The following is a 72,089-nucleotide window of genomic DNA, read 5'->3' as shown; positions in this document are numbered from 1 at the left end:
AAAATAGGCAAGACATGTACTTGGAAAATAATTCTTGAATCTTCTGCCCACAGGAAACTAAGAATTTTTCTGTCCTCATGAACAACACCTGCCATAGCAGAACCCGAAGGGAACAATGTACTTTCAGCTAATCTTATACAACCAAATCACAAGCAGCTCAGCTTCTCAGCAGATCAGGTAGAGCCATGAGATCAATGAAGGCTTAAAGTACTTGAGGCAGTGACCACTTTTTGCTTGTTTAAACCTAAGATCAGCAAATTCTGTCTAGCAGAGAAATACATGGTGGTAATCCAAACACCTAGTTGGTTGTGTGCCTTCATAAGCCCTGAAAATCTTTAGCTTGGGGCTCTCCTCCTAGGCTCTTCTGTGTCGGTGTGTAGGTCGAGGCCTGAGCTGCAGCCTGACTAAATAAAACCTTAGTACAGCCGTAAAGTCTGACTCTCCGTGGTCATCTTGGTGGGGGTCCCGTGACCTGGGTACAACAATCAATGCACATCCTCAGGGCAGGCTGCATGGTTCAGAGGCCATCCATTGTACAGACACCAATGCCTCTGCTGTTTGTTCCAGCAAGACGTGGACAGAGCCTTTGCAGGGGTTCAAGCTGAACATCCAGGTGTTAAAGGTAGATATCTAAGCAACAAACAACGCAACTTCCTAATGGCCAAGCCATTCTTACCAAGACCAAGACACCATAGTGTGAGGAAAAGAAATTCAAGAGTATGTCTCTGCCCCTTGTATTCATATACTGTTTTGTAGAATGGAAACTTCTTTCTATAACTACTTAAAGATAATAATAATAATAATAATAATAATAATATTGTAAACAAAGAGTATGTGTCTGAAAAATTCTCAATTATCATCTGAGACAGCTAGGCTCACAAAGAAACTAGTGCATCTTTGATGTCTGCTTCACTCCAAAATGCCATTGCCCACATGGGCAGGAATTGGGGACATAAAAAGACAAGGGCAGTCTTGTTTGCTCTGCTTCTACTAAGCACCACTGGCTGGGGTACCAGTCTTGAATGGGAAACAAAGAAATGTGACCTAACTAGTTTCAGTTAGTGGTCTGAAACATGCATTCCCCACATACCAGGTTTCCAGTTTATGTGTAGGTTCTGTCCATACCAGCAATATTAATGCACACTTGTGCATTAGTGAATGCACACTTGTGGCTGCCTGAGAGTCCCACGGAGTCACTAGAAAGGGAACATGTGCTCAGTTTTAACCCCGTCACTACTGGAAAAGAAGTTCCTTTAACACATGTTTCAAGAACTTGAAAGTTAAAGGCACAAGACAGCATGGAAAAAATAACCTTCAAGAAACCTCCCACTGGTGACTTGTTTATCTGCTGCCATGGCGCACAGGTGAGCAGCAGATGGCATGGTCTCTGGGACTGAGATTTCAAGGGCCTCAAGAGGGAGCACTGCTTTGTGAGCTGCAATGTAGGAGAGGATAAATAGAGAACTCTCAAACTGCACTCACCCATTCTGTCCCATGGACTAATTAAAATAGCTACACCTTAACTGCTCCTCTGAAATAGGAACCAAGACCAAGTTCCTCAATAGGCGCTCGTCAGCATCCATGCTTTAGAGAATAAGTTTCATTTCATTTCCATCCTTGGAAAATTCCCTCCAGGGGCTGTTCAGGGGATGGATCCCAGTTTAAAATTAGAAATAGGGCAAGTATATGTATTCATCTCTCAGTCCTTGGTACTCAGTATTAACAGTCACATACTGGCTAGATCAATGATGGAGAGAGGGGATTGTCTCCCAGGTCATGCATAACCTATTAATGTGATTCGCAATTCCTCTCTAAAGTCAAATCAACGCTCTGGAGATTTCAAGATTACACATTTACATTTGATAAATATTTAAGATTTGAGTAATTGACTTAGAAGACAAACTCCAAGGAGGATAAGCATTGTGTGTTTGACATCATTCTTGCTAATATAACCTATTGTTATCAACACCAGCAATTTGAAAGAACCAACCTCAGTGGCTGAGAGGTTACTCTCACCTCACAGAATACAATCATTCCCTTCTATGGTTCAGAGATCAGCCACCTTCCTTCCACAATGGGGCTTTGACTTCTTGGTCCTCCAGTTTTGTTATAGACCCAAAAGTAGACAGGTTAGCATTTCAGGTCCTGGTCTACTGCTTAGAACACGGCATACGAACACAGTCTAGCCTGTGGCCAAAGCGAGAAGACTTGCAGTCTTGGGAGAACCAGCATCTTCTTGAGGATGAGAAGAACCACTTCTCTGCATCCCTTTCCCTAGGATCATCATCTTACTGGCATTGCAGAAGTTATATTTTTGACTTTTTAAAATGTCTGACAGCATTCTTTGGGAACTGGCTTCAGTGTTGCAAGTACTCTTACTAATGGCTCCTAATGACACTCCCAGATGATCCAGACAAGGTAAGACTAACTCACTCTGCAGGTTCTTGTATTAGCACTCAAGTATCCCTTGAAGTCACATAAGCATTCACAGGAATGATCATTGTTATAGAATTGCTGTCTCTAAGACATCTGCTGTATGCAGATAGGTGACCAAGGTGAATACAGTGTTTCATAGGCTGTATCATTATGTAAAACCTAGTCACTGAAACTATACCATGTGTGGAAAAAATATAAGCCTAAATATTTTTCCCAGTTACCATGGCTTATAAATACATTAAGTGAGATATATTGCATGATTTTCCATTTGTAGAATGTAGTCTTTAAAATACATATACATATATATGTACATGTATACACACATTACCCATAAAGCCAGATACTTATGCATGAAATATTTCTAAAAATTAGAACTAATCCTCTCTCATTGAACACTAGAACATTATAGCCACTGAAACATCCTCTCAATACCACTGAGACCTCCTCTCATATCTTTTTCTGAGGTCCCTTATGAAAGATCAAAGAAGAATCCAGAAGATTATATCCTCCCCTGATCAACAGAAGGCAGAGACAACCCTCAGGTCAAGGTCAAGCCAATACTAGTTGGGCTTAAATCAGGCTTAGCTCAAGGGAGAACTCTGTCAAGTCTATCTCCAATAATAAGATCCAGGGTTTTCTCTCTGGTAACCAAACAAGAACTGTTCAGGAACAGGAAATGCTCAGGAAGAGCAAGGCAACACATGGGCCACAGCTTCAAGAAGATGGAACACAGGGCTTCATGGATCCAGCAGCATTAGAATTGGGTCCATGTTCATTTTCTCCCATCCTTAGCACCCACTTGGTATTTATAGCCAACAGACAGCAGGGGAAGGCAAGCAGGGGAGAACTTCTCATGTCTGCATATGCTCGTTTTCAGAGATCCCCAATTTTTCTAAGGCAGCTTTAGAACTGCCATTACTATGCCTATACACAAAACAATGTTGAGGAAACAGAAAAGCCAATTATCCACCTGTCATGGATCCCTTACTAAAAGGTGGTGCATTCCTTCAATATCAGGAGCTCATGAGCCTGAGAAAGAAGGGTCACAAGTTCAAAACATGGCCAGGAATGTAGTTCAGCTGGCAGTTTCCATCTCCAACTCCAAGGTGGGGAAAAAGATCCTAAGACCATATCCTACCTTTATGATAACTGTGCTGGCTCATCTATCACCTGTGTCCTGTCAGTTCAAGTGCTCCTGCCTTGACAAACACATCCTTCCATTCTCTTCACAGTGTTAACAAGCCATCTATTCTCCATTCCCATGTCTTCTTCACATCAGAGTATCTTCATACTTCAAACATAAATTTCTATTTGTTTTCAAAAATACTCAAGAGTACATGAAAAGTAGAGCATTCTTGATTGGCTTCAATTGAGAAGAGCTTCTGAAGGTATGGAGATCTCATGTAGACAGTATCCTGATGATTCCCACTAGCTACACAAGGTTGGGAATCAGAGAAGCCTGACCTAGATACCAGAGGGAAGGATCAGCTCTCCTGGTCACAGTCAAATAACTCAAACTTTTTCTTTCTCAAAATGGATTATCTTCCTATCTTAATTCTTCTTAGACATATGCTATGCCAACAAGCTGACAAATGCCTCCCCCAGACTCATCAAGGCCTTTTCTTTCTCCCAGTTTTTTTTTTTCTGGGGATCAAGTCTTTCTCAAAGCCCACAATACATCTGATTTACATCTTAGCTGGACAGGGTCTCACCAGGTCCTGCTGACCACTCCCACCCCAGTTTAGCTCAGTGGACAGCGACAGTGCTTTCATCTGTCAAGAGTGAAAAAGGCTTATGCTCGGGTTCCTCCTAGACTGACACTGACTACAAGGTATACCTGCTTCTCTCAGGCCTACTAAGGTAAAGCTGTCTGCATCCCTGAAGTTGAGATTAACACTGAGCTGACTGCCCACTTCTGTAATCCTTTCCATTTCTTTTGTCATCTCCAAGTCGTTTTTTCTCACTTCTTCCCTGAATGGATGGTTGCTCTTCCGTGTGACCTTTGTGTGCCCCCTAATAACTTCTCTAATGGCTTTATTCTTAATGTTCAGCCCCTGCCTCCCAAGACCACTTTCCTTAGATGTATAAGCTAGTCACAACCAAGGAAGTATTACTACTGATCTTGGCCTTGAAAAATTAGCACAATTAGCCAGCATGGATGTGCTTCAGAACTGTAACAAGGTAGGAATGATAGATCTAACCAGAAGAACAGCCCCCACCATCCCCTTAGCTTATCTTCCTCAGAAGGACCCTAACACAGCCTGATCCAAAATCACCTCTGTGTCCTAACCATGCCCTCATCTGATGGGCCAGCCTTCAAGCCTTGCTACCTAGCTCTGATCCTCCCAGCCACACCCTCATTCGCCCAGCCACGCCCTCAACCCTCCTTGTCTTGTCTTCAGCTGCCCAGCCAGGCCCTCATGTGCTCAGTCCTGCCTCCTTCCACAGTGAGAGGCTCCCTAGGCTCTGTGGTCATTTCTGCATTGCTGTGGCCCATACCTCCATATACTTTGTTCCTCAGGGAACAAGCGGACAGTTCTGCTATGTTCTAGTTGCCAGAACAAACAGGAAAACACTGCCACAATTTCTTTTACACCAGCTATCTAGTGCCAGATACTACAATTTTTCTGTAAGAAAACACCATCCCCACAACTATTCAACAGATAATAGCCTCAAGGGTATTTGGATGTGAAGAACTCAATTATAACTACCATAAGAAAAACAGGAATTTTCTTATATATCTTGCAAATATTTAAACATATCTAACATGATTCTGCAGATTTCGTGCCATTGCACTCTTCCAAAAAGACAGCAAAATACAGCATCATCTGAGACAGCTAGGCTCACAAAGAAGCTAATGCAGCTTTGATATCTGCTTCACTTCCAATGGCATTAACCTCAGAAGCAAGAATAGGGCAGCCTTGTTTGCTCTGCCTCTTAAGTATCATAGGCTGTGGTACCAGCCTTGAAGGGGAAATAAAGAAATATGGCTACCATCTTCAGTTAATGATCTGAAACAAGCAGTTCTTAGACACTGGCTTGCCCATTTAAGTGTGGGTGCTGTCCACACTGGCAATAGTAATGTTAATGCACACTTTGGCTGCCTGGACAGTCCCAGGGAATCCCAGGAAAGGGAACATGTGCTTAGTTCCAATCCCTTCCTTGGGGGACAAAACGTTCCCTTAATACCTTCAGGTTACAAGAACTGAAAGTTGAAGACACAAGGCACCATGAAAAAAGGAAAAAAGACAAGTTGCCCAAAACTGAAGAACAAACCCTCAAGAAACCTCCCAGTAGCTCTTTGTTTCCCTGCTGACATGGGCACACTGGTGGGCAGCCGATGCATGAGGTCTGGGCTCAAGACTTTCAGGGCCTCAATAGGGAGCGCTGCTTTGTGAGCTGGAATATAGGAGGGGTTAAAATAGACAACTCTAACTGCACTTATTCAGTCCCATGGACTAGTTATCATAACTACTTCTTAACAGATCCTCTGAAAGGTGAACCAAGACCAGGTTCAAGAGGGGACCTATAGCTAGTCATCATCCATCCTTTTCATTTCCATCCTTGAAAAATTCCCTTCCAGGAACTGCTCAGGAGCAGTCTCTCACTTAAAATTAGAAATAGGGCAAGCATGTTTTCATAAATCAGTCCTCATTACTCAAACCAGTATTAACATAGTCACATAGCTAGCTCTACTACAGACAGAAGAGCATCTCCCAGGGATGCCTATCCTACTAATGTGCTTTACAACTCGACTTCAAAGGCAAATCAATTAGCTGGAAGTTTCAAGATGGCTCATTGATGTCTGATAATATTTAAGACTGGAATAGTTGGCAAACTATTTAAGATACTGGCAAAACATTTAAGATGTGAGTAGAAGACAAACTCCAAGGAGAGTAAGCATTGTGTGTGTGTTTGGCATTATTCTTGCTAATCTATTGTCATCAATACTTCCAGTTTTATTGTAAATGCAAAAGAAGACATGTAAGTACTTCATGTCCTGGTCTACTGCTTAGCATGTGGCATATCACCATGGGAGAAGAGCTAGAATTCAGTCTAGCTTGTGACCAAAGTGAGAATACTTGAGGGTCCAGGACCAGCATCTTCCTGGGGCTCCAAAGAACCATTTATGTACATCTCTTCCCCTAGGATCGTCATCTTACTGGCATTGCAGTAGCTATGGTTTTACTTTTTCTAATTTAATGTCTGACATCATTCTTTATGAACAGGCCTCAGAGTTGCAACCACACTTATTAAAGATTACTAAATACACTCCGATGACCATGAGCAAGACAAGCTAAGACGGACTCAGTGTATAAGTTCCTCTGTTAGCATTCAAGTGTCCCTTGACTGTCAAGTCAGTTAAGCAGCTGCAGGTATGGTCATTGTTGCAGAATTGCTGCCTCCAAGACATCTGCTGTGTGCTTAGCCGACCAAGGTGAACACAGTGTTCCATAGGCTGCATCATTACATAAAAACTACTCACTTTGAACCTGAGTCATGGGTCGAGAACGTATGAGCCTCAAATTTGTTTTGCCATTTATATTGGCTTTTAAATTCATTGTATTCAGTTGAGATATGTTGCATGCTTTCCAATTTGCAGAATCTAGACCTAAAAATACCTACATGTGTATATATGTAAATACACACATACATAGGACATTTCTGAAAATTAGACAAGCTTCTGTCTGCTCATTTAATACTAGGACATGATAGCGAATGAAATATGCTCACAAGTCTTTTCCTGGGCTCCCTTGTGAATCTCTAAGAAGAATCCAAATCATATCCTCTGCTGATCATTAAGGGCCAAAACCACTCTCAGGTTTTCTCAAAACCTTTAATGCATCTGTTTTTTTTCTTGTTGCTATTACCTGGAGTTCATGTTAATAAATAATTATTTTGTATGACCAGACTACGTAGGCATTGCACCTTTGCGTTCATCTCCTAAAAATATCCTCCTTTGGTCTCACTCTGTGTGAATGCCTATAGTCTTATATCATTCTGTACTGGGTTTCAAACTCAGACCCTCATGGCTGTGTTTGGTTTTGTTTTTAGTTTTTTGGTCAGTCATGGGTTATTGGTCTTGTGGCTTGAACTCAGGGCCTTGGGACTGTCCCTGAACTTTATTGCTAATGCATCTGGTATAAATCCTAAACAGACAGGCCCTTGTCAGGTCCTGCTGACCATTCTCACTGCAGTTAAGCTCAATGGACAGCCATAATGGTTTCATCTGTCAAGAGTAAAAAAAAGCTTTATGCTCCTGCTCCTTCTATACCAACCCTAACTCCAAGGTACACCTGCTCCTCTCACAGACTGACTAAGGTCCACATTAGTTAGGCTTAAGTCAGGATTAGCTCAATGGAGTATTCTTACTTTCAAGTCTATCTCCAATAATAAGATTCAGGGTTTTATCTCCTGTGAGCCAAACAAGAACTGCTCAGGAACAGGAACTACTCAGGGACATCAAGTCAACTCACAGGCCCAGGCTTTCAGGAAGATGCCACAGAGGGCCTCCTGAATCAAGGAGCATTTGAATCTAGTACATCTTCATTTTCTCCCATCCTTAGCACCCACTGGGTATTATAGCCACAGACAACATGGGAAGGCAAGGAGGTGAGAACACCTCATGTCTACATGCCCTTGAGGCTGAGGAAGAAGGGCCACAAGTTCAAGGTACCCCATTGCCAAAACCAAGGGCTAGAAATGTAGTTCATCTAGCATTTTCCAGCCCCAGCATGAAAGGTGAAAAAAATACTAAAGGAAGATCTTTTCATACCTCTGATCATTTTACTGCCTCATCTACTATCCTGTGACCTGTCAGTTCAAGTGCTCCTGCCTTGACAAAATACACCCTTCCATTCTATTGACAGTGTTAACAAGGCATCTGAATTCCATTTCCATGGCTTCTCCACTTCAAAGTGTCTTCCTACTCAATAAACGTATATGTTAGTTTGAAAAAGTACTCAAGAATGCCTGGGTATGTGGCTTAGTGGTTGAGTGCTTGCCTAACCTGCATGAAGCCCTGGGTTCAATTCCTCAGTACCACAAACACAGGAAAAGATAGAAGTGGTGCTGTGGCTCAAGTGGTACAGCACTAGCCTTGAGCAAAAGCAGCAAAAGAAGTTCAAGCCCCAGGACTGGAAAAAAATACTCCAGAATATACCAGTAGTAGAGTACTATTGACTGGCTTCAATTGAGAGGAGCTTCTGAAGTTACGGGTTTCTCAGGTATACAGTTTCCTGATGGTTTATACTAGCTACACATGGTGTGGGCTCAGAGAGGCCTAACATGGAGTCCAGAAGAAAGACCAGCTCTCCTGGTCATAGTCAGATAATCCATTTTGAGAAAGGAAATGTTTGAGTTCTCTTGATGTCTTAACTTGTCTTAGACATATATGATGCCAACATGCTGACAAAATACACCCCTGTCCTCATCAAGGCCCTTTTCCTTCTCCTCAAAGTTTGTCTGGGGATCAAGTCTTTCTCAAAACCCTTAATGCATCGGGTTTACATCTTAGCTGGACAGGCCCTCACCACGTCCTGCTGACCAGTGCCACGGCAGTTGAGCTCATCGGACAGCCACAATGGGTTCATCTGTGAAGAGTAAAAAATGCTTATTCTCCTGCCCCTTCTATACCAACACTGACTCCAAGGTAGGCCAGCTCCTCTCTCAGAACGACTAACATCAAGCTACCATCCATCTCTGAAGATGAGAGTAACACTAGGCTGACTGCTCTCCTCTCTGTCCCTGTCTACCTCCTTCCTTTTCTTATCTCCAAATCATCCAATGTTTTGCCTTCCTGCCAGAGACATTCCCATTGTTCCTGATGGGGTTAAAAAAGGCTTCAAAAACCCAGAGCATTTTGAACAGAATCTGACCTTCCTCCTACTAAGTTTGAAAGTTAGCTTTACTTCCTGAACAGTGGACCTCCACAAACCAGAAACTTCAAAACCAAAATATTCTGCTTTGCTTATGTTTGAAGTTTCTAGAATAGTCTTCACAGTGAAGGAATTACGGTATTAATTAATTAAATTAATTAAAAATCAAGTCGGAAGACTAGAGACAAGGAGGAGCATCAATTTATTCTTATTGTCTATAGGTCAGATCCGAATTAGACCAATGATAGATTTTTCAGCAATATGAAAGAAGCTTCCTAGACAAGGAGAATCTCCAAAGTAGGGAAATAACAGAAATATTGGAAGGGGATTGATGAGTTCAGAACAGTGAGGAAGGATATGCCAATGAATTGTACAATGACAGGCACACTATATATCAGTCTGCCCACTGGTTCATGGTGGTTATTTCTCACCTACAAGATACAAGTCTGCATAATAGTGGAGATAGAGGTACAGTGGGAATGGCTAGGCACCAACTTCCACTTGGAGCTGTACTTAGTGAGCTTGAACTTGGATGCAATACTTATTGAACTTTATCTGTGGCATATCAGGCTTAGAAGTGGCAAATCCTTAGACCTGGGAAGTACATAGGAGACAGGAGCCTAGGGTCAGATGTACACAACAAGGACATGCTATGACCTTAGAAAGAGTTGCCCCGAAGATCTCTAAAGGATCTCATGACTGCACCCTATTTCTGAAGCCTTCACTCCACTATAGCAGGGCAGAGACCAAAAGTGTAGTAGGCAGCCACCAATAGGCTTCCAGATCCCTCTGCAGGAATGGTGCTACCCCTGGCCTCCAGAAATTTCAGAGCCCAGCCCTACAGGGCAATGCCTCTGAATAAAAGCCACCCACTTCCAGACTGACCGATCTTTTTGTCCCAACTTGAAAACCTTTAGAGCTGGTTAGTTTCCAAACCCTTCCATTAAGCTGACAAGCTTTAATGGAAACTGAAACCCAGCTCATCTCTCTGCCTAGTCCCACACCCCTTTCCCAGAGTACTTCTTAAAATGCCTCAAAATAAACCCTGTGAGATTAGCACCTAGTCATGCTGTGCTTAGCCCCACAGAGCAGAGCAAGCTGAGCCACAATCACCATTATCCTCAAGACAAAAATGATGCCCCTTGGACAGGAGTGTTCTTACTACCTACTCCTATAGCTGCTGGGGAAGCAGGCCGGCATTTTGGTCTTTCTCTCAACTAAAACTGTTTCCAGGGACTTGGTTTTGTGCGGAAGCTTCCTAATGTTGGCAAGCTCTTGGGCAGTTTTCTGGGGGTCAAGTTTGTGGGAGGATTTTTGGGGTCCCTTCCTGCATACATAGCAGCCTTTACCACTGTCAGGAAACAATGGATTCCTAAAGTGGCCAAGGTAACAAATGAAAGCTCCAGCCCAGTACAGATAACTACCAGGGTATAAAATTAACCCTAAAAAATCAATTGCTTTTCTATATGCAAACAATGAGAAAAGTGTGGCTGAAATCAGGAAAGCAACTCCATTCGTAATAGCACCATAAAAAATTAAATGCCTAGGAATAAACTTAACCCATTAAGTAAAGGAGCTCTATGATGAAAATGCTAAAAACCTGAAAAAGGAAATCAAAACAGAGCTTAGATAGTGGCAAAAAAACTCCCATGCTCCTGGATTGCAAAGATCAACATCGTGAAAATGACAATACTTCCCACGGCTATCTACAAATTCAATGCAATACCTATCAATATTCCAAGCTCATTCTTCAAGGAAATAGAAGAGTTATCCAAAAATTCATATGTAATAATAAAAGACCCCGAACAGCAAAAAGGATCCTTAACAGAAAGAACAGTCCTGGAGGAATATCAATACCCAATTTGAAACTCTACTACAAAGCCATAGTAATCAAAACACCTTGGTACTGGCACAAGAACAGACCCAGGCTGAGCAACTCTTTAAGAGAAGCTAAGACCGAGAGATGGAGCTTCTTCTACTTCCACCACAACAGATCACAGATGAAGAAATTAAGTCAAGGCAAAGGATGGCTATTGAAGACAACATAAGGAACAACAGGATCATTTCTCTTCCTAGTCCCATACCCTTTCACAGGCATTAGTCAAGAACACTTCCTAAAAAGCCAAAAAAATAAGACTAATAACAATAACACCTCTGATTTCTCCACTTCCAAAGAAGGAAAATAAGTCATTTTATGAGTCAGGATTGGAATCAATGTCCAGTGTGCCATCTGAGGGCAGATCTGAGGTTGAAAGCCCTGAGCATTCAAAGGAAGAAAGTGGTTCCTGGCATAAAGGTGATATTGTAGGCTTTTTCTTCAGAGCGGAATGTGGACTTTGAACATGTAAAAACTTGGTTTATCATGTTTTAACTTGAGGGACAGACAGTGATGAATCCCCAGTTAGGTAACCCTAACTGGAAGTAAGGGTCTCAAGGGAACACAGCCCACTGAAGGAGCTGATGCTGTCCTTAGGTGATTCATCCCCACTCTCAGATGCCAGCCACCATGGCTCCATTGGAGTCTAGTTTTCTCCCTTGCTGCCCTGGAGCTGGGGAAGGAATCAGGGATACTGGAAATGGTTAGTTCGCTGTGTTATGGGTTTGAGTTGCATTTATTTGGCTTCTAAAATTATCTTTAAAACTCATTGTGGGAATCGGGCATGGGAAGAAATCTCTGTCCACAATTGTCAGGATACCATGGTATTTTGTACCATCTTAGCATTGATTAGCTGACAGTTGAAGATTGTACAAATAAAAGTCATTAACCACCCCACCCCTCCAAAAAAAGATTAGAACCTAGCCATGGTGTCCTCAGCCCCACAGAGCAGATCAAGCCGAGCCACAGACACCAGGGGGGCAGCAGTGTTCTTACTGCCCAATCCCTCCCTCCCCTGAGCACCAGAAAGCAAAGAATCCCTGGTGTTCCCCAATGTCAATGATACCACGGTCCTGAAACCTGCTGCTGGGGTAACCTATAGCTGCTAGGGTAGCTCATAGCCAATAAAGGCTCTTCTAAGAACCCCTTCATTGACTTCAAGTTTATTTTCCTCCAGGCTCAGCCTAATTCCACAGAGCTAAGACCCAGCTTCCTAGGACACATGCTGTCCAAATAGGCCATTTGGTATTTGAGGTTTCCTAGTGGTTGCACATGCCTGAAGCTCTGTAAGAGTTTAAAATATAGTAGTAGAGGGGCTGGGAAGCTGGCTCCATGGTAGAGTGCCTGCCTCCTAGGCATGAGGCCCTGGGTTTGATTCCTCAGCACTACCTAAGCAGAAAAAAGTGGAACTTGGCTCAAGTGGTAGAGCATTAGTCTTGAACTAAAAAAGCTGAGGGACAGTGACCAGGCCCAGAGTTCAGGCCCCACCACTGAGAACACACACACACATAAATATATATATATATATATATTATAAATATGTATATATGTATATATGTGTATATGTGTGTGAGTGTGTATATATATATTAGAGCCTTTCTGATGAAATAGCCAAATTCACCTAGTAATAACAATTAGAGATCCTTGAATCAAGAAGTCCAAACTAAATCCATGCAACAACTTGCATGGCCTTAGACCTAGTGATTAACGCACCTGCTTTTTAGATCCATGTTGTCTAGTGACTGGAGCTTAACTCCCTTCACTTGGTGCCTCACCTAGTGCTCAGAGAGGCTGATGTAAGGGAAACCTCAGTCTCTGAAGAAAGGAAGCCAGGGAATCCAATTCAGAACAGGTTCTTCCCCTCCTTTACCTGAGAAGTCTACAATCTACATCATAAATAAAAATTGAAAACCCATTCAAAGTTCCCTTTGAATGAAGAGGGCCAAGGCACTAAGAGCTAGCATGGTCCCAGATTTCTCAGCATCCCAGGATCAAGATAGAAGCTCTATTGTGAGGAGCTGGGTTCAGTTCCTCTTATTGGATTCTGCCTCAATAAGAGATGCTTAAATGAATCCACATTCCTGAGAGGTCCTAGGTCAGTTTGGAGAGTTTAGGGTCTTCTTGCTATTGGAGGTATTTAGAGGATATTAACCCTTGTGCATGGAGTTTGAAGCTACCAATTCCTTCCCTGCCTACTGGTTAAAGGTGAACTACTATCTCTTAGACTTCTACTTAAGTGCTAGATAAAATGGTCACCTCAACATTGAGGAAAGTACAGAATCAGCCAAGAGAAGCTCAATTGCAGAACCTGCTAGAGCCACTAGCTTGAGAAAGAGTAAGCTGGCACTAATCATTAATTCTGAAAAGTAGCTAGAAAGCCAATGGCTGTACATTCTAGCATTTACTCCTGTGAACACTGAGTATTGGAGGGACCTTATCTCAGGCAATGTGGAGGAGAATGTCATCTTGAACTATGCTTAGCAGCCTCCCTAACAAGGGTCTGTCTTTGAAGATCTCATTGCTAGATCCCTTGTCCTGCATAAGAACAACTAGCTGGCTTCAACCTACCCTGGCCCTCCTGTCTTCAGTGATGGGACCAGAAAGGCTAAGATATGCCTCCCTAACAAGGGTCTGTCTTTGAAGATCTCATTGCTAGATCCCTTGTCCTGCATAAGAACAACTAGCTGGCTTCAACCTAACCTGGCCCTCCTGTCTTCAGTGATGGGACCAGAAAGGCTAAGATATGCTTCAGGCACTAAAAGCCTGAGATCCAATCATAAGGCTTCACAAGCTTTCTCAGAGAAAGTCGGAATAATAGATCGCTAAATAGAAGCTCCAGGACAATGGTACTGAGAGTTCTTAGGGAAACCCAGAGAAAGGCCACCAGAGCCCCTGTCCCTTGCAGCTACCACTGTATGTGACACATTCCTAGCCAAAGGAGCATACATCTTTTCACAAAACTCCATCTCCACAATTCAAACAACATCCATTCTTACTCTAACTGGTGATGTCTAGCTTTCTCCAAAAATTGCTAGTGAATGCCAGAAGCAGGATCATTCCAAAGAGAATTACTAAGCATCATAATCAGATGTCAGATCCTCAGAGTCAGACATATGTGTAAATCTCTAGGACTTAGATACCATGAGAATGAATGGTTGATATAAGGGAAAAGGTGGAGTTTTGAAAACAACTCCATATCTTAATAATAGTGGACCAAAATAATTGAGCTTGAAACTATATTAATAGACTAGTCCCACAGGAGGACTGCACAGCTGTTCAGGACATCTGACTACAGGATTCAGCATCATAACACTCAGATATAATCATTCCCAGAGTGAAGAAGAGGTGCCTGGACCACCTTGAGGTAGGTTTTCCCTCCCAGAGGCATCCCCAAATTCTGAATGTGGCCAAAAGGCAGAGCTCTAGAGCATTTTCTACACACCCCTACTTTTTGTGCTACACTTGTGTTTTCCTGCTGAAATGTTGCCATTCAACTTGGGTCAGAGTTGTCTTTTCGGCTGGCCTTTGTTTGATGTCTGGTAGGAAAATTAAGAGTTTGGATACCTGGCCAATGCACTGCGCAGAACAATATTTCTTGGCAGTACTGGTGTTTGAACTCAGGGCCTCTTGCTTGCTAGGTGCGTAGTCAGTCAGTTCAGCTATGTTTCTAGCCCCTTCAATAGTAATTTTGGTAGATAAGAAAGTAGTCTCCCAGAATCCTCGAGATACTTTCAGATTTCTAGCATGTCCTGGTACTCCCAAGTTCCTGACATCCTGGAGTATTAGCTCTTAGGCAGACATTAGCTATTAGGACATCAGAGCAATTAATATATATGTACATGTAGTATATATAATATATTAGCATATTCCAAGAGAATGGCCCCTATACCATTCCCTAGGGAGGCTTCCTCTATGCAAGGGGAAATAGAAAAGGCTCAGCTGGCTTCTGCAAGGAGAAGCCGGTTCTCAAGTAAACTGGGTATTCTGGGTGGTGGCTTCAGCCCAAGACACCACCTTCATAGTTTGTCAAAGCTCAGTAGGCCTAGGTGGTCAAGAGCCACCAAGAATTCAAGACCCCAGTATTTGTTCATCCTCCATATGTTGATACACTTCAGTGGCATTAACTACCTCAAAGAAGTAAGCAGCCAGAAAACAGTAGAACATCATCGTCCCTGTGCAAGCAAAGCAAATGAAGCCAGAGTTCTTCTGGATCATGATCTTTACATGTTAAGGTTGTAAAGCTGTGAGACACCAACAGACTCACAGCTACTGAGCTAGAAATGGCAGGTGGGGAGGAAGGGGGGAGGGGAGAGAGGGAAGAGATCAGGAAGGAAGGAATGGAATGATCAAAGCCAGGACACAATGGAGATGCAGAAAATTTGCTCAGGTCCAAAAGCAAGCCTAAGAGAAAACCGAGGTCAGACCAACCAAGGACTGCAGAAGGCTGAACAACTCCATCTTCCATGGCCAGTTACCTCAGTGTTACCCCAGTAACCCTGCTATCCTTCTGCCAGAATGATCTCTAGCCTCACCTGCCCATGCTGGCCCTAGACACACATTATACTACTTTTCACTTCCCGTAGTCCACAGCTGGTCTAGTCAGTCAAGGACCCCAAAAACCCATTGCCAAGAATCTTATCTGGTGGACTGCAAACCTGGCTTCTATAACCAAGGAACCGTCATCTGTCCTAGTGAGGAGAGCAGAATCTTAGATTCATCTGACATCTGACTTTGTAAGATTTCGAGATTCTAGGTGGAAGACTCAAACAATTAAAAAAAACCTCTAGCTTTTCTTGTTTTGTAAGTGCTGAACTAAAATTTTTCCCGAAGACTACTCACTACTTTTTCTTCTCCACAAGAATGGAAACCAAAGGAAAGTGTGTGCATGCTGTCTGAGCAGGGCTTCCCCCAGTATAACTGGAGTCCCAAAGGAAACTGGAGGAAAGTCATCTGTTATGCTTGGAATGGATTCCAAGACAGGGGCTCTCAGCACTTCCTTTTTCTTAATAATGGTAAGCTGTGGGCTGATCTAAGATGTCCTTTTCCAATCTTTGGATGTCTCCTTCCCACAAACCCTTAGGAAATATGCAATCCTGAAGATCTGGTTCCATCTGGACTGGATCCTTTTCTCCTCATTAACATGCTATGTCACCAGACACACATTTCTATTCTGTTCTCCTGATTTTTCAAAAAGCATGAAGACAGGCAAAACACAGAACCCATGCTGTGTGGTCACCAAAGCAATGAGAGCCTGGATTTAAACCTTGTGTCCTTTACCTTCAGGACCTCCAAGTAGAATACTCGAACTGTCTGTGGCCCCAGTCAGGTAACTGACAGCTCCCTTAGCTCAAGGATGAGCTTCCCTGCTGCCCCTACATCCAGCCATCAACCTCACCAAGAGGCAAATCGCCTCATCCTCAGAGTGACAGGGGGAAGAGTCAAGGTCAGGAGCAGGCTCCAAAGGACTTTGTCCAGAATTGAGCAAGGACTTTCAGGATTACCAACATCATAGCTCAGATGAGAGTCCCAGGAAGGAAACAAAACCAAAGTTTGGAAACTTTGACCCTGCAATGAAGGCAAAGGAAACTTTCTTGGGAACACAGCTAGAAGTCAGTACAGAGTAGCTGCAGAGGTTTGTGCACTTCTCAACAGGACTTTTCGTCCACATTACTAAGTATTTGATTTGCTTCTATTTACTGGGACTCAAAGCAGGGCAAAGTCATTGCTCAGTAAGTCAGTACTTTCCTCACTAAATTCTTCAGTCCAAGATTAGACCTGGTTCCAGCCCTGAAGATTTTTGGCACAGTTGCCAAGCTCCCCCTCCCAGAGATACAACTAAACAAACTGAAGGGAAAAGAAAAGGCCTCCAGGTAAGGCACTACTTTGACCTGGTACAAGAGGGTGGCTGTCTCTAGCCCAAGCTGGAGGTAGCTTGGTACAGCAGAGGAGAAAGGACCAAGACCAATTCAACTCCTGCTCCTCCACAAATAGATTAGGCCCTAGCTTGCTTCATACTGGCAGAAACCACTACCTCCGGTGACTTTTTTCCTTTAAGATATTGAAGTCAGAAATCTCTGAGCCAAGGAAAAACAGGTGAGAAATCCCCACATCAATCCTTGACAAGGAAGCTCCTTTACCCACTTCACCATCCCTGTTACCACCACATCCAAAACCAGTGAGTTCTTATAAACGTCATGCTGGTCTCCTGTGACCCTCTGCCTGCTAACAATGCAGATTCTGCACAAGAAGACATTTGACCTGTTTTCAGGATGCTCTGTCCCAAGACTCATCCTTCTCTATTTCTGTTCCCTGGGGATGGAGATTGAATGCTTCAAGGGCTGAGGTCTGGCCCTCCTCATAGATGTGGTTGGACCAGACAAAAGCTTTCCATGAGAAATGAACTCAATCCAAAGTGAAACAGACTCCTTCACAATAGCTACTAGATCACCCGTCAGAGGTTAAGCATTTAAGATAGGCCAAGGGGCTCAAGGCTATAAGCCAATAGTAAATGAGGCCTGAAAAACCATTCAAATATGGTATGTAAAGGCTCTGCAAGCAGAATTGTTTCAACTGAAAAGCAAGTGAGCTTCACTGAAATCTAGATTGACCAAAAATAAAATCATCTATAGATACTTGAAATGAGAGGAAGGGAGAGACAGAGGTATGTCGGAAGGGAATATTCTAAGTTTGAGAGTGTAGAGAGCACAAGGGTGCACAGCTCAGGCCCAGCTAGTTGGCTCTGGCATGTACTTTACTGAAAAGGAAGATCAGAGCTGGAAAGCAGGTGACTGATATCAGCAGGCGCTCTTTGGAGATGGCACCTTTCCAGAGAACCACCAGTTCCTTGCTGTCAAAAACATACAGGAAGTTGCCCAAGTCTGGGAATGTTACTTCCTGAGACCATAGAGAAAAGAGTGGACTGGGAGAAGTCCCCTAGCTCCCTGCAGCAGCGCAGCCTAGCCCACAAGCCCCAGGGCAGCCCACCTGGACTCTCCACCCCCACCGAGAGCAGGCACTTTGCAAACACCCGATTTCATTTACCCAGCTGCCTACACTTAGCTTGCTGCTAGCCTTACTCAGCCCTCTTGGGAACGGGGCCTCGCCCATTCTCCCTGCCCTTGGTTTCTTGTTTGTGAGAAGCCTCAACTTTGTCACCATTTTCAGTGATCTCCACACCACGGCCTGACTGAAGAGGGAGGCATCAATATCTTCCACCTGAGCCAGGGTTAGGCCCTTCTGGTTCTTCCCGCTCCTTGGTCCAACATCTGAAGCCATTTGTGCCTTCCTTCCCTGAGATCACAGCCAGTATAAGGTCTCCCCTAAGAGCTAGAAACCTGTCATGCTACAGTAGAGGCCTCAAGCCAAAGTGGGTCCCTGCCAATGCTTGTATCAAGAGACCTGTCATGAGCTCCAGTTAGCCCACTTCTGAGGTCCAGCTTGGGTGCATTCTCCCCCCTCTTGTTCCCTATCCAGGGAACCCTTCAAGTTCTGGGTTCTGGCCTTCTTCCCGTCATTGCTGGGCAGTGGCTCACACATGGCAGGTAAGATAGGAGTCACAGAAAGCTCCGGTTGTCCACACTCAAGCCTTGTGCTCAGAGTACCTCCCTGAGCTACCAAGCAAGTCAGACTCCAGCACCAGAGCTGGATGGCCACAAGGCTTTAGAAGCAAACAAGGTTATTCCTGGCATCTAACAGCCAGCTTCTTGATGAGTCAAGCCTCTGGTTTTGAGCCAGGCCTTTTAGAAAACAAACAAAAAACCCTCTTGGTTAGAGGCCCAAAGTACCCCAGCATGGGCTAGAAGAGCCCTTTCCCGGGGTCCTGCCTATGACATTCCTCTGTAACTGGGGTTGCATTCAGCCCTTCTGGGAGCTAGACAGGGTTAAAGGACCTCTCTTCAGTAACTGAAGCCAACACTGTTTCTCCCATCCAAACTCACAACCCCTAAAGTTCAGCAGGCAGAGCAGACAGCCTCAGAAAGCTCCTTGTCCCATTGCCCGGTGTCAGATCTGAACAGAACCAGTGGTAGCAGCACCTCCCTGGCTCCCTTTCCAGCCAACCCAGTAGCCAACATTACTTTTCTTCAGACCAGAAGCTGCTAGAATTCCAACTTCCTTCTCCCTCCTCTTCTTTCACCTTTTACCAGTGGGAGCCTACACTCCACCTCACACTCTGGAAATTTCTAGACCCCCACCCACAGTTCTTTCTTCTCTAGCTGCTGCTTAACTGAGGACTGGCAAGATCAACCGTCCCCCGCCGCTCCCTCCTGCTTCAGGCCTGTGCCCAGAACTCCATGCTGAAGCCAGGCTGAACATTCCCAGTGCAAAAGTGCTCATCTAGCCACTTGTCTTCTCCCTGCCTAGACAAAGTCCATCTTCTGGAGAAGCAGGCCCAGACCCTATGGAAGAGAAAGTCCCTATTTATCCTCAGCAGGCATTTGTTCCTGGCTTCCCTAAAAGCCACGAATCCCCTCCAGACTCAGCCAGGTCGGTCTACTTCCCAGTCCAATAACTCCTTCTAGTCCATGGACAGAAGCCCAAGAGACCCTCTGCTCTGTCAGACAAAGAGAACTTTAGCTTCCTCTAGAGACCTGTTTTAGCCTACAGCATGGCTGGCTAGAGTGACCGGTACAAAGCGGACCTGAGGGCTTGATGGGAAGCAGGTTTTTATAGACCCGCTTGGGCTCATTCTTCTAGATCAGCTGTTCTCAACTCTGCAGCCTGCATTAGAATCACTTGGAGAGCTTACTAAAACACACCCTCTGGGCCCCATCCCTAGAGTCCTGGATTCAGTAGGCCTGGGCTAGAATTGGAGAATTTGCTTCCCAACATGCTTGGTTCCCAGGTGGCACTAATATTACTATTCTACTGCCTCCATATTGAGACCTACTGTTCCCAAGCCTCCAGAGTCTATGGCCAGTGGAGGGCCATCAGCCAGGATTGTCTGTACACAATAGCTTCAGGATTTGGGAAATGGCTAAGAATGGTCCACTTGATTTTCTGGATGTCTTAATGTTTCCTTAATTGTGGTGGTGGTGGTAGCTGTTGCTGGTGGTATTGGAGGTGAGTGTGTGTGTGTGTGTGTGTGTGTGTGTGTGTGTGTTTGTGTGTGTGTGTGTGTGTGTGTGTGTGTGTGTGAAGGTGTGGTCTTGTGCTTGAATTCAGGGCTTGGAAATGTCCCTGAGCTTTTTTGTTGAAGGCTGAAACTCTGCTTCCTGCTTTCTGGTGGTCAATGAAAGAGAGGAGTCTCACAGGTTTCCCTGCTTGGGCTGGCTTCAAATTGTGATCCTCAGATCTGAGCCTCCTGAGTAACTGGATTACAGGTGTAAGCCACAAGTGCCCAGCTTGATTTTGGGTTTGATTGACAACAATGATACCTATTTCTTGGATGCAGAAAGCTGTTTTATACATTACACAGTTATACACATAGATTTTACAATATATACATTTCATATTCTGATGGTATCTATGTACAGTAACAAAGAAATTTGAATAGTTAGCTTCCCTGTTAGTTAAGAGAAACCAAGGCCTGCAGTCAGTTTCTGCTGCTTTTCCTTTTTCAAGCTTGCTTTGCAAACCAGTGTCTCCCACTCAAATATAATCGCATCAATGCCACCAGGCAGTCCCTTCATTTTAACAATTGCTAAACAAGCCCTAGGGAGATGGAGTGTTGATGGGGAAGTCAGTGGTGTTTTCCTCTTTTTCACGCATGTGCTCTTTGAGTGTACAGGTGACAGGCCTGCTACACAAGCCATGAGCAAAGCAGGAGCACCACACCTGGGAGTGACTTCCCTAGGGCCACAATGCTGCAGAGCCAGGGACCCCACATCATCAAGGCCCAGCTATGCTTAGGCCCCCAAATCTCCTGAACAGTGGGTGGGCTTTTGCTCTGTTCTACCATCATGGCTTGGTGGTAAGCTCAGGAGGGAAATCTGAGAATCTCAGCAGATTTCTTCCGATTCCATCCCAGCTCTACAGATGAGACAGATGTCCCCCATAACATGGGCACAAGTCCCATAGCCTGTAGAGCGCCACATGCCAGGGCTTTCTCCAACCCACGTTGGGGGCAGAGCAGTTCACTGAAGCATTTGGGATTTGAAGTGCCACATGCTTAGGTTTGAATTATGATTCCCACATGATCAGCTGCATGACTTTAGGCAAGTTGCTTAAACTTTCTGAATCTTTGTGGGTTTTTGCCTTCTGTTTTTTTTTATTTTTGTTTTTGTTGTTGTTGTTTTGGGTCCAGTCGTGGGGCCTGAACTCTGGGCCTCGGCGCTGTCCCTCAGCTCTTCAGCTCAAGGCTAGCACTCTACCACTTGAGCCACAGCGCCACTTCTGGCTTTTTTTTTCTGCTTATGTGATGCTGAGGAATCGAACCCAGGGCCTCATGCATGCAAGGCAAGCGCCCTACGACTTCACCTTCTCAGCTCCGCATTCTAGTTTGTTTTTTTTTTTTTGGTTGCTGTTGTTGTTGTTGGTCATGGGGCTTGAACTCTGAGGGTTTTTGTTTTTGTTTTTTTTTTTTTGGTGGTGGTTGTTGTTGGTCATGGGGCTTGAACTCTGAGTTCTGTTTTTTTTTGGTTTTTTTTTTGGTGGTGGTTGTTGTTGTTGTTGGTCATAGGGCTTGAATTCTGAGTGTTGTCCCTCAGCTCTTCACTCAAAGCTAGTACACTACCACTTGACCCACAGAGCCAAATCCGGTTTTGTGGTGGTTTATTGGAGATAAGAGTTTCCTGAATTTCTTGCCCAGGCTGGCTTTGAACCACAATCCTCAGGTCTCAGCCTCCTCAGTAGCTAGGATTGCAATCGTGAGCCACTGGCACCTGGCTTCCTTCTGTTTTTTTCAACTGAAACTACTAACCAGGAGTTGTTGAGAGGCTTCAATTTGATGCTAAAAACACTACTCCCCAGGTTGGAATCCTGTTGCCACTGCCCTTGCTGTGCATGGAATTCAGCTGTGGAAGTCTGGCTTAGGCCTACCCAGAGGGCCTGCTTAAGGCCAGGGTGACTCTTGGCTCCAAAGTCTCACTGCGAGAAGATTTCATAGAATGACCACAGGGTTGTGGTCTTAGATCTGGTGAGGCCCCATCTTTTAGTTCTTGGGGTGGCCTGACTTAGGCTGCCTATTTCTCTTATGTCTCAAGCTGCTGGCCTGTGACCTAGGCTGAGAGCCAATCCCCAGATTTGGGAGTGTTCCCCCACCCTCAACAGGAGCTGACAGGAGGTTCACTGTCCACCTCATCCAGCATTGCAGCTGCCAGGAGGCAGCCTCACTCCACAGCTGGAGTACATGGGCCAGGACCACACCCTCCAGGGGTGACTCCAGGCCTGTCTCCAGGCCAAACTACCTGCTGGCTGAAATGTCATTTCTTAGAAAACCACTGAAAAAGCCAACTGATTGTCAGTCAAACATGGCTGTGGTCAGGTGACCCCAAGGAGACATACATGAACTATTTCAATTTCTTTTCTGTTTCTTCTTTCTTTCTCCCCCTCTCTCTGCCCCTCTCTCTTCCCTTCTCTCTCCCCCTCTCTCTCCCTCCCCTCCTCTCATCTTCTCTCTCCCCCTATCTCATTCCCCCCTCTCTCTTTAAAACCAGTCCTGGGGCTTGAACCCAGAGGCCTGGCACTGCCCCTGAGCTTCTTTCGGTCAAGGCTAGGATTCCACCAATGGAGCCACAACACCACTTCTGGCCTTTTCTGTGTATGTGGTATTGAGGAAAGAAACCCAGGTCTTCATGCATGCTAGGCTAGCACTCTACCACTAAGACACATTCCCAGCCCCTATTTCATTTTTAACCCATGTTTAAATATCAGCATCTTACTGGGCTCTGTTGACTCATACTGTAATCCTAGCTACTCAGGAGGCTGAGATCCAAGGATCCCAGTTTGAAGCTAGCCTGCGCAGAAAAGGCCCTGAGACTCTTATCTCCAGTTCACTACCATAAAAAGCACACCTGTAATCCTAGCTACTCAGGAGGCTGAGATCTGAGGATTGTGGTTCAAATCCAGCCATTTTTGTTTATTTGTTTGTTTGTTGGCCATGTGATCTCTGGGCCTGGCACTGTCCCTGAGCTCTTCAGTTCAAGGAGAGCCCTCCACCTCTTGATCCACAGTGCCACTTCCAGTCTTTGGGTATTTAATTGGAGATACAGGGCGAGGGCTCCTTGACCACCGGGAAGTAGCAGGGACAGAGAGGCCCATACCAGGGACTTGCATGGCTTCCAGAGCACCCCTGAACTCCCTGGGTTTTGGTAGCTCAACTTCAGATCCTGGGCTAGAGAGTCCAGGGAATGCTTTTGCCAGGAGGCCACAGCACACTGGGGAGCGCCAAGAGGGGGTGCATTGGAGCCTGCTTCCTGAGAGATGCAGGGCAGCCCTCAACCAGCTTGGCTGCAGCTGCTTTCACCAGCTGGCACAGCCAGAGGTAGAGGCTGGGGCCAGGGAGAGAGCACAGGGGAGAGGCTCCTGAGCCCAACCACAGGAACACATGGACCAGGACCAGGGCACTGGGCATGCTGCTACTGGAGCTGCTGCTCTGCTGGGGCCCAGGCTGAACAAGCAGGTGGGAAACAGCCAGGGACCAGATTAGGCAGGAGTGGTGGGTGGAGGGGACCCTGTTTACCCCCCCCCCCCCCTTGAACTTCCCTGAGCCCAGCCCGAAGTAGAGGTGGTTCTTCCCTGAGTTTGCACCCACTAGCAAAGTAGGCAGGGGCGCCCCACGACACCAGGCAGATTCCCTGTACCACCAAAGTGGGCGATGGAGTGGGCCTGGGGTGATGACCCACCCAGTGGTGGGCACCCAGGAGGGAGAAGCAGGCTTACACCTGCAGGGAGACCTAGTTGTGTAAGATAAATCTACAGGAAGAAACCTATGAGGGTGGAAAGCTGCGTCCTAGAAGAGAAGGTCAGATATTCTAGCTCTCATGGCCCTTCCAGAGATGACCACAAAACTGGACACTGAATACTATAGGCAAGCATATTTTGTCTCACACCTAGAAAGCAAAGGAGATAGATAATAGAGAGTTGAAGGGTAACAAGAGATTTAGGACACACCTGTAGGACTAAAGATCTTAGAAAGATTCAAACCTGATCTCAAGCAAGCCAAATATGCCATTCCTACCACATAGGAGCTATATGTGCTGCCAGAGATGGAGGTAGTAGGCACGAGAGAGATATCAGCTTTTACTCCAGCCAAGAACCTTGAAGATCAACTTTCCAGAAGCCCAAGCAATGAGGTATACATACCATAGCAGGTAAAACAGCAACTTGAAAAGCAAGATTATAGTTGAGTCATCCAGGGAAAGAAAAAAATGTTTCATTCCATACTCAATGCACCTTCCCCATGGCCTCTGCCCTGGCTAGCAAGGTCTCAGAATGACACATCCCTGCATAGTGGGCTGCTGTGACCACAGAGACCCTGGAATGGGCCCTAGTCTCAAGCCCTCAGCTTTAGGCTCATCTCCAGGCTCTGCCACACCAAACCACAAAACAAGATGCCTGCCTCAAACTTCACCAAGTTTCAGGAGCTGTCTAGCACATGGGAGACATGCGGACAGCTTCCAGACACTCCATCTAGTCAAAGACAGTATGGAGAACACTAAAGAATGGGCTTTACTTAGAACTGGATTAGAAAAGAGGTGATGACAGGTGATGAAAAGAGGTGTTTCTCTTGTCTGTCAAACAGACCGTGAGCACTCTTGTGGAGATCAACCACCCTGGCTAGTCAACAGACAGGATCAGATCCAAGTAGGGATCTGATCTGATAAGCAAGGCATGCGTATCTCTGCTTTGAGCCTTGTTTGAAAGGATTCTCAATGTGAAATGGATGCTCTGGAGGAAGGAAGAGGCCATCCTTTATCTCCTATGGTCTTGTCCAAAACAAGGACAGTTACTGCAATCCTGGAGGTCTAAAGTTCAGAAACAGAATCAAGTATATTTCCATATTTGGCATAGGAAGGTAACCATCACAGAATAATGCTAATTCTTTAGACTTTATTGTCAACTTCTCAACACTGAGGAAACTGGGAAAACAGGCTAATGTTAAATCACAGTTGACACTACCAACACAGGAAGTCTAGCTTTGGGAAATGGCAAGCTACTTTAATGGGTATTTGGTGTCTTGTTTCCCAGTTGGGCTAGGTCACAGGAAAGGACTCATGGAAGATTTTTTTACCTTTCCAATATGTGGTTTTGTGTTAGACTTGGGCATGTACCTCAGAGAGGAAAAAGAATAACATCAAACACAGGGAAGAAATTAGATCCAGGAAGATCTCTGGCTTTAGGCAAAGCCAGATGGTGGCTGCCATCTGTAGGGGACAGGGATCAGACATCCAGGAAACTAGACTGTCTCCCAGCCAGAAGTCTTTAGTCCCAAGTCTTACTTAGATGGTAGACACCCATAGGTAGTATGACATCTTTGTTGTAGGTTTTTCTTTGTTTCTGCCTTTCTGAAGAGGTTAAAAGGCTGGAAGTTATTTGTCCCAGAGACATTAGGATCTCAAGCCTAGAGAGTTGGAAGGACCTGCCAGAATCAGTATCTTGCATACCAATGTCTTATACTTCACCTCCTGGCCAACTGCTAAGAGTCTGGACAGATTCCTGGAGTCCCCTTCTTTCTAACACATATACTTAGGGCCTCAAAAACCAAGGTAGCCACTGTCTCTGTAGCATATATTAAGGTAGTTCAGACCTATTGGATTGACAGGTCTGAGCTCTACAATTGTGCTTGTTCCCATAGACCTCAGAAAGACCTGGTGGTCAGGGGACTGTCTGTAGCTGAACTGGGCAAAATTAAGTAAAGAAGCTCAGGCCAAGACATAGAGAAGACACCAATGACTTACTCATAGCCTTATCCAGGGCTACTTCAACCTAGCTCCAAGAAAGAAGCTATTTTTAATATGGAAAATGAACAGAAGTGTATACTGCTGACATGTGGCACAGACTGAGAACTCAGTGAGATGAGCCCAGGATGAGAAGAGGGACGATCGTAACCCACGTGATAGGTTCCCGAGTTGTAACATTAGACTCAATGAGACTCATACAGGATGCGTCATCTTTCTCCAGAAGGCTTGGGTCAGAAATGTTTTGGATGTCACATAATGGGGTGTATTGGAAATGACCCAGATCTGAAGAGGGAAAAGTGCAATTCCTAAGTGGTGTGTGTTCCTTACACACACCTGAAGCTCATCATGTACAGTTTGGTATGCCTGCATCTTCTGTAGAACCTGTCATGTATGATCAAGAGGAATTTTCCATTTCTGGCATGGTGTGAACACTCGAAAATTGGAGGTTTGGAAGCATGTTGGGTTTTTTGGATTAGACTTCAGGGAATATTCCATATCATTGGCCTGAGCAAGGATTTTTTTTTTTTTTTTTTTTTTGGGTCCGGTCGTGGGGCCTGAACTCTGGGCCTGGGTGCTGTCCCTCAGCTCTTCAGCTCAAGGCTAGCGCTCTACCACTTGAGCCACAGCGCCACTTCCGGCTTTTTTCTTTTTGCTTATGTGGTGCTGAGGAATCGAACCCAGGGCCTCAGGCCTGCAAGGCAAGCGCTCTACCACTGAGCCCTCTTCCCAGCCCTGAGCAAGGATTTTTAAAGATAAGATCTCCAAAGCAAAAACAGATGAATGGGGTTATCTGGAATTGAAACAGTTCTGCATGACAAAGGAAACAGAATGAAAAATGTACAGAATGGAAGAAAACATTTACAAACTCGCTGATGAGAGATTAACATCTGTAATGTGTAAACTCTATATCAAGAGAATATACAATTAAAAGTGGACAAAAAACTTGAATAGACATTTCAAGAGACATGCAAATTACTTAACAGGCATTCCCAGCCAAGGAAGTGTTACTGCTGCCTTGTCCCAGACCCTGATGACATCTCAGGCTTATGCCCCTAAAAATAACACCCTGTGTCTCCACGGAGAATCAGAAACCCTTCACCACTAGAAACAGTAGAATGTAAGGTCTACCTGGGAGAATAGCCCACTCCCCTCATCCTCTCCTCCTCCCCTAGAAGGACAGCACAGTAGCCTTAGCACAAATGGCCTACTGGACACCAGTAATCATCTCGGAGGGTCCATCCTCTGACTGCCAGTCACTGCCTAATGCTCTGAGGTCCAGGCCTCCTCCACCTAGTCACACCCCCATCCACCAGGTCACATGCAGATCCAATCTGCCTGGCCCTGTTGTGCCTGGCCATGCCTGCATTCCCCAGTCAGAGGCTCCCTAGGCTCTGAGGTCCTTTCTGAATGCCCTCTGGCCACACCTCCTCATGGCCCTCCCCTATTTAATCCCTCTCCCCTGCCCTAAACTTTCACTCTCTGCACTGTGGTTTCCAGCTCAGGCGGGCTGGCAGTATGCTCTACTTCTTGCTTTTGCTTTTGTGTAAATCAACTCTTGCCAAAGAAAATGGCGCTCACCAGCTTTTTACCCGCACCTACTCAGCTATCCCTGGACCAACTTGAAGCTGAAGAGAAGGCAAGATCTCACAGTTCCTGGCAGACCTGCCTGGCCTCCTCACGCAGAGAAGCTCCCCCGTATGGGTGCCGAAAAGGTTGGAATCCTCGCTCGCTAGAAGATTTTGGAGATGGAGGTGCTTTTCCAGAGATCCATGTGGCCCAGTATCCACTGGCTATGGGAGGACAACAAACCAGGTCAAATGCGCTGGCCATTCAGGTCGATCCTGAAGGAAGAATTCGGTACGATGCAGTTGCTCCTCAAGGTCAGTCAAAAGACAAGGTCATTTACAGCAAATATACTGACCTGCTGCCACAGGAGGGGATGCATGCCGGTGATCCAGACCCACAGAGACCTGGCAAAGAAGCTATTCAAGAGATCACAGCAAAGACAAGTGTAGCCTTAGAGAAGTGTGTGCAGCAGAAGGTTGCCTCAGCCATGCCAGTTGGGGCAGCTGATCAACTGGCTCCTGCTCAGTATCTGCGATACACACCATCTCAGCAAGGAGTGGCATTGAACTCTGGAGCTACACAGAGGCTCATTCGCATGGTAGAGATGCAGACAGATCCAATGGAGCCTCCGAGGTTCCGGATCAACCAGAAGATTCCCCGGGGACCACCTTCTCCTCCTGCACCTGTCATGCACTCTCCAAGCCAAAAGATGACTGCCAAGGAGCAACAAGAGTGGAAGATTCCTCCTTGCATCTCCTACTGGAAAAATGCAAAGGGTTATACAATTCCCTTAGACAAGTGACTGGCCGCCGATGCAAGAGGACTTCAGATGGTACACATCAATGAGAACTTTGCCAAACTCGCGGAAGCTCTCTACATTGCCGATCGGAAGGCTCGGGAAGCTGTGGAAACACGGGCCCAAGTGGAGAGAAAAAGGGCTCAGAAAGCAAAAGAGAAGCATGAAGAGAAACTTAGAGTGATGGCCCAAAAAGCCAGGAAGAGGAGAGCTGGCATCAAAACCCGTGTGGACAGAGAAGATGGGGAGGCCTGTGGGAGGGAGGAGATCCGGCACGAGAGGCAAAAAGAGATACAACACAACCGGCATATTTCCAGGGCAGCTGCTGAGAAGAGATGGAAACCGCAGAAGAAGAAACATCGAGATATCACTGAAGTCATTGCTCTGGGTGTCCCCAATCCTGGAACCTCCAAGGAAGTTTGGTATGACCAGAGGCTCTTCAACCAGTCCAAAGGTATGGACAGCGGATTTGCAGGTGGAGAAGATGACATTTACAGCATTCATGATCTCACCTGGAGAGGTGATAAAGACATGGCCCAGACCATCTATAGGCCCAGGATAAATCTGGACTAGGACATGGATGGTGATGACCTAAAAACCAAAATCCAGACCAACAGCTTTCTTCCAGTTCAAGAGTTTTCCCGTTCAGAACATAGGCAGACCGCATGAGAAGGGCTAGTGCAGTTTGAGGAGGATCCTTTTGGTTTGGACAAGTTTCTGCAAGAAGCTAAACAGCACAGTGGCTCCAAAAGACTTGCAGATACCAGCCGACCTGAGGAGCATGAGCATGAAGGCAAGAAGAGGAGGAAGCCGTAGATACTTCTCTCTTCCCACTCAATGAACTTCATCCAGAACCCTAGTGATGCAAGTCATGGGGATTCGCTTTGCAAAGGTTCAGAGTAAAATCCAAATGTGGATCCATTCCAGATGGATCAAAGACCTCGGAGTCAAAGCAGACCCTCAGAAAATATTACAGGATGGAATAGGAGAAAGCCTAGGTCTACTTGGCACAGGCCAAAATTTTCTTCAAAGAGACCCAGAAACACAACAAATCAAAGAAAGCTTGGACAAATGGGACTGCATGAAATTGCAGAGCTTCTGCATGACAAAGGACTTATGTAGCAAGATCAATAGAAAGCCCACGGTTTGGGAGAAGAGCTTCACTATCCATACACCGGACAAGGGTCTCATATCTAAAATAGACCTGGAACTCAAAAAATTAAATCCCCCAGAAACAAATCTCCAAAGAAACAACTGCCCGATAAATGAGTGGGCTAAAGACTTAAAGAGAAACTTCTCTGAAGGGGAAAGAAGGATGGCCAATAGACACAGGCAGAAATGCTCAACCTCTCTAGCCATAAAAGAAATGCAAATCTAAACAATCTTCTGATACTACCTCACCCCAGTTAGAGTGGCTATAATGAAGAACTCTAATAACAACAGATGCTGGAGGATGTGGACAGAAGGGACCCTTACTGCATTGTTGGTGGGAGTGTAGACTTGTTCAACCACTTTGGAAAGCAGAATGGAGGTTCCTCAAAAGACTCCACATAGAGCTCCCCTAGGACTCAGCAATCCCCCTTTGGGGCACTTACGCAAGTGTTTCCCCATCAAGACCATACTAAAGCTCCCAGCACAACTATGTTTATTGCAGCATTATATACCATAGCGAAGATATGGAACCAACCCAGATGCCCCTCAGTAGATGAATGGATCAAGAAAATGTGGTATATATACACAAGGAAAAGGTCAGATAATGTGATGTTAGGAAAATGAACCCTTAGATATGTATTTTAATGTTTTTTTTTCTTTCATGCATTTGTTTCTAACGCATTTATAAGATTATTTCTTTGTTGCTTTGTATGTCCCTCCCCCAGAGTATAACTCCCGCTTTAACTATATTTGATGTCAGTATAACTCGTGGAGGAGATGGGGAAAAACAAGTCGTTTAAGTATACAGGTGGACCTGCTGCGACAATGAGAAGTACAAGTTGTCATGTCGAAAACGAGCTTTACAACGTCGGTGCGGGGAGTGGGGGGGAGGGGGGGAAGGGATGGGTGGGGGTGGGAGGGGGGATCCTGGGAAGGGATGTGAAGGGTAAACAAAGGAGGAGGCTGCAATGCTTGGTAAGAAATGTATGCATTATCCCGCCCATGTAATTGTAACCCCTCTGTACAGTATGTTCACAAATAAAATAAAATAAAATAAAAAGAAATGTACTCATTATCTTGCCCATGTAATTGTAACCCCTCTCTATGGTATTTTTACAATACAAGAAGAAAGAAAAATAAGAAAATATGGTATATATACACAATGGAATTCTATGCCTCCATCAGAATGAAGGACATTGCCCCCATTGTTAGGAAAAGGAAAGACTTGGAAAAAATTATATTAAGTGAAGTAAGACAGGCCCAAAGAAACATAGGTCCCATGGTTTCTCTTATTTGCAATAACTAGTATATGTCTGAGACAAGTAGAAAAGGTTACATAAATTGATGTCCGGTGAAATGAACGCCAAGATGAGTATTCAAATGTTTTTTTTTTTTCTTGCTATTGTTTCTTAAATAGTTATAAGATGGTTTCTTTGTTGCTTTGTGTGTCCCTCCCCCACGGTATAACCCCTGCTTTCACTGTATTTGATGTTGGTATACTTTGTGGAGGGGAAGGGAAGATACACATTGTTTAAATAGGGATACAGGTGGAACCATTGCAACAATGAGATATACAAGTTGTTATGTCGAAAAATGAACTTTACAACTTTGGCTGGGGTGGGGAGGTGGGAGATGGGAAGGGATGGGAAGGGGAAACAAAGGAGGAGGCAACAATGCTTGATAAGAAATGGACTCGTGGAGCTGGGAAGGTGGCTCAGTGGTAGAGTGCTTGCCTTGCATGCCTGAGGCCCTGGGTTTGATTCCTCAGCACCACAAAAGCAAAAAGAAAAAAGTGGAAGTGGTGTTGTGGCTCACCTGAGTGTTAGCTTTGAGCTGAAGGGCTGAGGGACAGGGCCCAGGCCCAGAGTTCAGGCCCCATGTCCGGAACCCCCCCCCAAAAAGAAGAAAAAAAAAGAAAGAAATGTACTCATTACTTTGCCCACATGATGGTAACGCCTTTGTATGGTATTTTCACAATAAAAAAAATAGGAAAAGTTATTTTTAACGTTTCCACGTTTTCCTTTTTTCTATTTTCATTTGTCAACTTGCAGGATAAAATTCCTTCATTGTAGAAGGAACAAAATACAATATAATACAGTTTTTCCTATCTGAACCATGTGGTGGTCTCCTTTTGGCAAACCCTACACAAGGGAGCCCAACCACCTGGCTGAGAGGGTTTGGCTTCTCTCTATGTACTGAGGACATTTTAAGTGGGAGGTCAGCAGAGTAATGATTATCAATTTTCCCACAGGAAAGTAAGATTAGTTTGTCAGATCTAATGAGATCCTGCTCCCACCCCTCCTTAGCCCATATATTGGTCAGACGCCCATTGCCACCATGTGAACCACTCTGGATATCAAGCTACCCATGTTAAATTGAAACAGAGCTCTCCTTCTAAACTAAACGTTCAACTTTCTTGTTCAGACTGTTTCCTAAGTCTTCTTTCCCTAGAAGAATATCCAGGTTCACAATCAAGGAACCATCTCTGCTGCCTTGTCCTGATCGGGATGACATCTGTGCATTCTATTCCAAAGAATGATACCCCTGTGTCAGCAGGAAGTAGCCAGAGAGAAAAGGCTCTCCATCAAAAGTGCCAAAATGCTGGAATGTTAGGAGTGCCCTGGGAAACAACACTGCCCCCAACACCCCTCCTGCTCTCCTCCTCCTTTCCAGGAGAGGGCAGCATGGTAGCCTTTCCAGAATTCTCCTGCTGGAAAGCAGTAATCTCCTCAGTCAATGTCCTGAATGAGAGTCAGCAAAGGGCTCCAGGCTCTGAGGTCACCACCTCACCCTCTGAGGTCACCCCCTCACCCACCCAGCCCTGTCTCCCTAAGCCCAGCCACGCCCTTATCCACCCTGTCACACCCTGATAAACCCAGTCACTCCTTCATCCGCCCAGCCCTGCCTGCTTCCACCAGTGAGAGGCTCCCTAAGCTCTGAGGTCATTTCCGCCTCCGCTGTGGCCACGCCTCCTCCCCGCCTGGCACTATATAAGCCCTCTGGCTGGTGTTAAGCTTTGTCTGTGGACCAGCCTCCCTCCAGTGCAGGTCGGCGCGCAGGTTGGTCTTGCTCCCTCCTGTCACTCAGCTCTTCCCGCGGACTCGCTTCGTTGTTGGGAAGCTTGGTAGTGTCAAGAGCTCTCTGTCGGGCAGCTCTCTGCGATCCCAGTGTGTGCGGACATCTCCCAGGATCTCCTGCAGACATGGCGGTCTCCACCGCAGTCGGGAAACTGCGGATCCCTCAGGTGGCCAAGGTCAGAAACAAAGCTCCAGCTCTCGTCCAGATCACCGCCGAACAACTGCTGAGGGAGGCCAAAGAACGAGAGCTTGAGCTTCTTCCACCTCCACCTCAACAGAGGATCGCAGATGAAGAAGAATTCAATGACTACAAGCTGAGGAAAAGGAAGGCCTTTGAAGATAACTTAAGGAAGAACCGGACTGTGATTGGGAACTGGATAAAATACGCTCAATGGGAAGAAAGGCTCCAGGAAATTCAGAGGGCTCGATCCATCTACGAGCGTGCTTTAGACGTGGACTATAGAAATATCACCCTCTGGCTGAAATATGCAGAAATGGAAATGAAGAATCGCCAGGCCAACCATGCCAGAAATGTGTGGGACCGTGCCATCACAACACTGCCACGAGTCAGCCAGTTCTGGTACAAGTACACATACATGGAAGAGCTGTTGGGGAACATGGCCGGTGCCCGGCAGGTGTTTGAGCGCTGGATGGAATGGCAGCCCGAGGAGCAAGCCTGGCACTCCTACATTAACTTTGAGCTGAGATACAAAGAGGTGGAGCGGGCACGGACCATTTACGAACGCTTTGTTCTTGTGCACCCGCGGGTGAACAACTGGATCAAATATGCCCACTCTGAAGAAAAACATGCTTATTTTGCCCACGCACGGAAAGTGTATGAGAGAGCTGTTGAGTTCTTCGGAGAGGAGCATATGGATGAACACCTCTATGTTGCCTTTGCCAAATTTGAGGAAAACCAGAAAGAATTTGAGAGGGCCCAGGTCATCTACAAGTATGCCTTGGACAGAATCCCAACACATGAGGCTCAAGAGCTCGTCAAAAACTATACCATCTTTGAGAAGAAGTTTGGTGACAGGCGGGGTATTGAAGCTATCATTGTGAGCAAATGCAGATTCCAGTATGAAGAGGAAGTGAGGGCCAGTCCCCACAATTATGATGCGTGGTTTGATTACTTGCGCTTACTGGAAAGCACTGCAGAAGCTGACACAGTGCGAGAGGTTTATGAGAGAGCCATTGCCAATGTCCCACCCATTCAGGAGAAGAGACACTGGAAGCGTTACATCTACCTCTGGATCAACTATGCACTCTATGAAGAATTGCAGGCAAAGGATCCTCAGAGGACAAGGCAGGTGTATCAAGCCTCTTTGGAATTAATTCCTCATCAAGAGTTCACATTTGCCAAAATGTGGCTCTATTATGCACAATTTGAAATAAGACAGAGAAATTTATCATCTGCCAGAAGAGCTCTGGGGACTTCCATAGGCAAGTGTCCAAAGAGCAAGTTATTTAAAGGCTACATAGAACTGGAAGTGAAGCTTCGAGAATTTGACAGATGCCGGAAGCTTTATGCAAAGCTGTTGGAATTTGCACCTGAAAATTGTACCTCCTGGATTAAGTTTGCAGAATTAGAGACAATCCTTGGTGATGTGGAGAGAGCCAGGGCAATCTATGAGTTAGCCATCAGCCAGCCTCGCTTAGACATGCCAGAGGTGCTTTGGAAATCCTACATCGACTTTGAGATGGAACAGGGAGAAATTGAGAGAACACGAAATCTTTACCGACAGTTGCTCCAACGGACACAGCATGTCAAGGCATGGATCAGTTTGGCTCACTTTGAGTTGTCTGCAGGAGAAGGGAGTGTGTCTAAATGCAGACAGATTTATGAAGAGGCTAACAAAATCATGCGGAACTGTGAAGAAAAGGAAGCGAGGCTTATGCTGCTGCAATCGTGGAGAAGCTTTGAGTATGAATTTGGAACAGTATCAGATAAGGAGAGAGTAGACAGACTCATGCCAGAAAAAGTGAAGAAGAGAAGGAAGGTTCAGATGGATGACTGGCCTGATGCAGGCTGGGAAGAATACTGTGACTACATCTTTCCAGAAGATGAAGCTGGCAGCCAAGCTAACCTCAAACTTCTGGCTATGGCTAAACTTTGGAAGAAACAACAGCATCCTGACTCAGGATGCTTCCTCTAAATGTTGCCACATTTTGGTGTTTTATATTTTTATTTGTAATGTTGTAAAATTTTGTAATATTGTAAAGTTTGTAAAATTTTTCCTTGTTGGTAGGAATAAAATAAAATAAACTCTTACCTATCTACAGCATGTTGTGGTCTCCATTTATTGAAACTTACATTAGAGAACCCAACAACCTGGCCCAGAGGTTCAGCTTCTCTAAACTTACTGAGGATACTTTAAAAAGGAGGTCAGGAGACTAGCGATTATCAACCTTCCCTCGGAAGAGCAGGACAACGTTGTCTTATATATGTATAAATGGTAGTTCTTTGTTTTCATATGGAAGATATTGAAGTACAGTTGTTTATTTGATAGTATTACTTAGTACATGTATAGTTTTTATCAATTCACTGGGGATGGACATTTGGCTCAGACACTTGAAGCTGTTAGGAACACCCACATTGCAGACTTGGGATGGACATCCACTTTTAGTATACTTGTTTTGATTCCAAGAAAGAGATTGCCAAGTCCTATGGTAGGTATGTATTCATTTAGAAGCTACTATAAAAATGTCACAGTGCAGATCAGAAGGAACAATTCTGCCCAACTAGAGGTAAGGTATGTGAAGTACTGTTGCCAATGTTGACCATGTTAATTCCATCACAGGTCTTCATGGTAAGCACTTCTCAGGCTTGTTTCTTGAAATGTCACATCTGACCTTTCCCTGTGCCTGGTTGACTGGATTAAGGAGGTCTGACCAACAAAGCTTCTGCTCACCACTGGCAAGCCATGTGGATGTCCAGACCTAGTAACCCTCTAGCCCCTGCAGGCGCCTGACTTCCACCCTACTACAGATCCCAAGGGAGATCAGTCAACTCATGGAAACATGAGGAAGAATGATTTTTGATTTAAGCTCTAATAGTGTTTGCTTGTAATCCCAGCACTTGTGAGACTGAGGTAGGAGGATTGGGAGTTTGAAGCAGGCTGGACAACATGGATAGAGCATATTTAAAAGAATATTTTTGGTTATTGCTGTCGAAAAATTATGGATATTTGATAGACAACAGGAACAAAGGTCATCACCCCAAAGTAGGATGTGACCATAAAACCAACTAAGCTGTCAAGTCATTTCCTGTTGATTTGGTGAGGTGTGTTAGTTTCTGAATGGATGGTAGGGGAAGGCAGAAGAAAGGATTTAAAACTTTTTGCTATTATCTGTGTCAGTATTATTTTCTTTTTAGCTTGTGACATATTGTAAATTTCATCTTCTCTGCCTGCAAATCCACTGGTTGAAGAGCTGTTGGTCATACTGAACTTCATTTGAGGTGCAAGGATTGGGGACACCCCAATGACTTCAGTGATTTCAGTGATTATCTGCTGTTCCTTTTTCTGCAGTTCTGATCCCTTCCCAGCAACTGTCCAGGAAAGATAATGGTCATGCCGTCTCTCTTTTTGCCTCTCCTGCTGGATCTCATCCCTCCTATGTGCATGCCTCCCTATCATCTGTCCACATGGGTTTTGATCCCAGCTCTCCTCTCCCTGGCTTTTGTGCCATCACTCTAAGTTTCCCTTTCATTCTGAATCCTTTTTCTCTCCACTTGGGCCCATCTTTCCACAGTGTCCAGAGCCTTCCAGTCAGCAATATAGAGAACTGCAGCCAGTTTGGCAAATTTCTCATTGATGTGTACCATATGAAGTCCTCTTCCACTAGCGGCCAGTTGCTTGTCTAATGGAATTTTGTAACCCGTTGCATTTTTCCAGTTGGAAATGCAAGGAAGAATCTTCCACTCTTGTTGCTTCTTGGCAGTCATTTTTTTACTTTGAGAGTGCATGACAGGTTCAGGAGGAGTAGGTGGTCCCTGGGGAATCTTCTTGTTGATCTTGAACCTCAGAGGTTCCATTGGATCTTTCTGCATTACTGCCATCTGAATTAGCTTCTGTGAAGCTCCAGAGTTAAATGCCACTCCTTGCTGAGATGGTGTGTATCGCAGATACTGAGCAGGAGCCAGTTGATCAGCTGCCCAAACTGGCATGGCTGAGGCAACTTTCTGCTGGACACACTTCTCTAAGGCTACCCTTGTCTTTGCTGTGATCTCTTGAATAGCTTCTTCACTGGATCTCTGCGGGTCTGGATCATTAGTATTCATCCCCTCCTTTGGCACCAGGTCAGTATATTTGCTGTAAATGACCTTGTCTTTTTGTTTTTTTGCTTATGTGGTGCTGAGGAATTGAACCCAGGGCCTCATGCATGCAAGGCAAGCGCTCTACCACTGAGCCACCTTCCCAGCCCCATGACCTTGTCTTTTGACTGTCTTTGTCAAGCAATTGCATCGTACTGAATTCTTCCTTCAGGATCGACCTGAATGGCCAGTGCATTTGACCTGTTTTTGTTGTCATCTCTATCCAGTGGATAATGGGCCACATGGATCTCTGGAAAAGCATCATCAAAGTCCTCTACCAAGCGAGATATACAGCCTGTTGGGTATCTGTATGAGGAAAGTTTCTCTATGTGAAGAGGCCAGGGAAATCTGCCATGGACTGTGTGATTCTGCCTTCTCTACTGCTTCAGGTTGGTCCTGAGATAGCTGAGTAGGTACAGGTAAAAAGCTGGTGAGTGCCATCTTCTTCAGTAAAAGTTGATTTAGTGAAGAGCAGGAGCAAACGGATGTCCTGCCTGAGTTGGATGCATGCACAGTGAGAGCATAGGGCAGGAGAGAGGAATTATATAGGAAGGGCAAGGAGGAGATGTGTCCACAGCAGATGTGGAAATGATGTCAGAGCTGATGGATCTTCTCTCTGGCAGGAAGAGGCCTGACTGGGGCAGATAAGCACAAGACCTCAGAGGATGAGGAAGTGACCTCAGAGCCCGGGGCCTTGCAGACTCAATGAGGGGATTGACACTTTGATGTGATTGATTACTTGTTTCCCACAGGTGATTTCTGGAATGGTTACTGAGCTTTCCTTTCTAGCAGAGAAGAGGAGGAGAGCAGGAGGAGAGTGGGCCAATGTCATGGGCATACCTAACATTCTAGCCTTTTGACAATTGAGAAGAGCCACTGATTCTCTCTGGCTACTTCCTGTTGACACGGTCATTTTTAGGGGTAGAAGGCTGAGATGACATCCCGACTGGTATAAAGCAGCAGTAACAGTTCCTTGGTTGTGAATGTTTATATTTGTCTATGGAAAGAAGTCTTAGGAGGCAGGGGCTGAACAAGAAGTTGAAAGTATAGCATAGAATGAAAAGTTCTGTTCCACTTTAAAATGGGTGACTTGATGCCCTTAGTGGTTCCCATGGTACCAACAGGGGTTTGACCAAAGATTTGGTCTGGGGAGGGTTAAGGGGGAGGGGTGAGGACCTGAGTGGACCACTTCACATCTCCAGGTCTGAGGAGCAAAACTCTAGTATTTCCACATCGAAGTGAGAGGGGCAAAGGTGGTCCAGTGATGTAACAGGATAAGGGACAGAGGACAGCAGCACTAACTCCTGGTGGCCCATCTGTAGGTCAAAAGTGCAAGAGAGCCTGGGAGCTGATCCCAGTGACAACTCCTGAGCATAGTCAGGTTTGACAGACCAAGTAAGGGAAGGTATGGCCATGAACACACAAGCATGTAAGTGCATACACATGCCCATGTGTAGGTATGAAGTTTGACTAGGTAAGCCAGGTTTTACAGAGAGAGTCCGGGGACACACAGGTTTAAGGAGACAGGTGTTGTCCAGCACATCTAGAGAATGAGAGGGTGGGTTAATCAAGGCCAGAGAACCTGCTTTCAGCGTGTATTAAATGTTTCACCCCTGGCCCTATTAGAAACAGGCTGCATGTTGTTAAAGAGAAAGAAGTTTCATAGCCTACAGCCCTTCAGAAGGCTTCAGAGCTAGAGAACAAAGCTCACTCAGAAAAGTCAAGTTCGGCCTGGGAAGGTGGCTCAGTGGTAGAGTGCTTGCCTTGCATGCCTGAGGGCTGGGTTCGATTCCTTAGCACCACATAAGCTAAAAAGTAAAAAGCCAGAAGTGGTGCTGTGGCTCAAGTGGTAGAGCGCTAGCCTTGAACTGAAGAGCTAAGGGACAGTGCCCAGAGTTCAGGCCCATGACTACATCCCTCCCCCCCGCCCCCGCAAAAAAAAAGAAAAGTCAAGGTTTATGGAAGTGGCACTGTGGCTCTAGAAATAAAGCGCTTGTCTTGAGCTGAAGAGCTGAGGGATAGCACCCAGGCCCAAAGTTCAAGCCCCATGACTGACAAAAAAAAAAAAATAGTAAAGTCAAGGTCCAGATCCTACTCCTGTCCTCTTCTAGTCCTAGCCTGAGCATGACATTAGTTATGAAAATCAGATTTAAAGATATTGACTCCTTGTAGACAAGGCTCACATTGACAGGGAAAGGCTGAACACCTACACACATGCTTAAGGTCTACAACAGAAAGGAAAACACTGGATGCCTACTCACATTCCACTGTCTTTACTACCAAGCACCACTTGAGAAGGCATGACATTGCAGTTGCTTAGATCCAACCATTCCCTGATTCCTGACAGGTTGATCCAGTCTCATGTGCCTTCTGATCCTTTTGTTAAAAAAAATCTATCCCAATTCTGTCATGATGCACACTAATGGAATGCATAGTGCATCCTTCAGAAGTTTAGGTAAACACTATTCACAAGGAGGAGAAATGCAGATTATTTAAGACTTTTATTGCAACAAAAAGAAGGCCATGGGTGTATGTTTTCTTCTCTACAATTCCAGCTCATTGGGCATGTAGAGGGCAGAACATTCTCAACTCAGGGTGGCCAGTATTGGGAGGTCTATTTGCAGGGCCGAGGGAGGGGGAGTCACAGGGAAGTTTACCCCCCCGCCCCCAGGCTGTATTTCCACATTTCCTCAGTGTGATCTTGCTTTGTTGAGAGATCTCATAGACTTTGACATCACCCAGCCATTACTGTAAGCTCCCTCTGTCTATTCAAAGTTGCAGCTACAGAAGACCACAGACTGCCTCTACATCAAGAAGAGAGCAGCATTCTTCCTGGTTTAGCTCTGAACCAGCAAAGCTGCGATCACTAAGATGGGAGTCGTTTGTTTGGTGGGGCCTCTGGTGTTGCCGTGGGAGATGCCACGTTCATTGTCCTCCTGCAGTGTCTGAGCTTGAACAGCCTGGTAGAGGGAAATGCAATTGCCTGATATGAATGCTCAGGACACAGGCTTCACCCAGAGACAGTACCACAGTCTCCCACAGCAGAATGTCCCTTGGTGCCATGATGGAGACTTTGGAAGCCTTTCCAGGGTTCTACAAGGCCAGCTGCTTCTGGGATGATCTGCATGCCAGAAGTTTCCATGGGCACCAGCCTGTGGATTCACCAGTGCAAAGAAGGCACTTTCTACATCACAAGCAGAACTGATGTGGAGTCAGTGACACCAAGTGTTACATTGAAAGTCCTGAGTGTTATAAAAAAAAGACTATCTTTCAGACAAAGAAGTGTAAAAATCCAAGCAAGAATCTTGTAAAGGCAAGTGGCTCCATCCTATCACAGCAGTCCAATGCCACCAATTGGCCTTTGGATGGCTGGCTGCCTCCCAGGTTCAAGAAGTTTATCAGGGTCACTGTTGCAGCAGTATCAGTTCAGCCTTTTAAAGACATTGAAGTCATGGGTCCTACCTTAGATCCATTCAAGTCATGGATCCCACCTATGGATCATTTCCTCTAGAGCACTTCATCTGTGAGTCCTTTCAGGAAGCAGTAGAGTGGCTAGGGAAAGAGGCAGGTCCATCTGAAGGCAGCCATCTTGTTCAACTACCTGAGTCTCTCATGGCCAGGACTTTGAGTATTCAAGGGTACCGTGTTTTCACTCCAAGTGCTCCACCTATATATTCCCCAGCTCAGTCTCTTCATAAATCATAATGTTGCTACTTCTAAGCCCATCAGTTAGAATGACTTCATTTTAGACCATTTGTCTGTCCTACTAGGCAAAAACAAAGTGACAACCCAGAGTCCTGCCCTTTAGGAAGACACCTTCTTACTATGGTCCTTCAAGGCTAGCTTGCACCAAAATCTCAGAAGCTCCCAGGAGGATAAAAGATGTGATAAGTGTATTCCACCACCTCCACCAGTAAAGAAGAAGGACTCCAAGCCCTCTAGTCTTTGCCCAGAACAACATTAACAGCAATTCCAACTTATCAAGGCGAAGCAGAGGGTGCTGAAGTAGCTGGTGTTCTGTGCGCATATCAAGCACCCAAGACGATCATTGCTATGTATTTACAAGTCTTAAAATGTGAATGAGATCAAAGCCTCATTCAGACTGCCTGGGTAGTCCCTGATGGAATTACATGAATGATAGTCTGTGACCAATGTTTTTGTTCACTTCCAACCAAAGACTATATCGTGTGTGTGCATCTACCTGGCGACTAGGGCGCTCCTGATTTAACTGCCCACTCCTCCTTCTTTTTGTTGGCACTACAGAATAGGAAATTGAAGAAATATGCATAGAGATGCTTTGGCTGTATACCAGGAAAAAGCCTAACTGAATTTCTAGAAAGGGACGTAGAGAAGAGTAGCCTTATAGGAAGCCAAGTTGAAAGCAAAGGGACTGAATATGGATGAGACCCCAGCCCTGTCTACCTTGGGTGGCTTCTCCTGGGCCTTCAAGCTGTCATCACTTAGATAGAGAAGCAATAGCCAAAAGAAGTCACTGGCATCCCTCAGTGTGAAGATGATCAAAGAGGAACCTGAAAATGTCACTGTACATTGGACCTGAGTCAGAATTTGCCAGTTCTTCCAACATATGGCTTCAATTGTCTGTTAATACCATGAGGGCTTCTGATGCTTAGCTGTGAATTTGAAAGGGTTCAAGAGCTTGGAATGCCAGCTCAAAGTGCCCTCGAAATGCTCAGAGCTGAGCCCGATTAAGGCCTAACGGTCGAGGCTGACAAAGGTAAAAGTTATTACCCCCAGTTGAGTGGGGAGCTGCTTGAATGCGATGAGTTTAAGGCCTTGGGAATAATGTGGATGTCTGCTTTATGGAAGGAATGTTTTATTATTCCCTTTTACTCCCTAATGATAAAGGAGTCAATTATTTCTATGTATACAAATTATACCTCATTAATGTCTATAACCGCAAGATAGATTGATACCTCGTATGTGCAATGATCTGTATTTGTCCCTCCCCCTGAACTGAACTCAATAAAACTCTTCTTAGGGGTCCCTTAGGACTTGGTAGCAGGAATCCCATTCAGTCACCTGGCTCCCCAAGACCTCAGTTCTGTGGCCTGGTTTCCCATTATTGTCTTGTCCCCAGTCACAGCAGTCAGCAACACTTTCTTATGTATCAAGGAAGACCCTTCTGTCCAAAATACCCCATCACACAATTTAGTTGGACTTGCTGTCAGTAGGGAAGGGTACAAACACCTAACCCAGTATGAACATGAAATCTTCTAGTATGAATAAACCCTGGAGCTTGAACTTAATAAAAGGAACCTGAAGATAGACAGCAGGCTTCCTAAAGCTCTTACCATGATATAAGAAAAGACTGCAAGAGAAGCAACAAGACAGCAAGAGCAGAAGTGTTGCTCCACAACAGGCGGAGCTGGCCTGGGACACACAGCTCGAGGTCCCCCAGCAGGTCCCCCAGCCACAGGGAGGGCCATTGGGCCACCACAACCATGCCTCTCCTCACCTGGAGGCCAGTGCACCAGAGACGACCCTCAAACAGATGTGGCCATAGGAGGAAAAAGTCCTGTTCTTGATTTAGAACAAGCCCTGCGATCATTCCCACGCTGTTAAGCAGCACAGACTCGAGCCAGCACAGGGACTTGGGCAACGGTCTGCTCCTTCGAGGGGTCCACAAGGGCAAGCACCACGGAAGCAGCCGCTTGGGCTGTTTCCTACTAGTCGCAGCATTTTGTACAATGTTGCTTTTTAATATATTAAAAAAAGGAAAAACAATGCTCAGGAGGAGGAAGAGAAGGAGTACTTGAGTAGCCAAGAAACTGATGACAATGATGGTAGTGATCCAAGCTCTCCCAGAAAACATCACCAGACAACACACTGAATTGTGGCTGGATAAGAAGTGGTCTCAGTATCTCAGTAGTGTCAGGCCATTTCTGTCCTAAGATGGCTAAAGCCAGTTCAGCCAGTTCAGTGAATTGGTTACTGACGTGTCCTGAAGCAGAAGATCACGTCAGATGTTGGGAAAGAAGTCACAGAAAGATAGCTTATAAAAACACATTAAAAACTCAGGTGAATGAGTACAATAGCCAGGAAATTAGGAATATCAAAAAATTCCATGGAATAAAAGCACAAAGCAGATCAGGGGACCAAGATTAAGTCCCCATGTACAGATACACAGCATGGCAGGGCACCTAGGTAAATGGAAGACTAGACACTGCATGCTGCCTCCTGTTTCTGTCTCCACTTGAGGTGTAAGACAGATTGTAAGGAAGAGTTCTGGCAGGCCATGGGCACACACTGCTGGAGCTGGACTTGGGTTCTTGTCTCATTCCTGACACTGTCCCAACACTGGCATCCTAATCTCAAAGCTGCTTTTGTCTAGGATCAACCAGGCCCTTTAGTGATGCTGACACATGTACCCCAGCTTCCTGCTCTCCTGGAAGCTGCTGTCCCTTGGGCCACAGGATGAACAGCAACCACCGATTTTCGTACCCCTGCATCTAGCCTCACTCTCCAACAATAGAATCCCAGACATTGTCCATGGAGCAGGTAGGATCCTGACCCACCTGTGTAGGCCATGGGAACAAAGGCTAGCCAAGCAGGAGTCTAATGACAAGTCAGAAGAGTGATCAACACCTTTGTCTCTGATAAGGCAATCACAGGCACTCATTCAAGTATGCATCAACTCTGGTTGACTTTTCTCATCTTATAGACAGTTCTTGAATAAATATAAAAGCCTTATAACCAATGGCTATCTGGCTAAACCAAGGCTAGAAGCAGCTCTACCAGATCACTGATTCTTAATGATGCATGCTTTCTAATGAAGACAATTCTCAATAGCTGAGTAGTCAAGGGTTTCCTTTTAGAATTCTAGACCAAAGAGAGAAGGCACAGACAGCGTCACTGAGTGGTAGGACTCCTGTTCACAATCACTGCATGTTACCCATGAAAAGCATTTGGCCTGGTCCCTTCGAGAACAGCCCCCATGGGCCATGCCAAACGGCTAAAGGTAATGTATCGTGGTGGTTGCTTTTCCTTGCACCTCAAATGCTACCTTTGGGGCCAGCAATGTTGTATATTGATCAGAGGTAAGTTCCTCCTCAGGACACAGATAAGTCAATAATGTCAGGGTTAAGGATTTCAGGGTGCTGAGCCTGCCTCATCCAGCAGGAAGTTCTGTCTCTCTACACCTCCAAGGTACAGGTTCTCTCCCCCACCTCAGAGCTTAAAGCTAGTGTCAGAATAGTCTCAGAGATTCTCCAGGCTGATGTTGTATAGGTTTGTGAAGCTACAAGAAGATCCTGAGACGTTATCTCCCCAAAACCTAGGCCTCTAAGTCCCATCTGACCATTAAGTTTGCTATACTCTGAGCCTCATCATGTAAGAAGGCCTACCTCTCCATTCCTGCCATGTCCATTGCTGAAGCCCTGTCAGTGGAGACCTGCTACATAGCAGTCAGATGTGAGCTCCATCTAGTCCAAGTAGCCCTCGCCCCCAGAACACTGTGCTTGGGACTACAATAGAAATATAAGTGGATAGAAGAACTCTTTAATGAATGGGAGCTACTGGGCATCAATCAGGGACCCATAAGCAGGCCCCTGAGAGCAAACACAATCTGATCAAAGTCACCCACAGTACTTGGGTATCACCAAGTGAAGTGGCTTCTGCTCACTCAGGTTTGGAAGACAAAAAGAAGAGGCACAACTAGGAGCCAGCTCTTCCTTCTTCCCCTCTAAGAGACTCTGCATCCCAAATGTAGACAGCAAGCATTGTCGATCTCCAGAGACAGTCTTAAACTACCATTTACTAGCTAATGACCACGTAGAACGTTGGCTTTCTAACCTCCCCCCCAATTTTTAATAATGGAAACAGAAAGTGTCTAAAACTGAAGCTTCTGGAAAAACACTTGTTCTTGCTGGTCTCGTGTCTCTCCTCAAACTTGGCCTTGGCCTCCCATTGGGAACTTTGAATTTCTTGCCTGATCAGGAGAAACGGAAACAGACTTTTGCCACTCAAATATTGTGGAAATACCAGCACAAATTGTATCATCTGCTATTATTCCACATGGAACATTATGAACATGATAGATTCTTTTGGCTAGAATAGGTCAATCATTTAGATGCTTCTAGATATTAAGAATAAAGGCGGCTTATTAAGAAGTGGAAGACAAACCATCCTAGAAAACAAGGCATCTCTAAAAGATGAAATAAGACTCTCCATCTACTCTCAGACTAGATCTAACCAGATACAAGACATGCCACTAAGTTGTGAATTTTTCAACCAGAAAAATACTTGGGTTCAATAGGGCAAAAGCTAAAGTACCAACACTCACCAATGTAAGCAGACAGAGCGAAGGAAAGAGGTTAGAAGACAGCATATGCAATTTGAGCTCATTTCCTACATTGAGGGAACTAGAAGAAGTACCAAATAGTCTCTGTAGCCATCTCCAGAGATGAAACCATAAAGTCATTCATCATTCCTCTGCTTTCCTTAATGGCAGTATACTGCTCTGATCAGAGAGAAAAGCTAAAAGCAAAGAAGACTCTAGAGAAGTGCACTATGTCTTATTTCACTAAAGTCAAAGGCTTGATAGACATGAAGCTCTTAGAAATGGTCCCCATACAGCCTCCTTTGTTCTTTTTTTTTTGTTCAGTCATGGGGCTTGAACTCTGGGCCTGGGTGCTGTCCCTCAGCTCTTCAGCTCAAGGCTAATGCTTTACCACTTGAGCCACAGTGCCACAGACTCTGCTGTTCTATACGAAAAGTGTGCTTGTCTCCCACACCAGAGATGCTTGAAAAGACATTTAGTGACAGGACAGTCTCCAAAGGGTTAGGAGTAGTGGATGAAGTGCTCCATGGCCAGACTTGGTTACACCACCTCTCTGACAGGAAGCCCACCATGACTGGTAAAAATTTGCACAGGGTCTGCGTGAGGGACTAGAAAACAAACCCTTCTTTCCAAGCTTGGTTGTTTCTACACATTGCAGAAAATGTAACCTTAACTGTACTTTGCCACTTTGAGACAGAATGATTCAATGCAATGGAAAGTTCTGGAAAGGCAAGTCACAGGCCAATTCCAATTATGAAAATGTAAACAAAGCATTAAAAAGTTAAGCTAATTATGACCACAGGGGGATATTATAAATGAAGTAATCCAGACCCAAAGAAACACAGGTCCATGGTTTCCCTTATTGGCAATAATTAGTATATGTTTAGGGTAATCTTATCAGATGAGTAGAATAGCTCAAAAGCCAGCAACATGAGAACAGTGCTTTATCACCCTATAAGGAAATGAGAGCCATCAGACTTGGAGAAGGACCAGAACAGACTGGAGACTCCCAGTTACAACCAGATGCTGCTCACACTTAATCCCAGGGCATTTCAATTCCTTCACTACCTGCCAATTACACAGACAGATTTGAGTTTCTACTGTCCCTTTGTCAGTTACTCCTTGCAAAAACTGGTACCATAGTATCAGGCAGCAAACCCTTGATTAGAATCTCAGGAATCAAACCTAAGAATAGCACTCACAAATCTCAGATGTCCTTGTAAAATTTCTGTGTGGAAACACAGCTATTACCAAAAGCTCATTTCCAGAGATCAGGGGCATCAGATTAATGGCAGAAGATATTTCACTGAAAAGGTACTGGGCCCTAAGTATAGCAAGGAGCTTACAAACTTCACGTCATGACGCCACTTCTATTATGGTAGCTGCCTCCAAAACTGTTAAGAGAAATAGCTGGCCAAGGTTGAAGATACCAGTAACAGGCCACACAGCAGGAAACACTTAAAGTTTTACAGGGAATCAACTCAAGGCTCCAGATCAATGAGATTTACCATGATCTGTTATAGCATCTGGGTATAATAAAACATAAGAAAAAGTAGTAATTGGGAAAAAAAACTAGGCCCCAAGAAGCTCAACTAAGAAAGCCTGGCAAGTCATCAAATCCAGCTAATTAGGACCACACTGACAATCTGTCTATGATCCCTAGGTAATCAGAATGGAGGTCCTAGCTTTGAGCATGGGCCCTACAGGCTCATCCTGTGTTTCCCAGATGACCACTAGCCTCAGAGTGGACACTTCCAGAGCCAAGTCCCATCATCACCTAGCATGACTGGGGGCACAGCCAGCTAGCTTTCCAGATCACCTTTCTAATCATAAATAGTAGTCACAGGCACCAGAAAATTCTTCCAATTCCTATACCACCTAGTCTCTGATGTAACTAGGAGCATAAACTGGAGTTTTTGAGAGATTTACCTGGCCAATGGACATATCCCATCTAACAACCAGATCCAGGATTAAGCCTGAATGAAGCAAGATGTGAGCAAGACGTGAGCAGCTGTTTACATCATCTTCTCGAAGTATTCTGGGCCCAGACTGTGGAGACCAAATTGACAAATGAAGCCAACAGCTAGATGGAGGGAATCAGATTATCTGTCAGATCTGAAAGTGACTGTAGGACCCTAAAGGATATAAACTTATTAGTCCATTCCAAGATGTAATTCCAAATCAGTCAGGGATTGGACCTACCACCTAGACTGAAAGGATGGGGGCAGAGACCAATAAAGAAAACGCAAGGTAAAGGGTGGGAAGGACTCCACCCTTTGAAATATAGGCTAGAAGAGCACCTGCCCACAGACACCATCCCTCATAGAAGAGAGAAACAGATGGCCTGGAAACCCAAGGCCCATACTCATGGTGATTTCATAGTCAAAGGGAAGCCTGAAGGATGATGCATAAGGAAAGTAGACTAGACATTGAAGCAAGAGACACTCTAGGCCATAGACAATGTGGAGCCAACATGGTCACTCATGCAGCAAGACCACAGTTTGTATACTCGATATATATTACCAAACACCAGAACCCTGAAGAGTGGGCATGGGCCTGGCCAATGACCCAGAACATGCAGGCTCCTCAGGAGTCTGGTCTTGCAGAGGCTACAAAAATATTTTGATTCCAGGGAGAACAATGGCTACCCAGGAGTTGGCAGAAGCAGGTCTTACTCAAAGCTATCCTCGTCTGAGTGAAGGCTAAAGGCCATTTCCTCTTCAAAATGAAGCTAAGCATTGTTAGGAAAGAACAAAATCCAAGGAGGAGAGAGAAGGACCATTACTATCTCATGGTCATGAAGCTTTTAGCAGAAGAACACCTGCCCACAGGGGAAGTATGGGTCCCAAACTAACTCTGAGCCCACATAGGATAGACAAATCCCATGTTTTCTACACAAACAGTAGACAGAGACCACTCCAGGGATAGAGCTCTGGCAAAAACCCTCCCTGGAAGGAGACTGATGCTGAGGCCAGCATCTGACAGCCCCACCCCAGGCCATGCCATTCCATGCCAATACCAAGGACAATAGCAATTTCATGATAAGAGAGGGGTCCTAGAAGAACAAACTCCAGCAACCAAGACCCAGCAAGGAGCAAGGGACTAAGCTGCATGACCAACCATAAGAGAACATGTCCATAGCAAGATGACGTTACCTGCCTTTTCTTTAATAACAAGAATCAGAGAAAGATGCTGCATGAGCTACCCTTCACCACTGACGCCAGAAGAAAAACACAGGGGGAGGGCTCTTTAGAATCACCTCATACCTGCTCTTGCTCAAGCTTCTGGAAGACTCTACCCCAATCTGGCCATTACCTCCCAGAAACATGTACCCCATCTGACTGGGAAGCCTTCAGCAAAGAATCCAAAGGAATTCATGATATATACAAAATAGGCAAGACATGTACTTGGAAAATTATTCTTGAATCTTCTGCCCACAGGAAATTAAGAATTTTTCTGTCCTCATGAACAACACCTGCCATAGCAGAACCCGAAGGGAACAATGGACTTTCAGCCAATCATATACATCAACATCACCAGCAGCTCAGCTTCTCAGCAGATCAGGTAGACCCATGAGATCAATGAAGGCTTAAAGTACTTGAGGCAGTGACCACTTGTTGCTTGTTTAAATCTAAGATCAGCAAATTCTGTTTAGCAGAGCAATACGTGGTGGTAATCCAAACAGCTGGTTGGTTGTGTGCTTTCATAAGCCCTGAAAATATTTAGGTTGGGACTTTCTTCCTAGGCTCCACTGTGTCAGAGTGTAGGACGAGGCCCAAGTTACAGCCCGAGTAAATAAAACCTTAAAATAGCTGTAAAGTCTGACTCTCGGTGGTCTTCTTGGTGGGGGTCCTGTGATCTGGGCACAACAATCAATGCACATCCTCAGGACAGGCTGGATAGTTCAGAGGCCATCCATTGTACAGATACCAATGCCTCTGCTGTTTGTTCCACCAAGACGTGGACAGAGCCTTTGCAGGGGTTCAAGCTGAACATCCAGGTGTTAAAGGTAGATATCTAAGCAACAACAAGCACAACTTCGTAATGGCCAAGCCATTCCTACCAAGACCAAGACACCGTAGTGGGAGGAAAAGAAATTCAAGAGTATGTCTCTGCACCTTATATTCATATACTCTTTTTTATAGAAATTTTTTTTAAATTTAATTTTATTTGTGAACATACTGTACAGAGGAGTTACAGTTACATGGGCAGGATAATGCGTACATTTCTTACCAAGCATTGCAGCCTCCTCCTTTGTTTACCCTTCACATCCCTTCCCAGCCTCCTCCCTCCCCCCCTAATCCCAATCCTTCTCCCCCCCCCCACGCACCAACGTTGTAAAGCTCGTTTTGGACATGACAACTTGTACTTCTCATTGTTGCAACAGGTCCACCTGTACCCTTAAACAACTGGTTTTTCCCCATCTCCTCCACAAGTTATACTGACATCAAATATAGTGAAAGCAGGGGTTATACTGTGGGGGGAAACTTCTTTGTACAACTAATTAAAGATAATAATAATAATAATATTGTAAAAATAAAGTATGTGTCTGAAAAATTCTCAATTATCATCTGAGACAGCTAGGCTCACAAAGAAACTAGTGCAGCTTTTTTGTCTGCTTCACTCCAAAATGCCATTGCCCACATGGGCAGGAATTGGGGACATACAAAGACAAGGGCAGCCTTGTTTGCTCTGCCTCTATTAAGCACCACTGGCTGGGGTACCAGTCTTCTATTGGAAACAAAGAAATATGGCCTAACTAGTTTCAGTTAATGGTTTGAAACATGCATTTCCCACATACCAGGGTTCCAGTTTATGTGTGGGTCCTGTCCATACCAGCAATACTAATGCACACTTGTGCATTAGTTAATGTACACTTGTGGCTGCCTGAGAGTCCCAGGGAGTCACTAGAAAGGGAACATGTGCTCAGTTTTAATCCCGTCACTACTGGAAAAGAAGTTCCTTTAACACATGTTTCAAGAACTTGAAAGTTAAAGGCACAAGACAGCATGGAAAAAACAACCTTCAAGAAACCTCCTACTGGTGACTTGTTTATCTGGTGCTATGGCACACAGGTGAGCAGCAGATGGCATGGTCTCTGGGACTGAGATTTCAAGGGCCTCAAGAGGGAGCACTGCTTTGTGGGCTGCAATGTAGGGGAGGATAAATAGAGAACTCTCAAACCGCATTCACCCATTCTGTCCCATGGACTAATTAATATAGCTACACCGTAACTGCTCCTCTGAAACAGTCACCAAGACCAGGTTCCTCAATAGACGCTCGTCATCATCCATGCTTTAGCAGAATAAGTTTCCTTCATTTCCATCTTTGGAAATTTCCCTTCCAGGGGCTGTTCAAGGGATGTTTAAAATTGCAAATAGGGCAAGTATATGTATGCATCTCTCAGTGCTTGGTACTCAGTATTATCAGTCACATACTGGCTACCTCTAGGATGGAGACAGGGGATTGTCTCCCAGGTCATGCATACCCTATTAATGTGATTTGCAATTCAACTTTAAAGTCAAATCAACTCTCTGGAGATTTCAAAATTACACATTCACATTTGATAATATTTAAGATTTGAGTAATTCGCTTAGAAGAAAAACTCCAAGGAGGATAAGCATTGTGTGTTTGACATCATTCTTGTTATATAACCTATTATTATCAACACTAGCAGTTTCAAAGAACCAACCTCAGTGTCTGAGAAGTTACTCTCACCTCACAGAATACAATCACTCCCTTCTATGGTTCAGAGTTCAGCCACCTTCCTTCCACAATGAGGCTTTGATTTCTTGGTCCTCCAGTTTTTTTATAGACCCAAAAGAAGACAGGTAAGCATTTCATGTCCTGGTCTACTGCTTAGAACACGGTATACCACCACAGTCTAGCCTGTGACCAAAGAGAGAAGACTTGCAGTCTTGGGAGGACCAGCATCTTCCTGAGGATGAGAAGAACCACTTCTCTGCATCCCTTTCCCTAGGATCATCATCTTACTGGCACTGCAGTAGTTATATTTTTGACTTTTTAAAATGTCTGACAGTATTCTTTAGAAACTGGCTTCAGTGTTGCAAGTAATCTTATTAAAGGCTCCTAATGACACTCCCAGATGACCCAGACAAGGTAAGACTAACTCACCCTGCAGGTTCTTGTATTAGCACTCAAGTATCACTCGAAGTCATATAAGCATTCACATGAATGATCATTGTTACAGAATTGCTGTCTCCAAGGCATCTGCTGTATGCATAGGTGACCAAGGTGAATACAGTGTTTCATAGGCTTTATCATTATGTAAAACCTAGTCACTGAAACTAAACCATGTGTGGCAAAACTATAAGCCTAAATATTTTTGCCAGTTATCATGGCTTATAAATACATTAAGTGAGATATATTGCATGATTTTCCATTTGTAGAATGTAGTCTTTAAAATACGTATACATATATATATACATGTATATACACATTACCCATAAAGCCAGATACTTATGCATGAAATATTTCTAAAAATTAGAACTAATCCTCTCTCATTGAACAGTAGAACATGATAGCCACTTAAACATCCTTTCAATACCACTGAGACCTCCTCTCATATCTTTTTCTGAGGTCCCTTATGAAAGGTCAAAGAAGAATCCAGAAGATCATAACCTTCCCCGATCATCAGAAGGCCAAGACAACCCTCAGGTAAAGGTCAAGCCAATACTAGTTGGGCTTAAATGAGGATTAGCTCAAGGGAGAACTCTGTCAAGTCTATCTCCAATAATGCGATACTGGGTTTTCTCTCCGGTAACCAAACAAGAACTGTTCAGGAACAGGAAATGCTCACAAATAGCTAGTCAACACATGGGCCACAGCTTCAAGAAGGTGCAACACAGGGCTTCATGGATCCAGCAGCATTAGAATTGGGTCCATGTTCATTTTCTCCCATCCTTAGCACCCACTTGGTATTTATAGCCAACAGACAGCAGGGGAAGGCAAGCAGGCGAGAACTTCTCATGTCTGCATATGCTCGTTTTCAGAGATCCCCAATTTTTCTAAGGCAGCTTTAGAACTTCCATTACTACGCCTATACACAAAACAATGTTGAGGAAACAGAAAAGCCAGTTATCCACCTGTCATGGATCTTTTACTAAAAGGTGGTGCATTCCTTCAATATCAGGAGCTCATGAGGCTGAGAAAGAAAGGTCACAAGTTCAAAACATGGCCAGGAATGTAGTTCAGCTGGCATTTTCCATCCCCAACTCCAAGGGGGGTGGGCAAAAGATCCTAAAGGAAAATCATATCCCATCTTTATGGTAGCTGCGCTGGCTCAACTATCACCTGTGTCCTGTCAGTTCAAGTGCTCCTGCCTTGAGAAAACACATCCTTCCATTCTCCTCACAGTGTTAACAATCCATCTATTCTCTATTCTCGTGTCTTCTTCAAATCACAGTATCGTCATACCTCATACATTAATTTCTATTTCTGTTTTTTAAAATAGTCAAGAGTACAGAACTTGTAGAGCATTCTTGATTGGCTTCAATTGAGAAGAGCTTCTGAAGGCATGGAGATCTCAGGTATACAGTTTCCTGATGATTCACACTAGCTACACAAGGTTGGGAATCAGAGAAGCCTGACAGAGACGAGGAGGAATGATCAGCTCTCCTGGTCACAGATAACTCAAACTTTTTCTTTCTCAAAATGGATTATCTTCCTGTCCTAATTCTTCTTAGACATATGCTTTGCCAACAAGCTGACAAATGCCTCCCACAGCCTCATCAAGGTTTTTTCCCTTCTCCCACAGTTTTTGCTGGGGATCAAGTCTTTCTCAAAACCCTTAATGCATCTGATTTACATCTTAGCTGGACAGGGGCTCACCAGGTCCTGCTGACCACTCCCACCCCGGTTTAGCTCAGTGGACAGCCACAGTGCTTTCATCTTGTCAAGTGTGAAAAAGGCTTATGCTGCGGTTCCTCCTAGACTGACACTCACTACAAGGTTCACCTGCTTCTCTCAGGCCTACTAAGGTAAAGCTGACTTCCATCTCTGAAGATGAGATTAACACCGAACTGACTGCCCTCTTCTGTAATCCTTTCCATTTCTTTTGTCATCTCCAAGTCATTTTATTCACTTCTAGTGGGAATGGATGGTTGTCCTTCCATGGGACGTTTGTGTGCCCTCGAACAACTTCTCTAATGGCTTTGTTCTGAAAGTTCTGCCCAGCCTCCCAAGACCTCCCAAGATGCATAAGCCTAGTCACAACCAAGGAACTGTTACTGCAGATCTCGGGCTAGAAAATTCAGCACAATTAGGCAGCATGAGTGTGCTTCAGAACTGTAACAAGACAGCAATGATAGATCTGCCCAGAAGAACAGCCCCCACCCTCCCCTTAGCTTCTCTTCCTCAGAAGGACCCCACCACAGCCTGACCTAAAATCACCTCAGTCCCCCAGCCATGACCTCATCTGATGGACCTGCCTTCAAGCCTTGCTACCTGGCCCTGATCCTCCCAGCCACACCCTCATTTGCCCAGCCACACCCTCAACCCACCTTGTCTTGTCTTCAGCAGCCCAGCTAGGCCCTCATCTGCTCAGTCCTGCCTCCTTCCAATAGTGAGAGGCTCCCTAGGCTCTGAGGTCATTTCTGCATTGCTGTGGCCCATACCTCCTTGCCCTTCCCTATATAATCCCTCTCCGCTGTCCTAAACCTTCATTCTCTGCCCATCTCCATCTCCAGCAGGCCAGTAAACTGGTCTTTCTCCTGAATAACCTCTTTCAGAATAGTCCAGCACAGGCTGTTTTAATTCAAATGGGTGGTGGACAGGACTCGTGGAGAGTGAAAACTTTAGAAGAAATTCTCCAAGAAAAGAAGAGAAGGAGAAAACAAGAGGCGAAAGCAGAGATGGAACGCTTAAAATGTACTGATGACAGGGATTCCAAGCTGGACTCTGCTGAACAAGGGGAGCAGAGATATCCCCAAATGGAGATCACAACCAGGAACTCACCCTACAGAAGAGAGGACTTGATGGAAGACAGGGGAGAGGAAGAGGAGTCTCTGGCCATCCATCCCTCACAGCAGATGTCTCGGCGAGCAAAGGCCCATCGCAGCGAAGACACAAGAAAAGAGAAGCACAGACATGGCAGCCACTCAGCGGAAGGGGGGCAGCATGCTCGCGTGAAAGGAGAAAGCAAGCACGGACCTCGGAAGCGACACCGAGAAGAGCAGGAGCAAGACCACCGCGAATGGCTAAGACAGAAAAGGAGGAAACGGGCAAGAGAATGTCCCTGGAGAGAGGGGGACCGCCTGGAGCAGGTCAAAGGGAAGCGAGGATGGGAGCGCAGGAGGAGCAAGCACCAGAAGGAGACGCGGGGCCAGAAGGGACAGGGATGGCGCCAGGAGCCTGAGGCCCGCAGGGAGGGCTTGGCACACCACTGGAGGACCAGGGAGGCCTACAGCGACAAGGGCAGGGCCACTCCCTGCAGTCGCAGCCCGGTGTGGCCGCCCAGGGAGAGCTTTGCACTGGGAGCCAGACCGAAGCCAGTCAAAGGAGAGAAAACCGAGGCAAGAGATCTGCTGTCTAACCGACAGGACAGTGTCAGTGACAGGGAGAGCAAAAGCAGCTGTGCCAGGTCCTCAGTGGAATCAGGCTCGGGCTCGGAAGATCCACGGAGCCACTGGGAGGAGGCCTCAGAGCAGTCTGCAGACCTAGGAAATGAGCAAGAAATGAGTGAGGGTAAAGAGCCCGGCCACGAAGACCTCATCTTGGCTGTTCCAGAGTCGCGATCTGAGGGAGATTCCGGGGACAGTGAAGAAGAGGAAGAAGTGGGCGAGGGGACCCCGCAGAGCAGCATGTCCACCCCAGGGGACCACCCTCCTGACTCCCCAGCCCTGTGGTCCACTGAGCCCAAGCAGGAACTGCCCAAATACTTGCCGGCACTGCAGGGCTGCCGCAGCGTGGAGGAGTTCCAGTGCCTGAACAGGATTGACGAAGGCACCTACGGGGTCGTGTACAGAGCCAGGGAAAAGAAGACAGACGCCATTGTGGCTCTGAAATGGTGGAAAGTGGAGGGGAGAGAAGGGTTCCCAATCACATCCCTGAGAGAAATCAACACCCTCCTCAAGGCCCAGCACCCCAACATTGTCACCATCCGGGAGATCGTGGTGGGCAGCCACATGGACCAGATCTACATAGTGATGAACTACGTGGAGCATGACCTCAAGAGCCTCATGCAGACCATGCAGCAGCCCTTTCTGCCAGGGGAAGTGAAGACGCTGATGCTTCAGCTGCTGCAGGGGGTGAATCACCTGCATGACAACTGGATTCTGCACCGGGACCTCAAGACCTCCAACCTGCTGCTGAGCCATGAAGGCATCCTCAAGATCGCTGACTTTGGGCTGGCTCGAGAGTACGGGATGCCCCTGAAGGGCTAATCTCGGGTCGTGGTGACCCTGTGGTACCGAGCCCTCGAGTTGCTGCTTGGCGCCAAGGAGTACTCCACACCCGTGGACATGTGGTCGATGGGCTCCATGTTCGCAGAGCTGCTGACACTTAAGCCCCTGTTCCCTGGGAAGTCAGAGATGGATCAGATCCACAAGATATTCAAGGATCTGGGGACTCCAAGTGAGAAAATCTGGCCTGGCTACAATGAGCTCCCGGTGGTCAAGAAGATGACCTTCAGCCAACAACCCTACAACCACCTCCAGAAGCGCTTCGGAATTCTGCTCTCAGACCAAGACTTTCATCTCCTGAACAAGTTCCTGACCTATTTCCCTGGGAGACGGATGACCGCAGAAGATGGCCTCAAGCATGAGTATTTCCATGAGAACCCCCTCTCTATATACCCTTCCATGTTCCCCACCTGGCCTGCCAAGAGTGAGCAGCAGCAGCAGAGGGTGAAGTGTGGCACCAGCCCCCAGCCCCCCAGCGGTGGTCTAGGCTTCAACAGGCTGGGTGAGAAGGAGGAGGTGATGGAGACAGGCTTCCACCTCACCACCACCAACCAGGGGTCCTCCGCCGTGGGGCCAGGCTTCAGCCTCAAGTTCTGAAGTTGGAGCCACCCCGCCTCACCCAGTGCTGCTCTTCCATCCAGAGCCTCCCTCAGCCAGGACACCTGCCTGTAAACACTGCCCCTAAACCTCTCCACTTGTTTTGTATTTTGACTTGTACATTTTTTTTTTTATGGTCAGTTCGTGGGGCCTGAACTCTGGGCCTGGGCACTGTCCCTCAACTCTTCAGCTCAAGCTAACGCTCTTCCACTTGAGCCACAGCGCTACTTCTGGCTTTTTTCTTTTTGAATATGTGGTGCTGGGAATTGATCCCAGGGCCTTATACTTGCAAGGCAAGCGCTCTACCAAGGAGCAACTTTCCCAGCCCTGATTTGTAAATTTGTATAATTTAATGACTATTTCCTTTTGGAAGAAAAAAAAATTAACTCTTTCCTGCCTGAAACAAGTAGTGGTCTCTTGTTTGAGAATCTTACACAAGGGAACCCAACTACCTGGTGTGACAATCCCCACTAAAAATTCAAGGCATATGAGTTACTAATCACTGGCAGAAATTTCCTTCTATTGTCTGGCCTCAGTCCCTCCTGCTGCAGGAAATTTACTGTCTCCCCTGAGACAGTAAAGAAAGGATATCCATGAAAACAAACATGTGAGATCAAAACAGAACAAAATTATTGATCAAGGGGAAAACCTCTTGGTAAAGAAACCCCCAGACTAAGGCGATAGCCAGCTGTCAGCCATAGCCCCTTAACATCCTTGCTACAAAGTAAAAGAACATCTCTCCGTCTCTCAAGCTTCCAAGCCGGGCAGCTTTGCAGTTGACTACCAACTCTGCTGATGGCCACTGACAACCTTGAGGCTTGTCATTGGCTGTACTGACTTACTGTATTAGTCCGGACCTTATAATAACAATAATTTCTGTTCAATAGACTATCGCCACCCGAGATTGTATTTTGATTTCTGTAATCCAAGGATATTGTTTGTTTTTTGTAATCAAGTGTCAATAAATTGATAGCATTGATCATGCTGACCAAGTGAAGATTATGTGTTGCCTATGTTCTTATGACTCAAAGGCTATGTTTTGCTCTGTAACCTTGCTTGCTTGATGCTTTAGCAAACATCACCTAGGTGAAACCCCTTCCTATAAAATTCTCCCATGAAAAGCAAATGGGGCTGTTCTCTGAATCTCAGAGCTGGAGACCGATGCCATGTGGCTGGTGAGTGCTGGTGACTCTTTGCAGATTGGGGGTTTGAGTCCCACTGGTCCCAGGAAGCTGGGATATTTCATCGGGCCCAGAGGTTTAGGTTTCTCTCTATATAGTGAGGAAACTTAGGAGAAGGTTGGGAGACTAGCAAGTATCCACCTTCCCACATAAAAGCAGCATTACATTGTCAGATTTAATCCCTTCCACCCCTTCCCCAGCCCATTCCTTTAGTCAAGCTCCTTTTACCACCATTGGAACCGATGAAGTCACCAAGTTTCCCATTTTAAAGTGGAAGTGAAGTGCTCATTTTATACTAAACTTTCAACAGAGGCACAGCGTGAACTCTCCCTAGACTGTCATCACCAATCCCCAGACTCTCAAGGGCCCTTTGCATCCACCAAACATTTGGGTGTCCTCAGCACACTCCCAGAGGGGACATTGGCATTGTCTCAGGTTGCTTAGTTAACCATCTGCCCTGTTAGATTTCCATCTTTTTGCGGGGGGGGGGGGGGCGTTGGGAGGGATGTTGGCCCTGAACTTAGGGCCTCAATGCTTTCCCTCTGCTCTTCCTCTGCTCTGCAGCTTAAAGCTAGCAGTCTACCAGTTGAGCCACAGCACCACTTTGGGTTTTTCTGCTTATGTGGTGATGAGGAATCAAACCCAGGGCTTCATGCATGCAAGGCAAGCACTCTACTACTGAGCCACATTCCCAGGCCTGGATTTCCATCTTAAGCTTCCTGATTTTAGTCCTAACTCTAGGTTCAACTGTCCTGTCACCTGCAGGTATTCATACTCAGTGTCCCAGAGGTGACAGACCAAGTTCTCAGGACCAAATTGGTGCCTTTCCCATGGATCTCTGATTGGAATTCCTGTAGCTTTTCCTTCCTCAAGTAGCTGAGCACAGACATCACACTGAGGATTGTTGCCTACTTTACCTTCTTGTTACAGTCATTGCTGTACCAAGCCTTAAACCTATTTCCCCAGGCTCTATTGCTGGTCACTTACACCAAAAGGCTTCTGAACATATACTTAGCCCACTCAACCCACACACACCTTCATCTATTCTTCTCCAGTAACCTTCCAGAAGCATAATGTTCCACTCATTGTAATGACTATGTATTTCCCCACAGAACTCTCAACTCCTAACGGGATGGTAGGGCTGAAGAAAAATACAAAATAATCTAGGCATAAAGCCAAAATAGGAAAAAGGATTCTTGGAATGCAAATACCTGAAAAATACACTTCAGGCTAGCTTCTGATCTTATTTTTCAGTCTCTCCATATAGTTTGTTCCTCAGAGAACAGGCAGACAGTTCTGCTATGCTCTAGTTGCCAGAACAAACAGGAAAACACTGCCACAATTTCTTTCACACCAGCTATCTAGTGCCAGATTCTACAATTATTCTATAAGAAAACACCATCCCCACAACTATTCAACAGATAATAGCCTCAAGGGTATTTGGATGGGAAGAACTCCATTATATCTAGCATAAGAAAAACAGGAATTTTCTTTTATATCTTGCAAATATTTAAACATATCTAACATGATTCTGCAGATTTCGTGCCATTGCACTCTTCCTAAAGGACAGCAAAATACAGCATCATCTGAGACAGCAAGGCTCACAAAGAAGCTAATGCAGCTTTGATATCTGCTTCACCCCCAATGGCTTAACCTCAGAAGCAGGAATAGGAGACTTACAAAGCAAGGGCAGCCTTGTCTGCTCTGCCTCTTAAGTATCATAGGCTGTGGTGCTAGCCTTGAAGGGGAAATGAAGAAATATGGCTACCATCTTCAGTTAATGATCTGAAACAAGCAGTTCTTATACACTGGCTTGTCCATTTAAGTGTGGGTGCTGTCCACACTGGCAATAGCAATGTTAATGCACACTTTGACTGCCTGGACAGTCCCAGGGAGTCCCCAGAAAGGGAACATGTGCTTAGTTCCAATCCCTTCCTTGGGGGACAAAATGTTCCCTTAATACCTTCAGGTTACAAGACCTGAAAGTTTAAGACACAAGGCACCATGAAAAAAAGACAAGTTGTCCAAAACTGAAGAACCAACCCTCAAGAAACCTCCCAGTAGTTCTTTGTTTCCCTGCTGACATGGGCACACTGGTGGGCAGCAGATGCATGAGGTCTGGGCTCAAGACTTTCAGGGCCTCAATAGGGAGCACTGCTTTGTGAGCTGGAATATAGGAGGGGTTAAAATAGACAACTCTAACTGCATTTATTCAGTCCCATGGACTAATTATTATAACTACATCTTAACAGTTCCTCTGAAAGATGAACCAAGACCAGGTTCCTCAAGAGGGGACTTACATCTAGTCATCACCCATGATTTACTACTAGAAGCTTCCTTTTCATTTCCATCCTTGAAAAATTCCCTTCTAGGAACTGCTCAGGAACAGTCTCTCACTTAAGATTAGACATAGGGCAAGCATGTTTTCATAAATCAGTCCTTGTTACTCTAACCAGTATTAACATAGTCACATAGCTAGCTCCACTACAGACAGAGGAGCATCTCCCAGGGGGTGCCTATCCTACTAATGTGCTTTACAACTCGACTTCAAAGTCAAATCAACTAGCTAGAAGTTTAAAGATGGCTCATTGATGTCTGATAATATTTAAGACTGGAATAGTTGGCAAACTATTTAAGATACTGGCAAAACATTTAAGATGTGAGTAGAAGACAAACTCCAAGGAGAGTAAGTATTGTGTGTGTGTTTGGCATTAGTCTTGCTAATCTATTGTCATCAACACTTCCAGTTTTATTGTAATTGCAAAAGATGACATGTACGCACTTCATGTCCTGGTCTACTGCTTAGCATGTGGCATATCACCATGGGAGAAGAGCTAGAATTAGTCTAGCTTGTGACCAAAGTGAGAAGACTTGAGGGTCCAGGACCAGCATCTTCCTGGGGCTCCAAAGAACCATTTATGTACATCTCTTCCCCTAGGATCGTCATCTTACTGGCATTGCAGTAGCTATGGATTTACTTTTTTTAATTTAATGTCTGACATCATTCTTTGTGAACAGGCCTCAGAGTTGCAACCACTCTTACTAAAGACTACTAAAAACACTCCGATGACCATGAGCAAGACAAGCTAATACTGACTCACTGTGTAAGTTCCTCTGGTAGCATTCAAGTGTCCCTTGACAGTCAAGTCAGTTAAGCAGCTGCAGGTATGGTCATTGTTGCAGAATTGCTGCCTCCAAGACATCTGCTGTGTGCTTAGCTGACCAAGGTGAACACAGTGTTCCATAGGCTGCATCATTACATAAAAACTACTCACTTTGAACCTGAGTCATGGGTCGAGAATGTATGAGCCTCAAATTTGTTTTGCCATTTATACTGGCTTTTAAATTCATTGTATTCAGTTGAGATATATTGCATGCTTTCCAATTTGCAGAATCTAGACCTAAAAATACTTACATATGTATATTTACACATTATAGAAAGACACAAATACCTACAAATGTATATATGTCAACACACCCATACATAGGACATTTCTGAAAATTAGACAAGCTTCTGTCTGCTCATTTAATACTAGGACATGGTAGCAAATGAAATATGCTCCCAAGTTTTTCCTGGCCTCTGTTGTGAATATCTAAGAAGAATCGAGATGATATCCTCTGCTGATCATTAGGGGCCAAAACCACTCTCAGGTTTTCTCTAAACGTTTAATGCATCTATTTATTTTCTTGTTGCTATTACCTGGAGTTCATGTTAATAAATAATTATTTTGTATGATCAGACTACATAGGCATTGCACGTTTGTGTTCATCTCCTAAAAATATCCTCCTTTGGTCTCACTCTGTGTGAATGCCTATAGTCTTATACCATTCTGTACTGCGTTTCAATCTCAGACCCTCATGGCTGTGCTTGGTTTTGGTTTTTTGGTCAGTCATGGGTTCTTTGTCTTGTGGCTTGAACTCAGGGCCTTGGGACTGTCCCTGAGCTTTTTGCTAATGCATCTGGTTTACATCCTAAGTAGACAGGCCCTTGTCAGGTCCTGCTGCCCATTCTCACTGCAGTTAAGCTCAATGGACAGCCATAATGGTTTCATCTGTCAAGAGTAAAAAAGCCTTATGCTCCTGCTCCTTCTATACCAACACTGACTCCAAGGTACACCTGCTCCTCTGGTAGAATCATCAACAATAGTTAGTCTTAAGTCAGGATTAGCTCAATGGAGTACTCTTAGTGTCAAGTCTACCTCCAATAATAAGATTCAGGGTTTTATCTCCTGTGAGCCAAACAAGAACTGCTCAGGAACAGGAACTGCTCAGGGACAGCAAGTCAACTCATAGGCCCAGGCTTACAGGAAGATGCCACAGAGGGCCTCCTGAATCAAGGAGCATTTGAATCTAGTACATCTTCATTTTCTCCCATCCTTAGCACCCACTGGGTATTATAGCCTCAGACCACATGGGAAGGCAAGGAGGTAAGAACCCCTCATGTCTACATGCCCTTGAGGATGAGGAAGAAGGGCCACAAGTTCAAGGTACCCCATTTCCAAAACCAAGGGCTAGAAATGTAGTTCATCTAGCATTTTCCCGCCCCAGCATGAAAGGTGAAAAAAATACTAAAGGAAGATCTTTTCATACCTCTGATCATTTTACTGCCTTATCTACTATCCTGTGACCTGTCAGTTCAAGTGCTCCTGCCTTGACAAAATACACCCTTCCATTCTATTGACAGGGTTAACAAGGCATCTGAATTTCATTTCCATGGCTTCTCCACTTCAAAGAGTCTTCCTACTCAATAAACTTATATGTTAGTTTGAAAAAGTACTCAAGAATGGCTGGGTATGTGGCTTAGTGGTTGAGTGCTTGCCTAACCTGCATGAAGCCCTGGGTTCAATTCCTCAGTACCACAAACACAGAAAAAGAAGTGGTGCTGTGGCTCAAGTGGTACAGCACTAGCCCTGAGCAAAAGAAGCAAAAGAAGTTCAAGCCCCAGGACTGGAAAAAATACTCCAGAATATACCAGTAGTAGAGCATTATTGACTGGCTTCAATTGAGAGGAGCTTCTGAAGTTACGGAGTTTTCAGGTATACAGTTTCCTGATGGTTCATATTAGCTACACATGGTGGGGGCTCAGAGAGGCCTAACATGGAGTCCAGAAGAAAGACCAGCTCTCCTGGTCATAGTCAGATAATCCATTTTGAGTATGGAAATGTTTGAGTTCTCTTGCTGTCTTAACTTTTCTTAGACATATATGATGTCAACATGCTGACAAAATACACCCCTGTCCTCATCAAGGCCCTTTTCCTTCTCCTCAAAGTTTGTCTGGGGATCAAGTCTTTCTCAAAACCCTTAATGCATCGGGTTTACATCTTAGCTGGACAGGCCCTCACCATGTCCTGCTGACCAGTGCCACCGCAGTTAAGCTCAATGGACAGCCACAATGGGTTCATCTGTGAAGAGTAAAAAATGCTTGTTTTCCTGCCCCTTCTATACCAACACTGACTCAAAGTAGGCCAGCTCCTCTCTCAGACCAACTAACATCAAGCTATCATCCATCTCTGAAGATGAGAGTAACACTGGGCTGACTGCTGTCCTCTCTTTCCCTGTCTACCTCCTTCCTTTTCTTATCTCCCAGTGATCCAATTTTTTGCCTTCCTGCCAGAGACATTCCCATTGTTCCTGATGGGGTTAAAAAAGGCTTCAAAACCCAGAGCATTTTGAACAGAATCTGACCTTCCCCCTACTAAGTTTGAAAGTTAGCTTTACTTCCTGAACAGTGGACCTCCACAAACCAGAAACTTCAAAACCAAAATATTCTGCTTTGCTTCTGTTTGAAGTTTGTATAATAGTCTTCACAGTGAACGAATAACAGTATTAACACTATTAACACTAAAAATCAAGTCGGAAGACTAAAGACAGGGCGGAGCATCAATTTATTCTTATTGTCTATAAGTCAGATCAGAATTAGACCAATGTTAGATTTTTCAGCAATATGAAAATAGGTTTCTAGACAAGGAGAATCTCCAAAGTAGGGAAATAATAGCAATATTGGAAGGGGATTGATGAGTTCAGAACAGTGAGGAAGGATATGCCAATGAATTGTACAATGGCAAGCACTGTATATATATGTCTGCCCACTGGTTCATGGTGGTTATTTCTCACCTACAAGATAGAAGTCTGCATTCTAGCTGAGATAGAGGTACAGTGGGAATGGCTAGGCACCAACTTCAACTTGGAGCTGTAATTCGTGAGCTTGAACTTGGATGCAGTACTTATTGAACTTGATGTGTGGCATATCAGGCTTAGAAGTGGCAAATCCTTAGACCTCCCAAGTACACAGGAGACAGGAGCCTAAGGTCAGATGCACATAACAAGGACATGCTATGACCTCAGAAACAGTTGCCCCAAAGATCTCTAAAGGATATCATGACAGCACACCTATTTCTGAAGTCTTCACTACACTACAGCAGGGCAGAGACCAAAAGTGTAGTAGGCAGGCACCAACAGGCTTCCAGATCCCTCTGTAGGAATGGTGCTACCCTGGCCTCCAGAAATTTCAGAGCCCAGCCCTACAGGGCAATGCCTCTAAAGAAAAGCCACTCACTTCCAGACTGACCTATCTTTCTGTCCCAACTTGAAAAGTTTTAGAGCTGGTTAGTTTCCAAACCCTTCCATTAATCTGACAAGCTTTAAAGGAAACTTCAACCCAGCTCATCTCTCTGCCTAGTCCCACACCCTTTTCCCAGACATTGGTCCAGAGTACTTCCTAAAATGCCTCAAAATAAACCCTGTGAGATTAGCACCTAGTCATGCTGTGCTCAGCCCCACAGAGCAGAGCAAGCTGAGCCACAATCACCACTATCCTCAAGACAGAAATGATGCCCTTGGACAGGAGTGTTCTTACTACCTACTCCTATAGCTGCTGGGGATGCAGGTCGGCATTTTGGTCTTTCAACTAAATAAACTCTTTCCTGGGACTCGGTTTTGTGCAGAAGCTTCCTAAGGTTTGCAAGCTCTTGGGCAGGTTACTGGGTTCAAGTGTGAGGGGGGATTTCTGGGGTCCCCTCCTGCATACATAGCAGCCTTCATCACTGTAAGTAGACAATGGATTCCTAAAGTGGCCAAGGTAACAAATGAAAGCTCCAGCCCAGTACAGATAACTGCCAGGCTATAAAATTAACCCTCACAAATCAATCTCTTTTCTATATGCAAACAATGAGAAAAGTGTGGCTGAAATCAGGAGAGCAACTCCATTCATAATAGCTCCACAAAAAAATGACATACCTAGGAATAAACTTAACCAAAGAAGTGAAGGAACTCTATGATGAAAATGCTAAAAACCTGAAAAAGGAAATCAAAACAGATTAGATAGTGGCAAAAAAAAACCTACCATGCTCCTGCATTGCAAAGATCAATGTCATGAAAATGACAATACTTCCCAAGGCTATCTACAAATTCAATGCGATACCTATCAATATTCCAACCTCATTCTTTAAGGAAATAGAAGAGGTACCCAAAAATTCATATGGAACAATAAGAGACCCCGGATAGCAAAAAGGATCCTTAACAGAAAGAACAGTGCTGGAGGAATATCAATACCAAATCAGAAACTCTACTACAAAGCCATAGTAATCAAAACAGCTTGGTACTGGCACAAGAACAGATCCCAGGCTGAGCAACTCTTTAAGAGAAGCTAAGACCGAGAGATGCAGCTTCTCCTTCCACCTCAACAGATATCAGATGAAGAAATTAAGTTAAGGAAAAGGATGGCTGTTGAAGACAACGTAAGAAAAAACAGGATCATCTCTCTTCCTAGTCCCATATCCTTTCACAGACATTAGTCAAGAACACTTCCTAAAAAGCCAAAAAATAGGTCCAATAACAATAGAACCTCTGATTTCTCCACTTCCAAAGAAGAAAAATAAGTCATTTTATGAGTCAAGATTGGAATCAATGTGCAGTGGGCCATCTGATGGCAGATCTGAGGTTGAAAGCCCTGGGCATAAAGGAAGAAAGTGGTTCCTGGCATAAAGGTGATATTGTAGGTTATTTCTTCAGAGGGGAATGTGGATTTTGAACATGTAAAAAGTTGGTTTATCATGTTTTAACTTGAAGGACCGACAGTGATGAATCCCCAGTTAGGTAACCCTAACTGGAAGTAAGGGTCTCAAGGGAACACATCCCACTGAAGGAGCTGATGCTGTCCTTAGGTGATTCATCCCCACTCTCAGATGCCAGCCATCATGGCTCCATTGGAGTCTAGTCTTCTCCCTTCCTGCCCTGGAGTCAGGAAAGGAATTGGGGATCGTGGAAATGGTTAGTTTGCTGTGTTAAGGGTTTGAGTTCCATTTATTTGGCTTCTAAAATAATCTTGAAAAATCCATGTGGGAATCAGGCATGGGAAGAAATCTGTCCACATTTATCAGGATACCATGGTATTTTGTACCATCTTAGCATTGTTTAGCTGACAGTTGAAGATTGTACAAATAAAAGTCATTAACTCCCCCCCAAAAAGATTAGAACCTAGCCATGGTGTCCTCAGCCCCACAGAGCAGATCAAGCCCAGCCACAGACACCACTGAGGCAGCAGTGTTCTTACTGCCCAATCCCTCCCTCCTCTGAGCACCAGAAAGGCAAAGAATCCCTGGCGGTCCCCAATGTCAATGACACCACAGTACTGAAGCCTGCTGCTGGGGTAACCTATAGCTGTAGGATAGCTCATAGCCAATAAAGGCTCTTCCAAGAACCCCTTTTTGACTTCAAGTTTATTTTCCTCCAGGTTCAGCCCAATTCCACAGAGCTAAGACCCAGCTTCCTAGGACATATGCTGTCCAAATCGGACATTTGGTATTTGAGGTTTCATAGTGGTTGCACATGCCTGAAGCTCTGTAAGAGTTTAAAATATAGTAGTAGAGGGGCTGGGAAGCTGGCTCCGTGGTAGTGTGCCTGCCTCCTATGCATGAGGCCCTGGGTTTGATTCCTCAGCACCACATACGCAGAAAAAAATCACAAGTGGAACTTGGCTCAAGTGGTAGAGCATTAGTCTTGAGCTAAAAAAGCTGAGGGACAGTGCCCAGGCTCAGATTTCAGGGCCCACCAACCACAAACACACACACACACACACACACACACACACACACACACACAAATATATATGTATATTAGAGCCTTTCAGATTAAATAGCCAAATTCACCTAACAATAACAATTAGAGATCCTTGAATCAAGAAGTCCTAACTAAATCCATGCAACAACTTGCATGGCCTTAGACCTAGTGATTAACGCACCTGCTTTTTAGATCCATGTTGTCTCAGTGACTGGAGCTTAACTCCCTTCACTTGGTGCCTCACCTAGTGCTCAGAGAGGCTGATGTAAGGGAAACCTCAGTCTCTGATGAAATGAAGCCAGGGAATCCAATTCAGAACAGGTTCTTCCCCTCCTTTACCTGAGAAGTCTAGAATCTACATCATAAATAAAAATTGAAAACCCATTCAAAGTTCCCTTTGAATGAAGAGGGCCAAGGATCTAAGGGCTAGCATGGTTCCAGATTTCTCAGCATCCCATGATCACGATAGAAGCTCTATTGTGAGGAGCTGGGTTCAGTTCCTCTATTGGATTCTGCCTCCACTACAAATACTTAAATGAGTCCACATTCCTGAGAGGTCCGAGGTCAGTTTGGAGAGTTAAGGGTCTTCTTGCTATTGGAGGTATTTAGAGGATGTTAACTCCTGTGCATGGAGTGTGAATCTACCATTTCCTTCCCAGCCTACTGGTAAAAGGTGAACAACTATCTCTTAGACTTCTACTTAAGTGCTAGAGAAAATGGTTACCTCAACATTGAGGAAAGTACAGAATCAGCCAAGAGAAGCTCACATGCAGAAACTGCTAGAGCCACTAGCTTGAGAAAGCATAAGCTGGCAATAATCATTAATTCTGAAAAGTAGCTAGAAAGCCAATGGCTATATATTCTGGGGTTTACTCCTGTGAACACTGAGGACTGGAGGGAGCTTATCTCAGACAATGTGGAGGAGAATGTCATCTTGAACTATGCTTAGCAGCCTCCCTAACAAGGGTCTGTCTTTGAAGATCTCATTGCTAGATCCCTTGTCCTACATAAGAACAACTAGCTGGCTTCAACCTACCCTGGCCCTCCTGTCTTCAGTGATGGGACCAGAAAGGCTAGATATGCTTCAGGCACTAAAAGCCTGAGATCCAATCATAAGGCGTCACAAGCTTTCTCAGAGAAAGTGGGAATAATAGATTGCTAAATAGAAGCTCCAGGACAATGGTATTGAGAGTTCTTAGGGAAACCCAGAGAAAGGCCACCAGAGCCTCTGTCCCTTGCAGCTACCACTGCATGTGACACATTCCTAGCCAAAGGAGCATACATCTTTTCAGAAAACTCAAACACCAAAAGTGGAACACCATCCATTCCTACTCTAACTGGTGATGTCTCGCTTTCTCCAAAAATTGCTAGTGAATGCCAGAAGGAGGATCATTCCAAAGAGAATCACTCAACATCATAATCAGATGTCAGATCTTCAGAGTCAGACAGAATATAAAAGAAAACATGTGTGTAAATCTCTAGTACTTAGATACCATGAGAACGAATGGTTGATATAAGGGAAAAGGTAGAGCTTCAAAAACAACTCCATGTCTTAATAACAGTGGACCAGAATAATTGAGCTTGAAACTATGTTAATAGACTAGTCCCACAGGAAGACTGCACAGCTGCTCAGGACATCTGACTACAGGATTCAGCATCACAGCACTCAGATATAATCATTCCCAGAGTGAAGAAGAGATACTTGGACCGCCTTGAGGTAGGTTTTCCCTCCCAGAGGCATCCCCACATTCTGAATGTGGCCAAAAGGCAGAGCTCTAGAGCATTCCGATTTTCTACACACCCCTACCTTTTGTGCTGCACTTGTGTTTTCCTGCTAAAACTTTGCCATTCAACTTGAGTCAGAGTTGTCTTTTTGGCTGGCCTTTGTTTGATGTCTGGTAGGAAAATTAAGAGTTTTGATACCTGGCCAATGCACTGCGCAGTACAATATTTCTTGGCAGTACTGGTGTTTGAACTCAGGGCCTCTTGCTTGCTAGGTGCGTAGTCAGTCAGTTCAGCTATGTTTCTAGCCCCTTCAATAGTAATTTTGGTAGATAAGAAAGTAGTCTCCCAGAATCTTAGAGATACTTTCAGATTTCTAGCATGTCCTGGTACCCCAAGTTCCTGACATCCTGGAGTATTAGCTCTTAGGCAGACATTAGCTATTAGGACATCAGAGCAATTCATATATATGTCCATATAAGATATATAATATATATTAGCATATTCCAAGAGAATGGCCACTATACCATTCCCTAGGGAGGCTTCCTCTCTGCAAAGGGAAATAGGAAAGGCTCAGCTGGCTTCTCCAAGGAGAAGCAGGTTCTCAAGTAAACTGGGTATTATGGGTGGTGCCTTCAGCGCAAGACACCCAAGACACTAGCTTCATAGTTTGTCAAAGCTCAGTAGGCCTAGGTGGTCAAGAGCCACCAAGAATTCAAGACCCCAGTATTTGTTCATCCTCCATATGTTGATACACTTCAGTGCCATTAACTATCTCCAAGAAGTAAGCAGCCAGAAGACAGTAGAATATCATCCTCCTTGTGCAAGGAAAGGAAATGAAGCCAGAGTTCTTCTGGATGATGATCTTTACATGTTAAGGTTGTAAAGCTGTGAGACACCAACAGACTCACAGCTACTGAGCTAGAAATGGTGGGTGGGGAGGAAGTGGGGAGGGGAGAGAGGGAAGAGATCAGGAAGGAAGGAATGGAATGATCAAAGCCAGGACACAATGGAGATGCGGAAAATTTGCTCAGGTCCAAAAGCAAGCCTAAGAGAAAACCTAGGTCAGACCAACCAAGCACTGTAGAAGGCTGAACAACTCCATCTTCCATGGCCAGTTACCTCAGTGTTACCCCCAGTAACCCTGCTATCCTTCTGCCAGAATGATCTCTAGCCTCACCTGCCCATGCTGGCCCTAGACACACATTATACTTTTTACTTCCCATAGTCCACAGCTGGTCTAGTCAGTCAAGGAGCCCAAAAACCCATTGCCAAGAATCTCATCTGGTGGACTGCAAACCTGGCTTCTATAACCTAAGGAACCGTCATCTCTCCTAGTAAGGAGAGCAGAATCTTAGATTCACCTGACATCTGACTCTTTCAGAGTTAGAGATTCTAGGTGGAAGACTCAAACAATTAAAAAAAACCTCTAGCTTTTCTTGTTTTGTAAGTGCTGAACTAAAATTTTTCCCGAAGACTACTCACTACTTTTTCTTCTCCACAAGAATGGAAACCAAAGGAAAGTGTGTGCGTGCTGTCTGAGCAGGGCTTCCCCCAGCATAACTGGAGTCCCAAAAGAAACTGGAGGAAAGTCATCTGTTATGCTTGGAATGGATTCCAAGACAGGGGCTCTCAGCACTTCCTTTTTCTTAATAATGGTAAGCTGTGGGCTGATCTAAGATGTCCTTTTCCAAGCTTTGGATGTCTCCTTCCCACAAACCCTTAGGAAATATGCAATCCTGAAGATCTGGTTCCATCTGGATGGATCCTTTTCTCCTCATTAACATGCTATGTCACCAGACACACATTTCTATTCTGTTCTCCTGATTATTCAAAAAGCATGAAGACTGGCATACACAGAACCCATGCTCTGTGGTCACCAAAGCAATGAGAGCCTGGATTTAAACCTTGTGTCCTTTACCTTCAGGACCACCAAATAGAATACACAAACTGTCTGTGGCCCCGGTCAGGTAACTGGCATCTCCCTGAGCTCAAGACTGAGCTTCCCGTCTGCCCCTACATCCAGCCATCAACCTCAGCAAGAGGCAAATCGCCTCATCCTCAGAGTGAAAGGGGGAAGAGTCAAGGTCAGGAGCAGGCTCCAAAGGACTTTGTCCAGAATTGAGCAAGGACTTTCAGGATTACCAACATCATAGCTCAGATGAGAGTCCCAGGAAGGAAACAAAACCAAAGTTTGGAAACTCTGACCCTGCAATGAAGGCAAAGGAAACTTTCTTGGGAACACAGCTAGAAGTCAGTACAGAGCAGCTGCAGAGGTTTGTGCACTTCTCAACAGGACTTTTCGTCCACATTACTAAGTATTTGATTTGCTTCTATTTACTGGGACTCAAAGCAGGGCAAAGTCATTGCTCAGTAAGTCAGTACTTTCCTCACTAAATTCTTCAGTCCAAGATTAGACCTGGCTCCAGCCCTGAAGATTTTTGGCACAGTTGCCAAGCTCCCCCTCCCAGAGATACAACCAAAGAAACTGAAGGGAAAAGAAAAGGCCTCCAGGAAAGGCACTACTTTGACCTGGTACAAGAGGGTGGCTGTCTCTAGCCCAAGCTGGAGGTAGCTTGGTACAGCAGAGGAGAAAGGACCAAGACCAATTCAACTCCTGCTCCTCCACAAATAGATTAGGCCCTAGCTTGCTTCATACTGGCAGAAACCACTACCTCCAGTGACTTTTCTCCTTTAAGATAATGAATTCAGAAAGCTCTGAGCCAAGGAAAAACAGGTGAGAAATCCCCACATCAATCCTTGACAAGGAGGCTCCTTTACCCACTTCACCATCCCTGTTACCACCACATCCAAAACCAGTGAGTTCTTATAAACGTCATGCTCGTCTCCTGTGACCCTCTGCCTGCTAACAATGCAGATTCTGCACAAGAAGACATTTGACCTGTTTTCAGGATGCTCTGTCCCAAGACTCATCCTTCTCTATTTCTGTTCCCTGGGGATGGAGATTGAATGCTTCAAGGGCTGAGGTCTGGCCCTCCTCATAGATGTGGTTGGACCAGACAAAAGCTTTCCATGAGAAAAGAACTCAATCCAAAGTGAAACAGACTCCTTCACAATAGCTACTAGATCACCTGTCAGAGGTTAAGCATTTAAGATAGGCCAAGGATCTCAAGGCTATAAGCCAATAGTAAATGAGGCCTGAAAAACCATTCAAATATGGTATGTAAAGGCTCTGCAAGCAGAATTGTTTCAACTGAAAAATAAGTGAGCTTCACTGAAATCTGGATTGACCAAAAATAAAATCATCTCCAGATACTTGAAATGAGAGTAGGGGAAGAGACGGAGGTATGTCGGAAGGGAATATTCTAAGTTTGAGAGTATAGAGAGCACACGGGTTCAGAGCTCAGGCCCAGCTAGTTGGCTCTGGCATGTACTTCACTAAAAAGAAGATCAGAGCAGGGAAAGCAGGTGACTGACATCAGCAGGTGCTTGGAGAGTGGGATACCAGGCTCTTTGGAGGCGGCACCTTTCAAGAGAACTACCAATTCCTTGCTGTCAAAAACATACAGGAAGTTGCCCCAGTCCGGGAATGTTACTTCCTGAGACCATAGAGAAAAGAGTTGACTGGGACAAATCCCCTAGCTCCCTGGAGCAGCGCAGCCTAGCCACAAGCTCCAGGGCAGCCCACCTGGACTCTCCACCCCCACCGAGAGCAGGCACTTTGCAAACACCTGATTTCATTTACCCAGCTGCCTACACTTAGCTTGCTGCTTGCCTTACTCAAACCTCTTGGGAATGGGGCCTCGCCCATTCTCCCTGCCCTTGGTTTCTTGTTTGAGAGAAGCCTCAACTTTGTCACCATTTTCAGTCATCTCCATACCACGGCATGACTGAAGAGAGAGGCTTCAACATCTT

At 45.1% G+C, this 72,089-nt stretch overlaps 2 protein-coding genes and 2 pseudogenes across 2 annotated transcripts; all 4 read left to right on the top strand.

Annotated features, from left to right (window-relative positions):
- Positions 1 to 27,597: 27,597 nt before the first annotated feature.
- LOC122122314 lies at positions 27,598 to 29,263 on the top strand (annotated as a pseudogene).
- Positions 29,264 to 32,746: 3,483 nt separating this feature from the next.
- LOC122122233 (crooked neck-like protein 1) lies at positions 32,747 to 37,462 on the top strand. The gene is made up of 2 exons (XM_042696309.1): positions 32,747 to 34,749; positions 37,402 to 37,462. Exons 1-2 carry the CDS (start codon positions 32,747 to 32,749, stop codon positions 37,460 to 37,462), a joined length of 2,064 nt encoding a protein of 687 aa, XP_042552243.1.
- Positions 37,463 to 40,076: 2,614 nt separating this feature from the next.
- LOC122122232 lies at positions 40,077 to 42,482 on the top strand (annotated as a pseudogene).
- Positions 42,483 to 54,015: 11,533 nt separating this feature from the next.
- LOC122122320 (cyclin-dependent kinase 11B-like) lies at positions 54,016 to 56,253 on the top strand. Its single transcript, XM_042696471.1, is given in 1 exon segment — positions 54,016 to 56,253. A coding segment is annotated over 1 exon segment (2,238 nt).
- The last annotated feature ends 15,836 nt before the right edge of the window (positions 56,254 to 72,089 follow it).

The sequence above is a fragment of the Dipodomys spectabilis genome, unplaced genomic scaffold, assembly GCF_019054845.1.
Source record: "Dipodomys spectabilis isolate Male_0828 unplaced genomic scaffold, ASM1905484v1 ptg000207l, whole genome shotgun sequence".
Lineage (NCBI taxonomy): Eukaryota > Metazoa > Chordata > Mammalia > Rodentia > Heteromyidae > Dipodomys > Dipodomys spectabilis.
Note: the sequence above shows the minus strand (reverse complement) of the source record. Positions and strands in the feature narration are given on the sequence as shown.

Excerpts from the sequence above, each read along its gene's own strand:
- LOC122122233 (XM_042696309.1), top strand. The coding sequence starts at position 32,747 with ATGGCGGTCTCCACCGCAGTCGGGAAACTGCGGATCCCTCAGGTGGCC. Across the intron at positions 34,750-37,401 it reads AAACTTTGGAAGAAACAACA|TGAAGAGCAGGAGCAAACGG; the intron begins GCATCCTGACTC and ends AAGTTGATTTAG.